The sequence below is a fragment of the Rhinolophus hipposideros genome (genome assembly GCF_964194185.1).
Source record: "Rhinolophus hipposideros genome assembly, chromosome: 13".
Lineage (NCBI taxonomy): Eukaryota > Metazoa > Chordata > Mammalia > Chiroptera > Rhinolophidae > Rhinolophus > Rhinolophus hipposideros.
Genome location: NC_138059.1, coordinates 51,560,398 through 51,632,486, shown reverse-complemented (window position 1 = coordinate 51,632,486; position 72,089 = coordinate 51,560,398). Strand labels below are relative to the sequence as shown.

Genomic DNA, 72,089 nt, shown 5'->3' with positions numbered 1-72,089 from the left:
TCTTTTATGAGTTTGTTTCCAAAGTAAAAAGGAATCACACTATCTAGAACCTGAGGTCACTTCATCTGAATCTGAGAAAACAGAAGGAACGGGATGGATGCTTCTGCCTCCAAGAATTACTGTGAAGACTACCTTCCATTGGGATGGAAGGCATTAGGAATGCCTAAAATTTTGCTCTTATTATTGCCCCACCTGTATCTGGTGAGTGCTTAAGAATGTAACTCAACAGGACTTTTGATTAACCATACACCCTGCCATTTCTCAAGAGAATCCAGGCAACCGTTTCAGCTGAGTTTCCCTTTTCAAGATAAAAGCATTAAGTTATTCTCTTACTCCTTCCTTTTATTTACAGAAATTTATCACTATGGAGAGTTATATAGTTTCTCAGCACCAGAATGCAAGTTCTCCCAGTGTACATGGACATGCCCTAGCACAAAGAGCAGTGAACAAATGTTGTAAGAACTTGTAACACTAAGCTTTCACCATATACGTATGTGGCAGGTGAATGCTCAGTATCTCTTTTCCCCTCATGCAAAATGAGGAGAATAGCACCTAGGCTCACAGGTTTAATCAGGCTCAAACTCAGTAAAAAATGGCATTGACAAAACACCTGGCACGGGAAATGCCCATTACAAGTCATGTTCCCATTTACGTCTCAATCTACAAAATGTGATGGAAAGGGCCACAGCAATGAGTGCTGCAGCACATGGCAGGGGCTGACCCACGTCACAATCCTGTGACCCAGTTTCTTCCCTATAATGGCAGGACAGTGATGCCATAGGGTTGTAGCTCTGGTTGAATTTGCGAAGCACACTGCATATGTATAAGTCATCTCTGGATCCCTCCAATGTTTAAGAACTGCAGGTGTCAAGAAATGCAATTGGGGTCAGCCAGCTGCGCCCTCCACAACTAGAATGAAGTCAATGTGCTGCCACTAGAATGAAGTCAATGAGCTGCCACTCAGCTCCTGGATGGCCAGATGGCTCAGTTGGTTGGAGCACATTCTCTCAACCTCAAAGTTTCTGGTTCCACTCTGGCAAGGGATGGTGGGCTGTGCCCCCTGTAACTAACAACGCAACTGGACCTGGAGCTGAGCTGCACCCTCCACAACTAAGATTGAAAGGACAACTTGACTTGGAAAAGTCCCAAAGTACACACTGTTCCCCAATAAAGTCCTGTTCCCCTTCCCCAATAAAATCTTAAAAAAAAAAAAAAGAAATGCAATTGGCCACATATGCAGTTAACCTATAATACCAAAATATCCAAATGAAATTATAGATGCTAAGGTTCATTAAAAGTTAAGATCACAATCCACATTTGTTCCTGTGACTCCTAGTTTTAATCCAATAACACTACTTCCCAAGTTAGAGACATGTGAGGATTATTAAAGGCAATTTCAATGGTTAAGAGGGAATATAAACACTCTGAAATACAAATGACAAGGAAAAAACACACCAAAAGCCTCTTTAAGGAGATCTCAAGATTCAACTAGAAAACCAAAAGCACTTGAATGTTCTCCTCTGGTGAAAGTGATGTATTAAAACTGAAACATTAACCATTACCTTTTAGAGACTAAGCTCACTTGAACATAGGCTCATTCGGTGAGGTTTTTTTTTCCCCTTAGCAAAAACAATTACATCAGATTTGGATACCCTAATGTTTCTTTTTAGGGGTTCTCCTTGAAGTCAGTTATGGCTACTATTACAAGAGAATGAGAAATTTTTACAGTAACTATATGTTAAATGTGACCCTTAAAATATGTCTAATCCTATTAATACTTAACGTTGGTCTCAAAAAAAATTGGCATTTGTGACAGAGGCACTACCAGAGTAAAAAGATAAGATTCCAGATTTTATTTTTTAAAAGATTGAAAAAACATACCAGAGACAAAATTTCTTTGATCAATAAATTTTCAAGAAATGGAGAGAGTTGTTCTGGACATTCAAAACTGGTAAACTTGGAGTTGGAAATGGGGTTTTAACGACACTGTGAGAAACAAGTATCTGAACAAATCTTAAAACACCACTTCAGATTTTCCTCCCCCCAACTGTTCAAGTGGCAGACAAAATAAATTACCATAAATTACATGCCAAGGCAACTTAAAAACAAAACAAAACAACGTGAGGCTAGGGATTTCCTTAGCTCTTCCAGGAAGTGTGTAACACTGTTTGTGCTTCTGGCCTGCAGGCTGGGTTGGATCGGGGACCTGTCAAACGTCAGGATAGTTGCAGTAATATACCGCAGAGCTGGCATCGGACACCACGGAGGAAATGGCCCCGTGGCTATCAGGGAGATTTACATTCGAGTCGTGTCCCTGATAAGGGAGACCCATCTCGGGCTTGCACACAAAGTGCAGATACTGTTCAAATTCCGTGCGGTCCATTTCCCCGAGGAGTTCGGCGGGCTGGCTCGGGTCGGTGCCATCCCGGCAGGGCAGCGCCTCCGGAGGGGGCGACGGCTGCCCCGGGCCGGACGGGTGCTGCTGCGCCTGCAACTGGAAGCCGCGCCCGCCGCCGGCCGCTGGCGAGCCCATCGCGCCGTAGTACAAGTTCAGGGCGCTGGGGGGCGCCAGGAAGCCCGACATTGCGGGGCCTGCGGGCTCCGGGCCGAGCCGGGAGTGCAAGGAGCCGGCGGGCGGCTCCGGGGGCCCCACGTAGTCCGAGGCCTGAGCGTAGCTGTAGGGGCCGACCGCCGGACAGTCCCCGGGCAGCGGCGCCGCGAAGTAGGCCGGATCGGGCTCCACGCCGTCCAGGGGGGACGTGTCCGGCGTGGGCAGCGGGTAGCCGTCGAGCGGAGGCGCGCCCAGGCCCTGGCAGTCGCGGTAGTGGCCACCCATGTGCGGAGGCAGCAGTGGCGGCCCCGCGGGGAAACCTTGGTCGGGAAATGGCAGGCCCAGGCCGTCCAAGGCCACGCGGCCGCCCTCTGGGCCCAGCGCAGACGCCTGGGGCTCTGCGAGGCCGTGCAGGAAGCCGCTCTCCACCCGCTTCAGCCGTTTCACCTGCTTGCGCCGCCGCGGCCGGTACTTGTAGTTGGGGTGGTCCTGCATGTGCTGCACGCGCAGCCTCTCGGCCTCCTCCACAAAGGGCCGCTTCTCCGCCAGAGTCAGCGCTTTCCAAGACTTGCCTGCATGGGCGTGGAAAGGTGGAAGGGGGCGCGGGGTTTACTATCTGAGCTCCGGCTTCCAGGCCCCACCTGGCCCCACCTCTCCCTCCGACCTTGAATTGTGCAACTAGAGGAGGGAAGGGGTCAAGCTGAAAAGTGAAAGAAAGTATGGAACTCTTGAAGCCGAGGGGAGCCCGAGCACTTGGGGAAGACAAGAGATGTAGGGTCCTCTGAGGGCATCACTCCCTGCTTTTAGCCTCCTGGAAGCGACTTCCCCGTTGGCCCACTCCCGGTCGTTTGAACAACGGAAAACGTCCCCTACCCGGGGAAGGAGTAGGGGAACGGGCACGACCAACCCAGCTCGGCGCCAGGAGTGCCCTCGCCGCCGCCGAGACGCGAGGGAAGCCGCCGCCCCCCAGCCTCCAGCCGTAGTACCCACACTCCCAGTCACCCGGGTGTGATCGGATCACAGATGACTGAGGCTGAAAGCCTGTTTGGAGAGTCGAGAGACCGGGAAGCGGGAGAAGAGCGGAGGGCCCCAAGGAGGGACGTGGCGGCAGCACACACCTGGCCTCAGGCGCAAGGGCCATACCTTTTTGGGCTCAGGCAAGTGGCTCCGCGATTCGCACTACCCTAGATCCCGAGCTCGGACTCACCTAGCATCTTGCTCAACTCGGCGTTGTGCAGGTCCGGGTTCTGCTGCGCCAGGCGCTTGCGCTCGTCCTTAGCCCACACCATGAACGCGTTCATTGGCCGGCGAATGCGAGACTCGCCCTTGGCCCGGCCTGCGGCCCCGGCCGGCGCCCCGCTGCTTGCCGCTGTCTCGCTCTTCACCTTCATGTCCCCGAGGGGGCTCAGTGACTCGGCCCAGGGACAGGGGCCCAGCCCGGCCATCACCGCGGGCAGCGTGCTCCGGGTCTGGCTCTGGTCGTCACTGGCGTACCCCGCATCCGGGCTGCTCATGGCGCTCCAGCCCTGCCCCGCGCCCCACAACCCTCGGCCGGACACGCGGCCTCCCCCGATGCGGGGGAGGGTTTGGGGAGCGAGACAGGGTAATGCCAAGCAGGCTGCTTGAGTCTCTCTGGCTCGAACCCGGCGTTCCTGACCGGTCCCAGCCGATCGGGCAACCAGCGCCCCCGCCGGCCCAGTGACACTGCGGGTGCCCCCGGTCTCGGGGCCTTTTCTGCGCCGATGTGACCAATAGAGCAGCGGGGGCGGGCCTGGTCATAGTCGTTAGGCCCACGCCCAGCCCGCGGTCTCAGTCCCCAGTCGCAGCTCAATCCCACGCCCGCCCTTTTCCCCTCCTTTGGCCCCGCACCCAGGGCTACACCTGCCACCCACTGGCTGGATCCGGGCTCTAGCTCCAAGTGCTCTTCGATCCCAAGCGGGACTCTCGAAAAGCCTTCTCGGGTGCTGGATACAAGTAATTGGGCACGGTAGTTTGGATCAACTCACACAGCATCCGCTCTTCATCACGGGAAGCTAAGAGTGTTTCGGTAGTGGGTTACCTAGCTTCTACCATGGAACCCCACGGGTCTTCTTAAAATGTGTTTTGTCGAATGCAGTAGACATTGTTGATAATAAAAAATGCATTCTCTCCCCAAGGACTCAACTTGTTTGCATTATATTCACAATGCTATGTCCGAGGTAAGTTCTAATTTCTAAAACAAAGTTAAATACGGAGTGACGTTCTATAGCCCATATTCCGTCCTCCTGCAGAATTTAAAGTCTTCATTCATAACGATGAACCAACCCTGGAGAATTTGTACATGAAAGATATAGAGAACATAAAATTTTCTCATATGTGTTTAGTAAAATAAGCAAGACTTAGTTTTGATATGTGGTAAAAACTGCAGCAATATTTACCTAAAAGCCTGTCTATTCGAAGAAAAACAGCAATCCTTTTGAACAGCAAAATAACTCTTAGGGACAGTTTAAGGTGGTTATCCTGGCAGTAGAGATTCCTATACATTTCTTTAGACTGAAATGAAAATCTGAATGACTATTAAACTTGTGTTTAAATCTGAGAAAACTTTTCAGTGGGGTTTTTGACCAAGTCCTTATGTTGCACTCATGTGGCACAGCATGCGACACACTGTTCTTAGAGCTGTCTGACCAGCAAACTAGCCTTATAGCCCGATTAAGTAGACATTTTATATCGTACAGGAGAAGCACCAAGCACAGAGAGGTTAAGGACCTTGCGAGAGATCACAGTGATGGCGAGTGGAGTTTAGTCGTCTGCCTTCATACTTGGAGCTCTTAATCACTAAGCTGTTGTTTATTTGTGTTGTTTTCTATGGCAACGAACACGGCCATTTTTGCATAGTTAAATATCGTCCCGAAGAAATTGATACATCAATCTCCAGAACAGATTTTCTTTGTTTACTATGAAAGGGTGATAAAAAAAAAAAAACACCAAAAAACAAAAACTAGAAGTGATTAAAAAAACGGAATCTGGAAGGTAAGTGCTGCAGCTTTTTGTGTGATATTACAATGACAAAATAATCTATCAAGCCTGCTTATTAATGGCATCCATAAAAACAAAGAAACACAGCTTTGGAAACTCCTGGGCTTCAGTTTTTCTGACATTGCCAGTTCTCCAGAGAACTCCTACAGGCTTGTTTTAAGCCACATTTAACTCTGGGAGGATCTGTGAAGTATTGGCTGCCCCTTCACCTTGATCAGCCAGTCTTCTTACGGAGGACAAATTGAGAAAGTGGTTTTAGTTCCTAGATCTCTGATGTTCAAACAAGAAACAAAATTTAATCTGCTTAAGGAAATCATAGAGATGTGTTAATTGATGGTTTTGGAGCAATTGATCTTAGACAAATTAACTGATTGTGTACTTTTCCTTTAAAGCTTCATTTTCTGGAAAAAAATGTGGGCTTGAAAATTAAGCATAATTGCATTGCAAATGGTTACATAAGTAAGGAAACTATAGGAGTAGAGAGAACAAATTAATTCCCTAATGCCTTGCTCCTTGATGTTTTCTTGGCGATCTTCTTTAACTTTTTTGAATAGTAATGTTTTTTCAAAGATCTCAATGCAGAATTTCCCATTAGCGCAAAACTTTTTATGAACCAATAGGCATTTTCTTTTTTTTTTTTTGCCCCCTCATAGGCATTTTCTTACAATAGAGATTGAACACCAAACAAAAACAATGCCCGTTGCAGAATCCATTGTGTCTGTCTAATTATTTGGCTAATTCCGTAAACAATAATATAGAAAACACAATCCAGGTGTGAATCCAAAAAATGTGTAGGCACGGATTTGCCCTTGTATACTTTCTTCATACTCGTGTTTTCTCTCCCACCCCATAACACCGAGAGGTGCCAAGAGAGTCGAGAAACTGATGGCAAAGAAAACCTGGGGGTTCCCTATTATTATTTGCACTTGTTCGGGAGACTAACTACTGATTTTTGTTGGGTAAGATTACTGAGAAATCAGGTGAGAGCACAGCATCCATAGATGCAGTTGGAGCTTCAGATTTTAGCGGCCTTCCCCAACCTCTGCCTTCTTATAACACTTTTCCAGGGCATTATTATATAAAGCAGCAATTCACTTGTAGTTACCAAGAAGGAATAATGGTGGCTTTCCAAGACTGGTCCATTTTACATACCGTTACCTAGATCTAATTTCTTCTAATGATCATTCATTTATCATATTTGGGAGGGAGGGTGTTGGGGGCGGCGGCGCCGCAGACCAGTCCGGGTGTGTGGATTCTTCTATTTCGGTCTCCTTACTAAACGAGGTGTTGGAAGTCGAGCTCAGGACGTTATCAGAGGGAGCCACAAATGCCACATGAAAAGCAGCAAACATCCGGAGTGGCTTCCTGGCAAGCCGTGCTTTCCTCAACACCAGAGATTTACCCGGCAGTGGGAGAGGGGGTGATACCAACAAGATTCGCGAGTAAGAGCCTTGTACACCCGCTTGCATTGCCAACTGCGTACATTCGCGTTGCAGAATCCAGATCTGTGGGCTCCTGACTACCAATCGTACTCGCGGTCACCAGGCCAGACCCGAGGCTGGAAAGGCGGAGGGAGGAAGCGACTAGCGCAGCAAGAAGCTGGGCCCGTTACCAATTGGGGCCTTTGGCCAGAGGGAGCACAAATTAACCCGGGCAGGTGGCGAGCTGTGGCTTAGACCTGGAGTCAAAGCCGAGCTTTTCCCGGGTCCCGAGTGAGCAGGCAAAGGCTGGGTTATTTCCTGTAAGCTTTTGTGTTTTCGATGCTCAGGAAGCGAGAGCCGGACGAAGAACACTCAAGTCGATAGGGAAAGCCATGGACACCTAAATAGATCCGGGCTGACTCTGTAGAGCAAGTCTATGGGTGCGGGGAGGGGAGTGCGCGCTCCAAACCCTGGGGAAACACCGGGGCGTCCCGCCGAGGAATAGATAATGGGACCCAGAACAACAATAATGCCTTTGCATTTATAAACCGTGCGCTCTCCGTGGTCTCCGGCAGCCAAGCGGGAGGCGGCGTGCAGCGGCGGAGCGTTGCGGTACCTCCGCACCTCCAACGGAGAGCCACGCGGCCAGACGCCGCAGATTCTCATCGCGCGCCCCGGCGCCGACGTGGCGGCGGCGCCGTGCCTCTGGATACCTTTTCGTCTCCTCCCTGGCCCTGGGCCAGTTTCCCGTGGGCCCGGGATGCTAGGTCGAAGGTCTCAGGCGGCATGGGAGAGGTGGGGAAGAAGGAGTGGACCGGAAGACAGCAGCCACCCGCTCCGCCGCCGAAGCCGGCGCCGCGCAGCACCTCCGCCCCCACCCCGGTCCCGGAGGCTCCCGGACGGCCGACCTCCTCGGATCCCACACCTTGCGCCCGACCCTGGCCCTCGGTTTCTCTGGAGCCGAAAAAGCGCCAAAGCAAGAGGGGCTTTGGAATGCTTGTTCCGAAGGAGGGTGGGAGGCATGCGTTCGGCTTTCACACCCTCTCCCACACCCTCCGCCCGCACCCCTGCCCAGTTCACAGACCCCTCCAGACCACCCCAGAAACTCCGCCCGGGCAGCAGGCGACTCCTCGACCGTAACCCTGTTCCCGCTTGGCCCCGCCTGGGGTTTGCACAGGAAATGCGCTGTTTCCGGTCCACTTCCCTGCTCAGAAACTCATCCGCGGGGGTGTTTCTAAGGTATCCGCCCCCCATCCCCAGCTGTGGTCGGGTTTTGAAGTGTGGGCTCCTTCCCTTTATTTTCTGGTTTAGGGAACCTCAGACTCCCGGTGTCGGCGGCACTATAAGGTAAGACAGCCAGCTCCTTCCCCAGGACAAACTACACACACACCCAGTCCTGCCTGACCTCTTCATATCTGCTTCGCCACTTTAAAGGAAATTTCAATAGTGCGATGGCTTATGCACCCACTTCTGCTGACCTACTCTCACCTTCCTCACACCCTAGAAGAGTCCCAGGGTTTTCTTGTAGAGTTGTATCCTCAACTGACCATACAGCCTTAATCAGCAGCCTGTCCACTTTCACTCCCACCAAAAGACAAGCAGACACAGCCTCTGCCTCGGAGGAATGTACAGTGCAGTACCAATTAGTCTTACTCCCTGATTTATTCACTCTCATCTGGGTGTTTTGGGCCTGTTGTACCCAAATATATTTTTCTTGTCATGTAAAGGTGATGCTGACATCAGTAGGCCAAGCTCTCTGAGATATTTTTTTCTAGTAGAGTTAAGAGGTTGCCTTTCCACACCGAAAACTGTTTTGCCAACTTTCCCAAGTCAGCAGAGCTGGATTTTGCCAGCTGGTTGGCTAGGGCAAGGTGTGCATTCTGTGATCATGAGAATGACCAAAGTTAATAGGTCATAGGACAGTTCACTCTAGACAGCTCTCATGATCTGCTCTTCTGTGTTGTTTTAGCCACAAGCATATCAGATTTTCAAATAGCAGCTGAGTTGGTTTCCAAAATTTCTAAACAGGAGAAAAAATATTAGCAATCCTTGCTGGATTCCTTTGCAGTAAGCCTCCAATTGACCTCTGTTACCTGAATTTTTCTTCTTTGTCCATTTCTTGTACCTTAACAACTGTCAACAACTTTGTCAATACTCATTAACAGCAATGCAGTCTCTTTGGTTCATTTCGTCTTTATATCCCTAGAGCACACATAGTCCATTGGTATTTAATATATGCTTATGGATACTATAACAGTTGTGCTTGATTGAGTCATAGGGTCATCTCCCTTCAAGGCAAGGCACGAACAATTATCTCTGTAAACCTCAGCAAAAACTGTTCTCATCTGAGATGCAGCTGTATAGGCAATGTGGTCCTGACTTCAGGCCTCCATTTTCTCTCTCACCTTCTCCTTCACCAGATTCAGTTTCTAGTCATTAAGCACACTAAATCCCACATCTTCTGAGGATTAACTCAAGACCTATGGGTTTTCTGAACCCATTCCATATGGACATCCAAGCCAAGAATGTACATGGAAAATTTTGCCTGTGGACATAATGCATAAGCAAATTGCTATCTTTGGGGGATTTTTAAAAACCAGAACCTTTAGTATTAATTTCTTAATAATCATAGAGCACAGTTTACAAAGCAGTTTCACATACATTGACTCATCTGATCCTCACAACAGCTCTGGAGGTAGGCAGCCCTTGTTATTTTCCCCATTTTTTAGAAAAAGAGATTGAGATGGAAAAAGGATTGGTGCCATACTCAAGGTCACATTACACGGATGACCACTGGTTTGCCCTTGCTGGTAGAGGTGGTGGGTTTTGATTGGAATTTCTTTACATGCCATATCAATAACTAAAGAACGACCTGCTGGGATTTGTAGGGACTCAACAAAGACACTGATAGGTAGAGATGGAGTAAGGATTCTTAGCACAGAAATTTCCAGGGTTGTCCCTAACCAGGTCATGATAACATATTTAATATCAGTGATGCAGGGCTGTAACAAGAAAGCATTTTCATTAAGGAGAGCTAGAATTAGAGATTTTTAATTAGGTCACAAAGTCAAAGCACTAGATGACATATCGTTTATAGTATTATACCAACAAATTTTAATTCAGCTGAAAAAATGAAAACAGTTCAAAATTATATGGTGATAAAGTTCAAATATAAGGAAGGGAGGTCTCCAAAGCTCTGCCCCTGTACTACACACTCATTCAGACTGAAAGAGACTGTTAATTATACTGAATTGTGTGTTTAATGTCTATTGTTATTGGCCTCCTCTAGACTTAACTGCTGACTCAGTCTTTAAAGCATAAAAACATACACATAGCAGCTAGATAAAGTAAATTCTCCCCATTCTTACTATTGTTTGGAAGAGAAATGGGTGGCAAACATTACCAATTCCATTTTACAAAGTGGAAAAATTAAGGCACGGAGCAATTGGGTAATATGCTTAATGCTTCCAAATCAGTCTAAGAGACCAGAAAATAATCTGTTCGTTTAATCAAAAAATAATTCTCCAGCATCTGTAAGTCTGAGGCTCGGTGTAACATGGTACTTTCATTATGAGCACAAATTTGGGACTTGAACTGGTTGGGACTGAATCCTAGTTCTACAGGTGACCAGCTGTGTATCCTTGAACATAGTGCTTAACTTCTCTGTAACCCCTTTGTAAAATGGAGGATAATTATAGTAATGACCTCAGAGAGTTTTATGAGGATGAAAAGAATTAATTTTTCATAAACTGCTTAGAATAGGGGCTGGCACATAGTAAGTGCTACACAGATATTTAATAATAAAATTTATGCATGTTAACATATGAAGATATATTTGGAGAATAAATAAGAAAATGTTTCCCTAATATTGGAGGTAAACACATTGTAACAACTAAACAAACATTTCCAAGAAAAAAAATTAATGAAATTTCATAATATTGTAGCATCTGTTATAACTAACATCATGCTTTAATCAAAATTGTTTATTGGCAAAAGCTTCTAGAGAGGTCTATAAACTATTGTGCATTTCTAATTACATGTGAGTGTGAAAAAAATACACAGAATTGTAAAACATTCAGTATTCCATTAGAAAAATCTTTTCAGTGAAAAGAGACATCTTGCAATTAGCACTTACCTGGGTTGGACTAGATTTTTCTCTTAAAAGCATAGAGACAAAGTTCAATTTTGATAAATAAGCCTGTTACACGTGTATTTTAAGGGAGAGTAATCCACAAATGTACAAACATTGCTTAGATCTTTCAGTGTAGTCTAATGAAAAGATTCTAAATTCTAGTTCAATAACTTGCTACCAGGTAAACTGTGAATTGCTTAAACTGCCTTATCCTCATTTTCTCAAAAAAGAAAAGGGAAAATACCTGGTCTCTTCCTGACTTTTCCAGGTAAAGAAATGAATAATCACAAAGACTTTTGCAAAGTAAAAGTGCTGAGTAAAAGCATGCTAGAGTGTGTGTATGAATATGTGTCTTTGGGTGTCTGGGACTATATGCATTTAGAGAAAGTTCTTTGTACAGAAGAAAAGAGCCAGTTGAGATAAAATGGAAATAGGAATTGTAAAGAAGACTATTGCTTTGGGTTATTATGGAATCCTGCTGTTTTTAGAGCAAAATCTTTTTTTTTTTTTAACTAATTACTGCACCGAAGTTTCCACCTTTGATCCAGAGCAAAACAAATTCTATTTTTGTTTATGAACTGAGACTATGGATTTACTGGATAGCTTTTATTTTAGTAAAGCAAACAGATTATTTCAGTGCTTAATTTAAAACTGGAATTTGGAGACAGAGGCAATTCTTTCTTTGTGACACTTTCTCATTATGTAACATTTCCCAAGAACTGACCCGACCTTTATGGAATTCTGAGGCTTAAAAGGACTGAATAACCCACTCCTGTTTTCCAAGTTCGATAGAATTATCCCAGTGAAAGTTTGGAAACATGGCAATGTCCTACACAGGAAATATCACTTAGTAAACCAATATATGTAAGTACTTGTTACTTGTACAGCTATATAAAGACACAGGTATTATTATTAAAACATTTATTTTGATATAATTGCAAACTTACAAGGAAGTTAAAAGACTAGTATAAAGAACCATATGACCTTCACTGAGACTCTCCAGTTTGTTAGCATTTTATCACTTTTGCTCCATCTCTAGCTAAATAAACAAAACACTTCTCCATATTTGCTCTATCCCATTCTAAAAATATATAAATGTATAAAATAATATAAATATATAAGACATTAATATATAACACATACATTAATTATATAACATTAACATATACCAATACATTATAGATACTACATAAATACATAACACAATATATTATGATATATTTTATATATTAAATTTTGCATGTATGTATTTATGTCATTAGCCTTTTCCTGAACCATTTGGGAGCAAGCTGTGACATGATGTTTCACTCATTCTAAGTACTCCATAGGACACTTGTATAACCAACAAATAACCAAATAAATCAATAAATTAACATTATTACTACACTTCATTACCACCTAAACCACATGCCCAATTCAAATTTTGCAAATTGCTCCAACAAAGTCTCTTTTTCTGGTCCAACATTCAATCCAGGTTCAAACATTGCATTTAGTTATCACGTCTTTTCAGACTACCATCTGGAACAGTTCCTCAGTCTTCCCCTATCTCTTCTAACCTTTATCGTTTTGACAAGTACAGGGTTTTCATTCCAAAGAATGTCCCACAACCAGGTGTGTCTGATATTAGCTCATGAATTCTTGGCAGGTAAATTACAGAAATGGTGATGTGCGCTTCTTGGGACATGACAAGGGAGGCCTGATGTCGGCCCTTGTCATCACTGATAAATTAACCTTGATCACCTGATCAAGTTGGCATCCATCTAGTTTCTCTACCTTCAAGTCACCATCTTTTCCTGTGCGATTGATAAATATTTTTTGTAGGTAGAACTGCCATAATACTGATACCTACTGCTCATCAAACCTCCACTCACCTGCCTTAGCATTTGCTTAGATGGGTGACAAATGGTGGTTTTCTATTCTCATCATTACTTCTATATTTATTAGGTTGATGCAAAATAATTGCAGTTTAAAACGTTAAAAATAATTGCAAAAACCGCAATGACTTTTGCACCAACCTAATATTTACTCTTTCTAATGTAAGGAAGTTTATTTTATTTTATTTTATTTTATTTATTTATTTATTTATATCAGTATAGACTCGTGGATTCCTTCTTTATACGATGGTTTGTCATCCTTAACTAACATCATTTGTTTGAGTGCTCAAATTTTTGCGAGTTTAGCTAGCAGAGCACTTTTCAAACTGGCTCCCACATCCTTTGGATATGTCCTTATCATTCTTTGACCATTTCCTTACTTTTTGGCATAACAAGATATTCCAGGCTTGTCTTGTACTTTTTCTACCTCAGTCCTGATTCTGTCATTTCTCCAAGGAGTTGAGAGGATATTTGACAGAAGGATGGCATTTAGAAACCAAGATCTGGGTTCTCATCAATACGGGGGTATCAATGCTTCTAGATACACTCAGCAGACAGAGCTAGGAAACATGCATATGTGCGTGCATGTACATATACACACATTTATAACTATTTCTATGTCTACCTCTAAAAACTATCAAAACTATGAGTTAATTGATGATATCTCCTCCAATACCTCTTGCTACTCCGCTACCTTTCCATATTTCTAAATCCCTTTTCCAACAGTAAGAAAGCTGGCCCCCATCACCCTCACTATACCTGCATATTTGCTCACTGTAACCATCTTCAAATATTTCACCTGCTTGCTCTTGGTCCCCCTTTCTCTTGGCTTCCAGGCATGCTACTATTTCTGTGCAGATCTTCCCCAACACTCCACTTTCTCCATATTTGGAAGTGAGGGAAAGAAATAACTATGTCTTTAAATTTATTTTACATTATTTTAAGTATAAAATGTGACCATAAACTGTAATATCAAAGTTTTCTTCTTCACTATCCTTACTTGCTAGAAAATCCTCAGGAGTAAAATTGAAAACAAAATTACAAGGCAATATTTTTGTTTTGGATGGGGTCACCCACACTGTTGAAACTATAAGAGTGTAACTTTAAGACCATAAAATGTTCCTCGGCTCTCAGTTATGGATAAAGCAAAACTAGATAGAGATTGGCTTGACTAGAAGGATTTCTTTTACTAAAGCTGTAAGGAAGAAAGAGGAGTAAGTATTTTTCAGTAATATTTTCCAGAAGTGTTCATAGAATTTGTGACAGCTTTGAAGAAATACTTCATAAATATATTGCCTCTCCCCTCTGTCAGCCACACCTACATACACATTACTCTCTATGATCTCAAATGAAAAAAATAACAAGTCAGATTTCATGACTTGCCCAAAGTGCAGAGGTTGGCCAATCTAATTTACACTGTTTCTATGCATGATTGAATTTCCGTGAGTCATTTCCATTTTCAGTGTGAGACAGAAAGTTCAGTGGAACTATATTAAAATGAAGACCAACCACTGAGCCTCTAAATCAGACTCAGCTCCCTGAACTGCACCTTGTCACGGCAGCTTTCTCTCATTGTAGCTCAGGAAAGGCACTGCTGGCAGCCTCTAAAGCCCTGACAGTGAGCAGGTACAAGTTCAGCTGCAATAGACTGCCCAGGTCACATCACAGGCGCTCCTCTTTTTGGCAAATCTTTTCTCTCTTAAAATTAAAGGAGGAAAATCTTACTGGGTCATTTCTGCAGAAAGCGTGATGATAAAACATCCCAGAGCTAGAAGGGGCAGACAGCTTCTTGTTAAGCAAAGACAATAAGCATGAATGATTTAACAAGTCATTCATATGTATATTAATTAACTGGTTCAGTCATTGTATGTAGTAAGACTTACAAAACAGATCTAATAGGACATTTGGTTTTAGGATAGTTATTCAAATTGGAGCTTTAATTTTTTGAGCAGTTTAAGTCTTCAATAATTGAAGGACCTATGCTAATTTTATTTTTCCTATATTCATTTCATTCTATTTAACAAATGAATTATAATTATCTATAAAGATAATTAATGCAAATACTTTTCAACACTTTTGCCTAGCGTTTGATTTGGGTACATTTCAATAGTGAATATTTCTGATGCACATGCATAACATGTAATCATCAATTCTCGTTCAATCATATGCAAATATCCTATCATTATGGTAACCTATGTGGTCCCACATAACCTATTGCTACTCCCATCTCTCACTGCTCTCTGCCTTTATCACTATGTTCTAGCCAACTGACCTCTGGCTGTTGCTAAAACATGCCAAGCTCTTTTCTCCTGAAAGCCTAAGTTCTCTTCCTTCTGTTGGAACCAAATTCCCTAATACATTTCTATGGCCAACTCCCTCATTCAATGACACCTACTCTGAGACACCATCCTACCTAAAATAGCCAATGTCTGCCACATCCCCCAGAAACTTGTCACACTCTAGTCTCTTACCTGCTTCATTAAAACACTTTATTTCTTAAAGCACTTATTATTAATAGTAATCATATTTTATATTTGTTTATTGTCTATCCCTGTCCCCATTAAAATGCTAGTTATCTGAGACATTTTTCTGTGATGTGCTTTGCTGTATGCCTGTGCCCAGAACAGTTGGTGATTGGCACATAGGTCATGGGAACTCAACAAGATTGTTTGAATGAATGAAAGATCACCTGAGACTGAGCTCATTAAAGGATTTCCCTATGACCTCAGTTGGACCAAAACTGGGGATGCTTTTGATGGCTGGTTAGTTTTTTACTATGCATTTTCATATCTTATCTTTTTTAAAAATAAAAACAAAACAAAACAAAACCACCCTTCTTCCTTAGAACTTTTATAGAAGCTTCCTTATGTCATTTTAAGAGGAGGAATGTCCCCTACAGACAAACATGTATTTCATTAACAGAGTATTATGTCACAGAGTAACTAAGAACTTTCAAAAGAAGGGTGGTTATAAGAGCCTCTAAATAATTTTGACTGATTAGGTATCTTAATCCACTTGCCAGTTAATTGTGTTTGTTTGTGATTAAGAATATGATTTTCACCTACGCTCTGTCCACAATCTCCCTATGTTTTGAGAGAGCCAATCTTCCTGTCCACTTCATATCTACCGGCAGCTGTTTGAAGGTGTTTGCTGAGGGGATGAGACCACAGCTATCAGCTGGAGCCAGGAGCTGGGAAGAAGGAATCTCTGTGAAGCCACCTGCAGGTTGACTAAGAAAGATCCCTACGCCCATTGCAAACAACGTGGAGATCTGAGGGCCGGCGCCCGTTCCCCACCACCCTGTCTACACCCAGGTCACTATTTCTAGGGAGAAAATGATACCTAAGTGATCAGTTGAAATGCTGATCAAAATGAAATGTTCTCAAAGTATCTGGAGAAAAATCAGATTTTTCCTTTATTTCCAATCTGTCACACATTAAGACTTTTAAAATACAATAAAAACAAATCACTAGAAAAATAACAAATTCATGCAAAATACAAGCTCAGAGTTGTTTATGATAAGGTTCAGCAGACATCAAATTACTCTCAAATTGCTACCAAAGTTCCAACCTGCTTACTTGCAGTTTGTCTACCTGCTCTGCAGGCTGGGCACAGACAGGTCACAGTCCCAACCCATAGGGCTCAGACCTCAGGTCTCAGGCTCTCACATCGTATATGTGTGTGTGTGAGTGTGTGTGTGTGTGTGAGTGTGTGTGTGTGTGTGTGTGTATATATATATATATGTATATATGTACACATACATACATACAGGCGGTGCCAAGAAATGTATACACATTTTAAGAAAGGAAAAAAGCTGTATTAAAATTATGCTGATGGTAACCACTTTGAGCACCACTTGTAATTGCAGAAGTCAAACATGACTTGTATTCATCTTCTGTTATCGGTATATATTGAGTATTACAATTTTAATGCAGCTTTTTCCTTTATATATATATATATATATATATATATATATATATATATATATATATATATATTCCGTTTTACCAATGAAGAAACTGAAGTTTCTTTTTTTTTTAAAGTTTATTGGGGTGACAATTGTGAGTAAAGTTACATAGATTCAGATAGATTCAGGTGTACGGTTCTGTAATGCATCATCTATATATCACATTGTGTGTTCACCACTTAGTCAGTTCTCTCTGAAGTGAAGTTTCTGATAGTCAATTTGGGGGATCTTGTACCAGAAGCCAAAGCTAAAGGATATAGTCCTTTACCTAAAGCACTTGGAATTATGACAACACACTCGCCTAAGTGTGCTGCTCCTGCAGCTGGTATAGGCTTGCTCCAGAACTTGTGAGGTGCCTTCGTCTCTCTAATGGGATCAAGCTTTTTGGCTAAACTCTCACACCATCCCCCAACTCATTCTAACTTCTAACTTTGTAAGTACACTTGGAACTCTAGCGGTCAAAAATCCTTTCAATTCTTATCTTTCTTTTGTTCCCATCACCATTAACAAAGAGCTGTGGTTTCAAGTTTCTATATATGGGAAATATTTCCATATATTAGGCTGGTGCAAAAGTAATTGCGGTTTTTGCGATGTGTTTTTTTAACCTTTTAAACCCCAATTACTTTTGCACCAACCTAATAATAAAATATTGATTTTGTTGGTATCACTTATATATTATTACCATACTAAGTAAGGCCTTTCTTCAGACGGAGGGTTTTAAATTGTTAATTGATGTGAAATTGTGAGGTTTTTTTGTCTTTATATTTACTTTATTTAGGAAAATGTGCACCTCAGAAATGTTCAACATTTTTAAATCGATTTTTTTAAATTAAACTTATTGGGATGGCAATGGTTAGTAAAATTACTTAGGTTTCAAGTGTAGAAATCTGTCTGAGAAATTGTATTTTTGAGGCAGATACTTGAAATGTTTTCCCACCATTCCTTCCACTCTAAATCACAATTAGCTGTACTCTCAAAGATGCTTAAATTTATCTAGTCATAGTCCCTCAGTTTTAAATTTCTTTATCAATAGCTTTCTTGACTTCAGATGATCTCATTTAAATGATCTTCAAATTATTTTATTGTTTCACACATCTGTATATTTTCTCTACGCCAAGCATCAGCAAGTGTCTTCAAGTCTTTTAGAGCAAGAACTTACTGTAAGAGATCTAAAATTGTGACAGTGTCAAGTTACTACAATATGGAGTAACACACAAAGGAGAAAAATGATTTATTGTGTAGATTTTCAGTCATAATGGACTTGCACAATACATTTAAAATGATGTATTGGTTTGTTAAAAATAAATTTGGCATTGCTTTTTAAAGATATGAATGTGAAAGGTGATTTGTTGTTTTGCAAAATATAATAATATTTATAGAGTACTTCACAAAGTATTTTTATATACATATTTCAATTTAATCTTCGAAATAACCCTACCTGTTAAATATTCTTATTTCTTCCTTTATTTTTTTCACAAAAGGAAAATGAAATTCAGAGAGATAAAATGACTCACCAGGGTCACAAATCTAGGAAGGAATGGATCCTTTCATTCCACAATTTATGCTTTTTCTACTGTTCCACATTGTTAACATGGCTTCGCATATGCAAAAAATGTTGAATCTACCATTTCCCTACTAGTCACTATACTATTCCTTCACGACTTAAAGGACTCCAGTTCCTTTAGTTTACTATGAACACCCCGGCCTGGCTTGAACTTGGGACAATGTGCTTGTTATTCAATATCTTTGCAGTCATACTTTCTATGTCCATAGACTAAGTTTTTATGATGAATATGGTAAGACAGAATCCTAAATTTAGCTTATTACCATAAACTCCTAAGAGAGCATATTCCAGTTTCCCAGACTTCTGCCAACAGAGATTCTACTCAATCTGGAGAGGGTCCTGGGAATCTGTATTACAAGCATCCCAGTGATTCTATTTCCTAGCCAAGGCTGGAAAACATTGCTTTATTATATTAAAAGTAGTAAACTATTAATAATATGCAATAGAATTGTTGCAACAGAGGAAAACTATAATATATGCTAGTTTAAATTTAGGGTACCCTGAGTGCTATTATTTCTAAAAAGCTGTGGACACTGAGAAAGAAAATACCTACCACGAAAGGGCTCCTCGTGGCTAACTGGGCTCAAATTTAAAAGCAGAGCCTAGTAGCCATTTCTAAATAGGGGCTTCTCACACAAACCACATTTCATGGAGAAGTCTGCTCTAAGCTGCCTGCCTCCCATACTGGACCAAACTGCCTGCCTGTACTCTGCTCCTACTGTCTGAACTAACCCTTATAAAGGAGATTCTGGAATTGTAGTTTAACCAAAAGGATTGAGACTTTCTCTTTTCAATTGAAACTAGAGCTCTACCGTTATATCCCAATTAGCATCTTCATCAACCAATCAGAGAGACTCCATTCTGACCAATCAGGACAGTGCTTTTTGCACCAATCAAACTATGAGGATTTGGAGTCCTCATTTGCATGAAGAAGGATCAATCAGGGACCAGGTGTGGGGACTTCTTTCTATATAAGTCAGCTGTTCTCTGGCTTCCGTGTGTTTTCCCTTTATAGTATTTTCCCTGTTCACCAAAGACTAAAGGTCTCCTTTCTCCAGCTGGAGCTTACACACTGAAATACTCTCACAAGACCAGACCAGAACAACAGCAGCAGGAGCAGAGCAGAACAGAGCTATATAGCTGGAGAGCCACTATCATGCAGGGTGTCATGCGGGGTCTCAGCTCCGGCTCCCCACATAAGAATGCAGGATATGGTGAGGCCAAAAAGGAACACCCACGGAGCCATAGATAGGGGAGTCATGCCACTATATTCTCACTGGTGGCTGGGTTGGAGACACAGGAAGCAGGAGCCACACTATCCGCAACCTGCTGTCCACTTCTCTCTGCCAACCAACCTCACTTGCTAGCTGCAACCTGCCATGCTATCTGCAATACGCTCTTGCTAGCTCAGCCACCATCTTCTTGCTAGCTTAACCACAGCAGTTATATTAGTGGCCAATGGCTCACTGGTTACAGCTGACAGCCAACTAGCCACAGCTGATGGCCATCCAATCACAGTTGATGTCCATTTACTACCCAAGTGAGCACCTTTTCATTTGAGGGTGAGAGCCTGGAAACTGCACTCCTCGCTCTGTTCCCACAGCCGCGTAACCTGAGGGCTGCCTTGCAACCTCACAGCTGTTCTCTTCCATAGCCCTGAGCTTCCGTAATTGAGCTATAACACTATTGAGCTGTTCCCAACCATGCTGTATCACAGTTGAGCTGTTTGCACTAAATAAAGTTTTCTCCCTCACTGCACCCCAAATTGGGGATTCCTGTTGGCATTGAATTGGCGCCACAATAACTATCAGTTGACAAACAGGCAGAAAAGCTACCTTAGGTTCTTAGCCTCCTGATTATTTGTAAAATAAAAAAATCTTCAAAGGAAAATATCTTCTTAATTTCTTCTTATCACTTTTTTTCGTAAAACAGATGTAGCCTGGGCCATCTTTAATCTTTCACCAAAATGGCAAAAATCATGACTCAAAGCTTTCTTGAGGTACATCTTCTGTGATTCCTGTAGAATCTTTTAAAACAATTAAAGAATTAATTGTTTATGCATTTCATAGCTATTTTTCATAATTTTGTTAGCAGAGTTCAGGTCACAGTATTGTCGTGCTGGGGACCCTGCTCACTGCGCCATTTGTCGTGCAGGGCTTCCGGCGGGGTCTCTGCTCCCGCTCCCCCCATAAGAACGCAGGACATGGTGAGGCCAAAAAGGAACACCCACGGAGCCATAGGTAGGGGAGTCAAACCAATATACTCTCGCTGGCGGCTGAGCTGGAGACACAGGAAGCAGGATCTACATAATCTGCCTAACAGCAGTCCGCGCTTGCCAGCCACCATCTTCTTGCTAGCCCCCATTCCCTCTCTGCTAGCGTAGCCACAGCCGTTATATTAGTGACCAATAGCTTACGGGTTACAGCTGACGGCCAACTAGCCACAGCTGCTGGCCGTCTGATCACAGTTGATGGCCATTTACTACCCGAGCCAGCACCTTTCTATTGTGAGGCCGAGAGCCTGGAAACTGCTTTTTGGGGGCTTTGTCCCCACAGTATACTGCAACCAGTTGTTTTGGTTAAAATCGATCACCTGTCATATTCCTCTTTGTATCACTTTATAACTCTATACAATGTTGGGGCACAAAGTAAGGTGCTTAATAAATACTAATTGGTTATAATTCTAATTTAATAAAAATGGTAGAAAAGGGCTTGGTATTTTCTAGGTCTTTTTATTTTTTAAATTTTATTGGGGAACAGTGTTTTTCTCCAGAACCCATAAGCTACAAGTCATCGTCCTTCAATCTAGTGTAGGGCGCAGCTCACTGGCTCATGTGGCAATCGAACCGGCAACCTTGTTAAGAGCTTGCACTCTAACCAGCTGAGCCACCCAGCTGCCCCTCTTCTTGGTCTTCTTAAATGCTGTTTCCTGTGTGATTATTTCAATTTATTACAGTTGCTAGTGTCTTAAGCTTTAATGCATTGCTAGACACATATAAAAGTCAACTGGCCTATATATCAAATATATATCCACCACTGAATTAGCCTGTGGTTTTCAATTAATTTTAAGAAGGTTCAAAATGGCAATCCAAATTATTTATAAGCAAAACATACCATTTACCTCATAAATATAATTTTTAAAAATGTTTTTAGTGCTGCAGTGACAAAGATATTGAAAGCATTTTGACATTTAACAATAGACGAATATGGATAAGGGATACATAGACTTTTAGTACAATTTTTATTTTAGTAACTCTTCAATAAGTTTGAAATTGTTTCCAAGTTGTTTGAAGGTTGTTTTTTTTTAATTTAACTTAATTTTATTATTAGACATTAAATCTGGAAAACGCATTATCCTAAATGAAAGAAACCAGTCACAAAGGACTAAATAATGCATGATTTCATTTATATGAAATGTCTGGAATAGACAAATCTACATACAGACCATAGATCATCAATTGCTTGGGAGTGGGGGATGTAGAAGAGGTCATGTAAAGTGATGGTTAAAAGGTATGGGTTTCACAAAAAAAGAAAACTACAGACCTATACCTCTGATGAATACAGATGCTAAAATCCTAAACAAAATTCTAGCAAATCGAATACAACAATGCATTAAAAAGATTATTCATCACGACCAAGTGGGGTTCATCCCTGGGGCACAAGGATGGTTCAACATTCGCAAATCCATCAATGTGATACATCACATAAACAAAATAAAGGACAAAAACCATATGATTCTATCAATTGATGCAGAAAAAGCATTTGATAAGATACAACATCCATTTATGATTAAAACACTTACTAAAATTGGTATAGAAGGAAAATACCTCAACATAATAAAGGCCATATACGACAAGCCCTCAGCTAACCTCATAATTAATGGTGAAAAGCTGAAGCCCTTTGCTCTACGTTCAGGAACACGACAAGGTTGTCCCCTATCACCTCTGCTTTTCAACATAGTGTTGGAAGTCCTCGCCAGAGCTATGAGGCAAGAGAAAGAAATAAAAGGCATCCAAATTGGGAATGAAGAAGTTAAATTGTCACTCTTTGCAGATGACATGATGCTATACATAGAAAACCCTAAAGACTCCACCAAAAAGCTATTAGAAACAATCAATGAATATAGTAAAGTTGCTGGCTACAAAATCAACGTACAAAAGTCCATTGCTTTCCTATATACCAACAATGAAATCTCAGAAAAAGAGATAGAAAAAACAATTCCTTTTGCAATTGCAGCAAAAAGAATAAAATACCTAGGAATAAACTTAACCAAGGATGTGAAGGATTTATATGCTGAAAACTATAAGACATTTTTGAAAGAAATTGAAGAAGACACAAAGAAATGGAAAGACATTCCGTGCTCATGGATTGGAAGAATCAACATAGTTAAAATGGCCATATTACCCAAAGCCATATACAGATTTAATGCAATCCCTATTAAAATCCCAATGGCATTTTTTAAAGAAATAGAACAAAAAATCATCAGATTTGTTTGGAACCACAAAAGACCCCGAATAGCCAAAGCAATATTAAAAAAAAAGAACAATACTGGAGGTATCACACTCCCTGATTTTTCCTTGTACTACAGGGCTACAATAATCAAAACAGCTTGGTATTGGCGGAAAAACAGACACATAGACCAATGGAATAGAATTGAGAACCCAGAAACAAAACCACATAAATATGGACAGATAATTTTTGACAAAGAAGCTAAAAACATACAATGGACGAAAGACAGCCTCTTCAATAAATGGTGCTGGCAGAATTGGATAGCTACGTGCAAAAGAATGAAACTGGACTGCTATCTGTCACCATGTACCAAAATTAATTCAAAATGGATCAAAGACTTAAGCATAAGACCTGACACAATAAACTGCATTGAAGAAAACATAGGTACTAAACTTATGGACCTTGGGTTCAAAGAGCATTTTATGAATTTGACTCCAAAGGCAATGGAAGTAAAAACTAAAATAAACAAATGGGATTATATGAAACTGAAAAGCTTCTGCACAGCAAAAGAAACTATTGACAAAATAATGAGGCAACCAACTGAATGGGAGAAGATTTTCGCAAACAGTTCCTCTGATAAGGGGCTAATATCCAAAATATACAAGGAACTCATGAAACTCAACAACAAAAAAACAAACAACCCAATTGAAAAATGGATAGAGGACCTGAAGAGACATTTCTCCAAAGAGGATATACAAATGGCAAATAGACATATGAAAAAATGCTCAACATCGCTAATCATCAGAGAAATGCAAATGAAAACCACAATGAGATATCACCTCACCCCAGTCAGAATGGCTTTCATCAACAAAACAAATAGTAACAAGTGTTGGAGAGGCTGTGGAGAAAAAGGAACTCTCATACACTGTTGGTGGGAATGCAGACTGGTGCAGCCGCTATGGAAGGCAGTGTGGAGGTTCCTCAAGAAATTACGAATAGAATTACCATATGACCCAGCAATCGCTCTCCTGGGTATCTACCCCAAAAATATAAAAGCATTTCTCTATAGAGATACGTGTACGCCAATGTTCATTGCAGCTTTGTTTACGGTGGCCAAGACATGGAAACAACCAAAATGTCCTTCGATAGATGAATGGATAAAGAAGTTGTGGTACATATACACAATGGAATACTATTCGGCGTTAAGGAAAGATGATATAGGAACATTTGTGACAACATGGATGGATCTCGACAGAATAATGCTAAGTGAAACAAGTCAGACAGAAAAAGCAGAGAACCCTATGATTTCACTGATATGTGGTATATAAACCAAAAAGAACAAGACAAACAAATGAGAAACAAAAACTCATAGACACAGACAATAATTTAGTGGTTACCAGAGGGTAAGGGGGTGGGGGGTGGGTGATGAGGGTAAAGGGGATCAAATATATGGTGATGGAAGGAGAACTGACTCTGGGTGGTGAACACACAATGGGATTTATAGACGATGTAATACAGAATTGTACACCTGAAATCTATGTAAATTTACTAAAAATTGTCACCCCAATAAAATTAATTTAAAAAAAAAAAAAAAAAAAAAAAAAAAGGTATGGGTTTCTTTTGGGGGTGATAAAATGTTCTAAACTTGAGCGTGGTGATGATTTCACAACTCTGAATTTACTAAAAACCACTGAATTGTACACTTCATATGGGTGAATTATATAGTATGTAAATGAAATCTCAATAAAGCTGTCATTAAAAAAATAGAAATCAGAGACAATCTAGAAAAGACCCAGATATTAAGTTTTGTTTAAAATTGACAACTGGTTGGAAAATGCAGTCGCTTTAAATAACACCATCAGGATATTATTCCTTCTCCCTTCCCCTCCCCCACTCAGGCAAGTTTCCACTTTGATAGTAAATGGATTATCTTCTTTCCAGAACAGCTAAGAAAAATGTCCTAGCACATAAACTTATTGATTTATGATTAGTCATAGGATAATTTTAACATCTGCTAGTTTGATTTTATACTTTATTTTATGTCTTATTTTCAACTTGAATTCATGGATACTTTTCAAAGAGCTTTTGCTTAAAGCATTATACAAATCTATTTTAAAATCCTAAATGAGATATATACCCTATTCTCACTTTCCTGCCTGGAATGGGTAAAATGAGTTTTCACTCTCTTTCACAGCATTATTAAAATTAATGGCAATTGAGTTCTGTGGCAGGAAGACTGATGAACTTTTAGAAAAAGATAAGTTTACCTTAAGTTAAAAATGACAGCTGGGTAATTGTAGGAATGGGAAGAAAATTTTAACATACAAGTCTCCTTTGTTTCTCTAACATGTGTTGGTTAGTATATTTTCCAAATATTCTCTCACTTATTTGTTTTGGGACGTGATGAATTATTCCAGAAAAATTTTTGCTTAATGTTCAGTGATATGAAGTAAGTTTGAGGTTTAAGTGAGCTTGGAAAATATTTGTATAGGAGAAAATTTTCATCACTAGTGAATATTTCATCGTTTTACATAAGAAGAAAAATAAGTTTACAAATGGATTTAAAAGGCAAGTGACAATGTTCTATGTGAAAATGTTTTCTTTAGGTGCCTGAGGACTCCAAATGACCAAGAGAATTGTTATTTCTCTACTAATTGAACTGTGTGCTAACCAGAGTATTATCAAATTTAAGCACAAGTGTCTGTGGCAACATGCCATAAAGTGGAAATCGCTAGAGAATTCTATTTGGGTGCAAGAACACTGTCGGTGCATTGTTAAGGGAGGCATCACAGGTGTGGGTAATGTTGGCATCATTCTCCTAAACCAAGGGTTCAGAAATGCTTTTACCAGCTGCTGTTTAAACATCTTATTTATTTGTCTTTCCTGCCTCAAGGAGAAATATTTTTCTAAAATTAATTGTGGCAAGGTTTCTGTTTGTAAACATTTGCTAGAGAAGAAAATTGGTTCTTCTACTGGTAAGCAATAAACCAAGGGCTCACTATTCAGTTTTGAAAGCTGTGGGTCTTTTTTTCTACCAAAACAAGTAGTGTATTATATTCAGACAGAAGAACTTTTACTCATTTTTGGTTCTTTTATTACCCCACACTTTGGAAAACTTACTCATTTTTATTTTTGGCCAGAAAAGAAAAGGGCTACAGCCTAATAAAATAATCATATTTTGATAGCCAAGTGAATGATTTACCTTTTCTTTACTTCCATAAAACCAGATAATTACTAACATAAATAGAAAAGCATTATTAATAAAATTAAAGATGCAAGGAAAGACAGGTTCCTTTCATGGTCCCAAACAAAAACAAACAAACAAAAAACCAACAAAAATCATCAACAAAAAATTTGAGATTAAAATTGTGTCTCTACTATCCTAATTATTCGTATATGCTTATATATACGGTTTCCCCATTTCTGGTTTCAGAAAGTTAATTGGTGGAGGAAGATTTAATAGTTATTGTTCTCTATACTGTTCTGATTATTCAGATTTTTTTTTTAAAAAAGCGTACACTTAATTTAAGAAGACATAGCCTATTAATACTGTTAGATAGCATATTTAACTCAAATGGGGGCGAATATCAGTAGAACAGAATTCTATTTGATAGTATCTACTACACTAAATAATTATATGGTCTATGTTACAGTCCCAATTTAAATTTTGACTCAATTGAGTCAAAGAAATTTTTTATAATGGCTGTCATTGAATTTTACTTGGAATCAGGTCTGAAATGAGGATCCTTATTCATCTCACAAATCTATCACAAAATCTACCTTTCATTAGCAAAAGGTACCCCCAAAATATCTAACAAAATATCATTGTATACCAAAATCATTAATCTATTGGAAATAAATGCATTTCTCTTCATAAACAACAACAAAAAAATTGAAGTTTAGAATGTCATCATTTTGACCTACTTTCTACACTGGAATTACTTTATTAAGTTAGATCAAACACAGGCTCTTTACCTTAACTAAATGGACATGCTACACTGGCTCCAAAGTTGATTTGTGGAACTCATTATAGACTTCACAAAGTGTTCAAGGTTACTTTTCAATTTGTTTCAGCCAGAATCAATAAATCTCTCACCTGGTTTCTTTGCTGTACGTATTGTACTGGTTAATCATGTATACACATGGCATAGCACATTAGACTTGGAGAAAGAGTTTTCTGAAGGGAGCCAATTTTTAACTACAGTAATGTTGAAATTTGAAAACAAAGGAAAACTGCTCCTGTTTATTATTAAGGTGTGATGTGAACTAAGAGCCATAAATAATCTTGCTGGCTAATTTCCAGCACCAGAAGAAGGAAGTGGGGGGAGAGAGAAAGAAAGAAGAGAGGAGAGAGAGAGAGGAGGGAGGGGGGGAACTGTCTTCTGAAATTGTTTTGTTGAGGAATCTCAACATTTAGAAAATTCTTAATAGGGAGCCACAGTGCCCAGCAAGTAAATGGAAAATAGTCAACCCTACAGATATGAAGTAAGCTTTCTTACTGATATACATACATAATATTTTAAGAGATAGCATGAAATCTTAAGAGAATGCATGAAATTTAAATGTTAAACTTTAAATTTATGTGGGTGAATTTAAAAGAGCTCTGGCAGAGAAAATAAAAAAGTATGTCATCTTTGCAGGGACCTCTTTCTCATGCTATTTCACTGCCTTTTTCTCTGGATTACCCTGTTTACATTTAGAATTGAGATTCAAGTTTCCATCTAATAATGATGGATGGATGTAACATGTACTCCTGTGATGCCAAATCAACCTAATTTTGCCCCAGCTGAGCTCTGAACTACCTGTATCGCTTTGGGCTAATTATCTTCTTTCTTCTTCCATAAAAAGAGAGAGTTGAACAAGATAACTCTTGGGTTCCTCTCAGTTTTCACATTCTGGGATTCTATAGTTGCTCATATGGCAATGAGATTTCAAAACTCCTACCTCTCTAATGAAGTAGGGAGGTAGAATATTTCTAAACCTCCATATTCTAGTATGAATAAAAATCACCCTGGGCTGTGCTAGGCTTCGAGGTAACTTCCAGGAATAGCATTTTTATCAAGCAATGGAGGGAATTCTCACCTGGATGGTTCTTAAGTCCTCCTTGCCTTAGGGATGTTTTAAGCTTCTAATGCAGAAGAAGACTGTGAAAATCAACACTTTTTAAATGAGTTTACCTAGGGGTATTTTTCACATTCTGAATGAAAATAACAGTTTGTGCATTTAGGAAATTAACATATTTAAAAGACAATCCCAGGAAGAGGGGCAGTAGTCATAGCTGGGGGACAGTTTCTAGATTTAAGCCACTTGATCATGTTGCTTGTTGTAAAGAATGAGTATAGGAGATAAAGAATTATAAGAACAATGTATCTATTTTCAATTTCAGTGGGAATTATTTACTGTAACAAAATAAATGTTCAAACTATAAAGCACTGTAATAACCTCACATTCATTAAATCTAAACTCTAATCATTTTATATGCCTTAATACCATTAAGGGTATTCATCATTTCTCTAATTTGACAAATTCGAAACCTTTATTTTAATCAATGTGACAAGTTAAGATGGTGAATCTAGTACTGACCTATCTACTCTTTTTTCTTTTACTAACAGTTCTTTTTGAGATCTATTTCACATATCATATAATTCATCCTATTAAACTGTACAATTCAATGGCTCTTAGTATAGTCACATATATCTGCAACCATAGCAACAATCAATTTTTAAATGTTTCTGTCACCCCAAAAAGAAACTGTTAGCAGTCACTCCTCATTTCCCCCCCAGACCGCCATAGCCATAGGCAATCATTAACCTTTTTTGTCTCTATAGTTTTGCCAATTTTGGACATTCCATATAAGTGGAATCATACACCATGTGGTGGTCTTTTGTGACTGAATTCTCTAGTTAGAAAGATGTTTTCAAGGCTCATCTACATTGTAGCATGCATCAGTAGTTAATTTCTTTCTCCAGCTGAATAATATTCCATTGTATGGTTATTTCATATTTTATTTATCCATTCATCAGTTGACAGACATTTGAGTTGTTTCTCCTTTTTTGGCTACCCTGTTTCCCCGAAAATAAGACCTAGCCAGATAATCAGCTCTAACGTGTCTTTTGCAGCATGCATAAGTTAATGCATCTTTGGAGCAAAAAGAAAAAAATTAATATAAGACCCGGTCTTAAATTAATTACTTATTATATAAGTAATATAGTAAAATAAGACCAGGTCTTAAATTAATTTTTGCTCCAAAAGACACATTAAAGCTGATTGTCCAGCTAGGTCTTATTTTCAGGGAAACACGGTATTATGAATAATGCTGCTATAAACATTTGTAGACAGGTTTTTGTGCACACTCATGTTTTCAGTTCTCTTGGGATGGAATTGCCAGACCATAAGTAAATTTATGTTTAACCATTTGAGGAACTGCCAGACTGTTTTTCAAACTAGCTGCACCATTTTAAAATCCTACCAGCAATATGTAGGTTCAATTTCGGCACATCCTCACCAATACTTGTTATTATCAATCTTTTTTATTATAGCCATCCTAACGGATATGAACCAATATCTCATTGTTGTTTTGATGTGTATTTCCCTAATGTCTTATGATTTTGAGCATCTTTTCATGTGCTTATTGATGAGTTGTATATCTTTCTTGGAGAAATTTATATTGAGACTCGTAGTGCCTTTTTGATATTGGGTATCATTGAGCTGTAAAAACTCTTTTTTATATTCTGGATACAAGTCCCTTACCAGATATATGATTTACAAATATTTCTTCTCAGGTTGTCTTTTTACTTTCTTGATGTAGTCCTTGGAAGCACAAAAGTTGTTCATTTTGATGAAGTCCTTTCTCTTTTTTCATTGGTTGCTTGTGCTTTTGGTGTTGTATCTAAGAAACTAGTGCCTAATTCAAGATCATGGAGATTTATGCCTTTGTTTTCTTTTATTAATTTTATAATTCTAGCACTTACATTTGTATTTGATCCATTTTTAAAGAATTTCATTTTTTTAAAAATTTTCATAAAACACATGTAACAAAATTTACCATTTTAACCATTTTTTAAGTGTTCAGTAGTGTTAAGTACATTGACATTGTTGTGCAACTAATATCCAGGACTCTTTTCATCTTGCAAAACTGAAACTCTATGACAATTAAACAAAACACCCCAATCCTCCTTTCCCTCAGCCTCTGGCAATCACAGTTTATACTTTCTGTTCTGTGAATTTGGCTACCTCCTAGTAGAATAGACAAGTAGAATATTTGTCTTTTTTTGGACTGGCTTATTTCACTTAGCATAATGCTCTCAAGGTTTACCCATGTTGTGGCATGTGTCAGAATTTTCTTCCTTTTTAAGGCTGAATACTCTTCTATTGTATGTATATACCATTTTCGTTTTTAGGTGTTCAATCCATTTTGAGTTAATTATTGTTGTTATGGTGTGAAATAGAGTTCAACTTTATTATTTTGCATCTGGAAACCCAGTTGTCTCAGCACTACTTGTGGCCCATCTAGACTTAGCACAGATAAGGAATTTAATTTAAATACTATTACTTCAAACTCTTAAAAGTCAGGGGGAAAAATCCAAAGGCTGTTTCAAAAGACAGTGCATAATCAGAACACTTTGTATTGTCAGTGGCAATATGTATTTCAAAACAAGTATACAAAACAAAATGTGAAGATGTCATTTCATTGTTTCTTCCTTGTGTTCTAGACTTTCCACCTTTTTCTTTTGAAAGCATACTGTCACTGTATGTAGTTCTTTAAGGGAATTGTGAGCTGAAAAGTACAAACCATAACTTACAATAACTTAATAATTATGATTATCATCATATTTAAGTATAATAGGCATCATAAAGTATGCATATAGACATATAAATTGGCAAAAAGAATCAACAAAATCACTTTAGTGGAAGTGTCACCGACAATCAATGTATACTTGACTACCAATAGGTGGCGCTAGACATTTAGTCAGGATTTTTTTCATTTTTACATTGTCCGTAATATACAGAACTATAAAGTCTCCCACTGGAAAAAAGAAGCAATCTCTAGAGGAGGTATAAAACCATTGGTGAAAAATGGGCTTTCTTCAGTATAGTCACATTCAAATTGACAATAAGTGAAGAGAGTTTTCAATTTATTAAAAGTCCTTACTACTAGTATTCAGATGGCCCTTCAGGTCAAGGATGCAATCAGACCCTCTGGAATCCACCAAGAATTAGCCAGGAAAACTTTGGAAATGTTTTGCTTTAGTTCATTATCTTGGAAGGAAAAAATACAGTCACAGCATAGAAAGATCTACATTTGACTCCAGGTAGATAGTTACAGAACCAAACAAACAAATGATTGAGAACAGAACAGAATTCAATCATTTGTATATATTTCCTATACTGTTACAACAGTTGTCAATATGGTCACTGGTAAATTAAATAATACATGTATGTCTATGTCTATATACAAGGTCTGACAACTAAGTTTGAGAGTTTGCCCCCATGTGCTTACATTGGCAACACTACACCAACAGCTCAGTAAGATTTCATAACCTTGGTATATCAGGGTCTCACAGCTGTGTTCGTGTGGACGTCTGGCGGCGTCTTGTTGAGTGGCGTTCCTTATTGTTGTTGCATGTTTTTGTGTGCTGTCATGAGAATGTATTAGGTTGAATTTGAGCAACAAACAAACATTAAATTTCTTGTTAAAATTAGCAAGAATGGAAGTGAAATCAGGGACATGTTAGTCCAAGTTTATGGGGATTATGCCATGAAAAAAATGGCAGTATACAAATGGATTAAACATTTTTCTGAGGGGAGAGAATGCGTCACTGATGAAGAGAGATCAGGGCGGCCAGTAACAAGAAGAACTGATGAAAACATTGCAAAAATTCATTGAATTATGCGTCAAAATCATCAGCTGACTGTGGGAAGCATAGCAGACCAAGTAACCATTAATAGAGAAACAGTTAAGAACATCTTATCTGAAAATATTGGCATGAGAAAGGTGTGTGCAAAAATGGTCTTGAAGAAGCTCACTGATGAACAAAAGCAAAGGAGAGTGGAAGTTTGCCAAGACTTTTTGAAGAGAGAAGACAATATTTTGGGCCATGTTATCACTGGTCACGAAACATGAGTCTACCAATATGACCCTGAAACAAAGCGTCAGAGTGCACAATAAAAGTCAGCCAATTCTCCATGACCAAAAAAGTTCCATCAGTCCAAATCAACAGTTAAAATGATATTGCTAAACTTTTTTGATATCAGATGGATTATTCATTATGAATTTGTACCAACTGGACAGTTAACCAAGATTGCTATTTGGAAGTGCTGAAAAGTCTCTGTGAAAAAGTTAGATGAAAACAACCTGAACTTTTCACCAACAATTCGTGGCTCTTGCATCATGACAAAGCACCAGCTCACACGGCACTGTCTTTGAGGGAGCTTTTAGCCAGTAAACAAATAACTGTATTGTAACACCCTCCCTACTCACTTGATCTGGCCCCCAATGACTTCTTTCTTTACCCAAAGATAAAGGAAATATTGAACGGAAAACATTTCGATGACATTCAGGACATCAAGGGTAATATGACCACTGCTCTGATGGCCATTCCAGGAAGAGTTCGAAAATTGCTTTGAAGGTGAGCTAGGCACTGGCACTGGTGCATAGCTTCCCAGGGAAAGTACTTCGAAGGTGACCATAGTGATATTCAGCAATGAGGTATGTAGCACTTTTTCTAGGATGAGTTCGTGAACTGAAGTGTCCTACCGTATACACACACACACACACACACACACACACACACACACACATCCAAATGATTGTTGTTGCATTAATACTGAGAAATAGAAATATTTAGAAACTGACTTTTACATTAAAAACCTACACATTACAGAAATATTATATATTAAACATAGTGTTTTGGATCAATTTCATTTTTATTTGTGATGCCTTCTACCATTGAGGCATTGTACTGTTTTTTTTTAAACAAGTAAGCCTCATGTCATCATTTAATGTACCCTAAGAAACAAAGATCTAATATGAAAGATAAAGCCACAAAACAAATAACCCTGTACTCTCCAACCTATCCCTAGATAAGTTCTAGGGATAGGTTCAACTCTTTTTGTAGATTTTTTTGGCTCTGGATCACCATGGGATAATACAGGAACCATCCCAGCGTCCTGAAGCAAATGCTGAACCTAAGGACCCACTGATCTTTGGTCCTAGGACCTTGCCTTAGTCCAGTTCAGCTTTTCAGATGACCTAATACAATGAAACATTTCCAGCCTCCTCTGAAACAAAGCAAACTTTCTTCTTCTATTTTTCAGCATACTTGGTGAGGGTAAAAACCCTTGCATTCTTTGTTTTGTCTTTCCCAAAGTGCCACTTACTACCTAGCTATATACATTCTCCCTTCTCCCCCACACACATCTCAACATTTGGAATAATGCATAGCATTCTATAGTAGAAAATGTCCACTATGTTTACAATCACTAAATGGAAAATATATGGATAAAATGAGCAAAACATTTTTAATAGTTCCAGATAATGCAATACACGATGTTTCTTCACAATTTTTTTCTTTCCAATGATAAAAGCTAGCACTTTAAATTTCAAATAAATTCAATTTCAATAAAATGCACTGAGATTTTATTAGTTCATTTTTTGAATTTACTTCTCATCTTTTGCAATTTAGGTTTGGTAATTTATTTAGCATTTACAAGAATCTATTGCTTTTCTTGGCAGGACTCCATCAGATGCCAAGTATACACATATTTTTATCACACCACAGGGAACTACTTGAACGCAGGAGAGGTTTTGGTAGACTGAGTAAATTCATATGCTTGTGTAGTATTTTTCAAAGTAGGGTTCATGGGCCTTAAAACCCCAGACATTCTTAGGAACCTATGGACTTTTGATGCAATTTAAGTTTTAATTTTTTGATTGATTTTTGGTTTTGATAAATGTGTATATATATATATATATATATATATATATATATACACATACATAAAAAACATACATATTTTTTATGGGTCATGAGAACAACCACCTTGCATATTACTAATATTAAAAGGGTTACACAAGCCTTTTGCTCTTGTACGAACAAATTACAGGATCTTAATACCTTCTTCAAAGCCTTGGGGGCCAAGTAGAAAGAGAATATACTGCATATGTCACATATTAATTAATAACTGAGAGAGGTCTGGGACAGCATCTTATAAGCAACCATATTGAAAATTTGGCACAAAACATGAATATTCACACTTAGTGAATAAGTGAAATGATAAAGAACCCTCAACATCAGATTTTTTCTGCCAAAGAAGTGGTAAAATTAATTTTGATTTTCAGTGCTTGTTTTTTTTTTTTTTTTTTTTTAATAACTTTAGAGTTTCAAATGGGAGATTGTGGGCCAGCAGAAGGATCCATCAGCCTAGGAGGTCCTCACATCAGAATACAGTTGCACCCACTGTAGAATAAACTGTCATATTGGTGGTTGTTGGAATGACTGAAGGCAGGTAGGAAGGATTTCTCTGGGCATAGAAGAGCAGAAAGTATGATTTATTAAAATTTAGCTAAGTGTTTTATGCATTTAACAAGGATTTGGCCCAAGATTTGCAAGTTTGCAGGAGAGAGACTGTATAGTCCCCAATTACCTCCCAAATTACTGAAAGCTACTAATATTCATCTAAAGAAGCCATTAAATGGTGGACGACCATATGGGTATAGGTCATCGCAAACAGAAGAAATCTTCAAGCTCATTAAAGTGGGGACAAGCATGGATTCTTGTGTCACATCAATTTGAATTTTACAATAAGTAATATAAAGACTATAAGTAAACACATCAATTCAGATTTTGTCTATAGTTTTTAGAGCTGTGTGGATTTCAGAATTGTGTATAAAGAATGATGGGCTTGTACATGTTCTACCCCTTGTTAGTTACATGATTTTGAGAGAATTACTTCTTGATGCCTCAGGATAGTAATGTCTAAATTGAGGAATTATTTATCATGAGGATTAAACCAGTTGATGTCACGTGCAGTGCAATGAATTTTATAAGAATTCCAAAGATGTGGGTTCTTTGAGTGATAGGCAATCAAATTTAATTTAATTGTGTTATTCCAGTCAAGATTGGGGGTCTGGAGGAGCAAAGGTGAATCAGCTTTCAGCCACCTACCCTATGCAGGTTGCCAGCACCTATACTGTAAGTGGAGATGGGGGCAGTTTCCATCCCTCTTTTCATAATTCCTGTACCATGGCCATGTGCTGTAAAGAGCAACTCAATTCCTAGGCTGTTCAGTCTCAATAAATAATGCATTATAAACACAAGTGGAAAGGAGCCAGTGAGAGAGGAGTAAGTATTATTTATATAACAATGTTTAAAAGTGTGATTTGAAATTTTGGCCTTGCTGTTAATGTGTGTGATATTGGGCAAGTTACTGAGTCTCTCGTTTTTACAACAGGTAATAATGATGCTTGCTTCATTGGTTGTGTTGAGATTCAATGTGATGGTGGATGCAAAACACTAGGAACAAAGTATGGCCACTGTGATCCTCATCAGGATTGCTGCTTTCTATGCACTTGCACTCACCCCAATGTTAACCTTAGCAAGTTTCAAACGAAACATCTGAAAAACAGGGTAAATCTTCAAGTCATTCTGTTGTATCCTTAGCACCCTTTGGAGGGAACACAGTCCACAAAAGTAAATACAGCAACTTCAAGAATGAATACCTCCACATCAAAGTCGTTCCCAGGGAGGTGGTCTGTAACAAGGGCTGGTTAAAATATCACTAAAGAGGCTCTCTCAGGTCATAGCTTGGTTTCATTTCTTCGTTTGTTCCTTCCTTCACGTAGTCCATTCCACTTCTAAGGGCTGGGCTAGTTCACCAATGCTGGAAATACTTGGCACTCAGAAATATATTTCAGGTGTGTTTTAAGATAATGCTAATTGATTTTCTCCTTTTGAATATTGATTATTTCACTAAAATAAAATAATGTGGAAAAATACATATACTTAAATACTTGCTCCTACATAAAACAACAACAACAACAAACGACACCACAAGATAAAAAAGAAAAAAGCATGTTCTGAAGACATGTAAGTTGTGTCAGGAGAGCAGTGGCATATTTGAGCTGATGAGAATTATCGATAAAGAAATTCAGTCCAGCAGTTTCTCAGTAGACTCTCCACAGTCTTTCCTTGTTTATCAAAAGGCAATACAAATCAGGAGTTGTGGAACATCAAATTTGATAAGTGGTGGATAAAGGAGTTTGGAAGAAGAAAGGAAGAAAATGTGCTGAACTCTCAACAATAAGTCCTTCTGCTTCCAAGTGTCCACATGGTCTGCCCGGCACCAGAGGAGAGCCAGACAATTTGATTGCCTTTTCTCCTTGCCTGACTCTCTTTGAACTTATGGAAATCAGAAGATCTGCTGTTCTCAGTGCAAAGTGTAGAGTTGGGTCAGGAGTGGGGCTTCCTATGCTTGCAAGGGGCAAAAGAGAACTGAGAACTGACAGTATGAAATATGCCTGCTGGGCCATGTCTGTGAATTAAAAACACTGAATGGATATGCGAGGTGCAAGTGTGCTTGAAAACTATCCCTGGTAAGGAGTTGGATTACAATTAAGAAAACTGGCAACCACATTGTGATATTTATTATTTTCAATGGCAAAGGCTTTTGTTTTCATCCGAGAAGCCCTTAACTAGGGGTAGCTGTGGAATGTAAGGATCTCAATTTGTGCCCAACAAGGATGGATTTCTCCTCTACTATGTGATCTACTTTCTCTTAAATCAGCAATCAGAGATAATCCCCAACCCATCCCAGCCAAGTTGCACTACTCAGCGTGCTGGATGATAAGAAATTAGCTATAGCAGACCTTTTCTGAACAATCAACATAAATCTGAGGAATGTTTAAAGTTCTAAGAGGTATAAACTGCCAGATTTGGGCATGGGTGGTGACAGGGCAAGACACTAAGAGGCTAAGGGAGGTCACTAAGACTAAGAGATGACAGGGCTTGGGACTCCATGTAAAGCCATGGGAATGGGGTAGGTGCCATAGATAGGGAAAATGGGAAAAGGAGAGAAAATGGATGGAAGCCACAGTTCTGATATTCTTTGGGGAAAGGACTCCCATCAGAGGGGCTGGCCTACCCCACTGTAGAGAGATAATAAGGGTGGGTGAGGGTTAGAGCAGCTGAGCTGGGAGGGAAATCTGCAGAGCCAAGAGGGAGTCGTGCTATGACTGAGGAAGAACTGGCCAGGTCAAAAAGTAGGTCGGTTACTGAGAGCAGCAGAGAGCACAGGAGGCTGTTTTCTCTCTCTGCTGCTTAGTTATGAAGGTAGCCCAGATAGGGACAGTCCTATACAAGGATATTGATCACAGCTGGAAATAAAACAGAAATCTGGAACCTCTCATAAAGGGTAATCTATAAACTTCAAGAACATTTCTTTCTCTTCAAATGATTCTGTAGATTATGTCATCTCTTTCCCCGATAAATGTACCTTTTTTTTTTTTAATCTGTGCACAACATAAGTGTGTTGGTGTCCTGCCCTGCCTAGTTTTGTTGTCTACAATTGGCGTGTGTGTGTGTGTGTAGACTCACCTTAGTTTGGTTCACATATCCAGGGAGAAGGGCCCAGTTCTCTTTGTTCTCTTAGAAGTCTTGGCCAGAGCCTATGAAATTAGGCATTTAAATACATTCTAATTTTTATATTTATAATAAAAGTATAGGACTTCAATTATACTTATGAAAGGAAAACCAATTTGATTGTCATTGAGCAATTCAGTGAAATAGTTCCTGATGTGAAGAGGGGAGATTAGCGTTCTGAGCTCGCAAGAGGAATGGCTACTTAGAGCATGAGAAAAATGCTTAAATCCCCCAAATCATTTTTGTGGATAGACCATATTTTACTTTGAATTTTATACCAAGCATCTTTTCCTGCTTTGGAAAGATATTCTTTAGTGAATTTGAGAAGTAGAATAATGTAATCTATAACTTAAATTAAGACTTTAAAGCAATTAAGCTTCATGTAGTAAAAATCTAAACACGTTTTTAAAATAAATAGGTAATTAGCACAAGAAATAATTTCAGTAAACATGCAGATCTTAATATAGTTAAGTATTTTAATTATTTATTTTCCTGGTGGAACTAGGATTTTTTTCTTTCAACTTGACTGACTCATGATAGAAATAAATAAATTGGTTGACCTCCAAGACATATTTTTCCTAATGTGAACAATCTAAATATCATGCTATTATGTGCTATATATATTTTATTTTAAAAACAATTCCTAGATATTGCTAGAGACCAAAGTTTTGAATCTAAATGTTTCAGTCAGTTTCCAAATAGACACTGCCACACTATACATCATACAACACTCATGACTTTGAACTCAGACCTGGAAGTTTGATGGATTGTATGGACAAACTTTGATGGAGAATTCCCTGGCAACAGGGCCTCAGCATCTTCCAGCCATGGGTTCTATGAGAGAGATAAGCCATTTCAGCCAAACGTGTCTTTATCCAGCATTGGAATGTATCCAAAGGAAACACATGAGACTTCTAACATCAGAAAACACCTGTTGATTTTGGAGCTTCCATATCAATAAGAGCAAAACACACAGCAGATGTGAGCCTGCTCTGTGAGGCTAAAAGTAATGTCAAGTATGAAAAAAATCAAGAGGAAATGGAGATAGAAACTTCCAAATTCTTCTATCTATTTGTAAATTTGCCATTAATGAGGTTATTTTCAAAAATTTGCTCTCAAAAACAATTCTAGAACTTCTAGGATGGTATTTTCAGTTTTCCATTCTCTTAAACAAAAATCTGGTGATAGATATTTAGGAAGATCAATAGTTATATGACCTAAATCCCCAAGTTTGGACAAAAATGTTCACAGTTACTGATAATAAATAATATTACGAGGAAGGAAAGTTAGCTTTCAAAACATTTACCAATATTTATCTAAATATATGTATATATTATTTGAAAAAGGAAGTGTTGAAATGAAAGTTTTTATAAGGGCTCTTCATCTGAATTCACTAGAATCAGAAAAAACATATATGGGGAAAAACACTCTTAAATTTCTAACCTTGTTGGATGAAAATAAAATTAGTGTATTGCTTTTACGGAGTCCTCTTTCTCTGCCTGTTTGTGTTTCCTGAGGGTCTGGCATAGGCTTCTTCTCTTCCCAATGTAGGCAACCTCCATACTCTATCTCATCTACTCCCATGAATTACTCTCACAAGTGTCAAGAACTTCCAAATCCATCCCAAACTCTATCTTAAGTCTTGGACCTTTGTTTTCAACAGCATGTTTGACCCTTACAATTTAATATTTCAAAAACAGAACTAATGCACACAAGAAAAGTCATAGACCTAATAAGTGAGTTTAATTAAGATTGCAGGATACAAGACTATTCCATTTACAATAGTATCAACAATAATGAGATGCTTAGGAATAAATTTAACAAAAGAGATACAAGTACACTGAAAACTACAAAACATTATTGTATAAAAATAAATAAGTGGAAAGATATCCCATGTTCATGGATTGAAAGAATATTATTAAGATGGCAATACTCTCCAATTTGATCTACTGTTTCAACACAATCCCTCTCAAAATCCAACAGATTTATTTGCACAAATTTACAAGCTGATCCTAAAATTCAAAGGAAATGGAAATTCAAAGGATCCAGATAACCAAAGCAGTCTTGCAAAAGATGAACAAAATTGGAGGACTCAACACTTCCAAATTTCAAAACTTTCTAAAAAGCTACAGTAAATAAGACTGTATCTGACTCACATTGTACAGTTATGAGGATAGGTATACAGAAAAATGGAAAAAAACTGAGAGTCCAAAAATGAACCTATATATGGTCAATTGATTTTGTATAAGGATGCCAAGACAATTCACTAGGGGAAAGAATAATTATTTTCAACAAATGGTGGGGAATACCCACCTGCCAAAAAATGAAGTTGAACCTTTTCCTCACACCATATATAATAACTAACTTTAAATTGATCAAAACCCGAAATGCAAGACTAAATCTATAAAACTCTTGGACAAAACATAGGCTTAAATTTCTGTTATCTTGGCTTTGGTAATGGTTTCTCAGATGTGACACCAAAAGCACAAGCAACAAAAGAAAAATAGATAAATTGGACTTCATAAAAATCAAAAACTTTTGCACTTTAAAGGACACTGTAAAGAAAGTAAAAATGCAACCCACAGAATGGGAGAAAATATTTGCAAATCATATATCTGATAAGGGTCTAATATGCAGACTATATAAAGTACTGTTACAACTCAGTAAAAAAAAGCCAAATAACCCCATTGAAAATAGACATATGAAGGTTTAAATTTGTATTCTTTGGAAATGTATTTATTTTAAAAGTAATTCACATGTATGTCTAAATATTAAACAGTAGCCAACCTATGCTTTACAAATTTCCGTAGGAGCACAGAAATGATGTCTTAAAAGCCGCAATGCACAGGCATTGTTCCTCACTTTTCCTGGTCCGGCCTTCGCATCACCTGATGCCTGCACAATAAGTCAGCTGGGTGTGTTGTGGCCTCCGGCTCAGCGGAGTTAGTCGCAGCGCCGGGCGCTCTACAGGCGTTTCTGTGCCCCCCAGTCGTTACAACTAGGGTCCTTACAACTAGGGTCGTTACAACAAAGCGCAGGTGGCCCTCAGGCTGGCGGCCTGTATCTGCCTTGGTTCTGCCTGCCTTGTTTCGCAAGACCCAAGATCTGTGAGCAGCCGCGATGTCCATCCTCACCCCCACCAACCAGATCCGCCTAATCAATGTGGCTGTGATATGCCTGAAGCGAGCCGGGAAGCGCTTCGAAATAGCCTGGTACAAAAACAGGTCCTCGGCTGGCAGAGGCGTGGAAAAAGACCTTGATGAAGTTCTACAGATCCACTCAGTGTTTGTAAATGTTTCTAAAGGGCAGATTGCAAAGATGGAAGATCTCATCAGTGCATTTGGAACAGATGACCAGATTGAAATCTGTAAGCAAATTTTGACTAAAGGAGAGGTTCAAGTATCAGGTAAAGAACCGCACACGCAAGCTGGAGCAGATGTTTAGGGACATTGAAACTATTGTGGCCGACAAATGTGTGAACCCTAAAACAAAGAGACCATATGCTGTTACGGTGTTTCCTCTAAAATAAGACCGGGTCTTATACCGTATTTCCCCGAAAATAAGACTGGGTCTTATATTAATTTTTGCTCCAAAAGACACATTAGAGCATATTTTCAGGGGATGTCTTATTTTTTTCATGTACCACAATTTACATTTATTCAAATACAGTCATGTCATCTTCTTCCGGAACATCGTCATAACATACTAAATAGATCTGTCTAGCTGACGATCTTAATTGGGGCTTATTTTCAGAGTAGGTCTCATTTCCGGGGAAACACGGTATCCTTAGTGAGAGAACAATGAAGGACATCCACTATTCAGTCAAAACCAACAAGAGTACAAAACAACAGGCTTTGGAAGTGATAAAGCAGCTGAAAGAGAAAATGAAGATAGAGCGTTTCCACATGAGACTTTTTGGTTCATCCTTCCAGTGGATGAAGGAGAAAAGCTGAAGGAAAATCTCAAGCCACTGATTAAGGTTATAGAAAGTGAGGACTATAGTCAGTAATTAGAAATTCTGTGTCTGATTGACCCAGGCTGCTTCAGAGAAATTGATGAGTTTATAAAAAAGGAGACAAAAGGCAAATTTTCTTTGGAAGTACTCAATTTGAAAGATGTAAAAGAAGGAGATGAGAAATTGGAATGATATTCATCAGTCTCTTCAGCTTTAAAACACTAACAAATTTTTATTTTCCACAGTCCTGTGTACTTTCTGTAGTCTGTCAAATACTTGCTCAGACTATTTGATGTTTTCCATGTTTGTATTAAACGTGTACACAAAAGACTTTCCTAATAAGTATTATAATGTGGCATTAATTTAGTTTTATTTATAAATTGGTATTTTAGGTAAAAATGAAAAATGCAATATACATTTGTGAGGGGTATAAATGATAAATGTCTAACTATTACAGTGTTTTGTACACATGAAACTAATAAAAAAAATAATTTTTTTTAAAAAGGAAAAATTCACTATACAAAGTCCAGAGTTGCATTTTGCTGCGGTCTCATGCCTTTGTAGTTTTCCAAAGTTAAAGTTATTTGAGGCAGCTCTTGTGGATAAAAAGTTAAATTTTGTACATTATAATGTTAATTTGGGAAAGATATGTCTGTATAAAAAAGAGGCGGTGTTTGCTGAAAAAGAAAATATGTCTTATTTCTACTTAATGAAACGCATGTATGGGGTAACTATATCGTGGCCTAATAAAAGCTTGCATGACTACTTTCAGGTTATCTGAAAAATAGATATGATGACTGTGCAGGACTTAAATAGTTTTCACTGAATATGCTGCCATAAACTAGATTATTCTCGGTAAACAAAAATAGTCATTTATTTCTAATTCTTAAAGATTATAATATATACTAACATGGCTGAAATTCTATAATCAATAAAACCACTATTTTTATTAAACTACAAAAAATTTCCTTGGATAGGAACGCTAGTGCACTGTTGGTGGGACTGCAGATTAGTGCAGCCTCTATGGAAAACAGTATGGAGGTATCTCAGGAATCTGAAAATGGAACTACCCTATGATCCAGTAATTCCACTCCTAGGCATCTACCCGGAGAAATCCAAAACTCCAATTCAAAAATCTGTATGCACTCCTATGTTTATTGCAGCACTTTACACAATAGCCAAGATATGGAAACAACCAAAATGCCCATCGGTAGATGACTGGATTAAGAAGCTGTGGTACATTTATACAATGGAGTATTACGCAGCCATAAAGAAGAAAGAAATCTTATCATTTGCAGCAACATGGATGGATCTAGAGAACATTATGTTAAGTGAAATAAGTCAGAAAGAGAAAGACAAGTACCATATGATCTCACTTATATATGGAATCTAAAGAAAAGACTATGTGAATGAACTAATCAGAGACAGTTTTGGGGACGCAGAGAAAAAACCGAGAGTGGTTAGATGGGTGTGTGGGAGGGGGTTGGGGATAAGGGGAAAGGTGAAGGGATTTGGAAGCAGCTGGTAACCACAAGATGGCCTCAGGGTTTTTTTTTTTGAAAATTAATTTGGGGAAGGTATTCTATAATGTTGTAAAGATTTTGTTGGGTATCCGATGGACATGCGTCCTATTTGGGAGACCACCTCAGGGATACTGTGGATACCTGATCATGACATTGTACATCAGAAGCTAAACATTAATGAATGCCAACTATAATTTTATATATATAATGTGATGGTTCAGTGTGAGGTCGGAGGGATAGTGGATGAGGGGAGGGGGGTTCACAGTATGAGGGATATAAATGATGAACGTCTAAGTATTACCTTGTTTTGTACACCTGAAGCTAATAAATAAATAAATTAATTAAAAAAAATTTCCTTGGATAATTCATAATGTGAGTAATTCAAATACTGAAAAATGAGAGTTTGTAGTATATTACAGTGACAATTTTGTATATTTTAGAAAAAAAATTTAAGCAAATTCCTGTTAACTTTTCCTCTTTTTATTAGAATGACCAGCTCAATATTTTGTTGTTGTTGAAATCTATTTTTAGAATAAAAGTTTTTCTCCATCTTAAAAAAAAAAATAATATAAGCATATGACCTGAATAGATATTTCTTTAAGGAAAATATACAAATCCCAAAAAGCACATGAAAGTATGATCAATAACATTAGTCGCTGGGAAGATGCAAATCAAAACCACAAGGAGATATCTGTTCACAACTATTAGAATGGCTATAAAACAAACAACAGATAATGTGTTGATGAGGATGTGGGGAAACTAGAACATTCATACATTACTGTTTGAAATATGAAATGATGCAGCCACTTTGGAAAACAGGCTGGCAGTTCCTAAAAAGTTAAATATAGAGTTATCATATAACTCCGCAATTCCATTCCTAGGTATATACCCAAAAGAATTGGAAATATACGTCTACACAGAAACAATGTTCATAGCAGCATTGTTCACAATAGCTAAAAGGTTGAAACAGCTGTCTATCAACTAATGAGTGGTTCAACAAATTATGGTGTATCCACACAGTGGGATATTATTCAACCCCCGAAAGGCATGAAGTACTGATAGAGGCCACAACATGGATGAATCTTGAAAACATGCTGTGAAAGAAATCAGACACAAAAGACCATCTTATCTAAATCTATTTACATGAAATGTCTAGAATAAGCAAATATGGTGACAGGAAGTATACTAGTTATTGCCAGAGGGCTGGGGAGATGGAGCAATGAAGATTGACTGCTAATGGGATTGGGGTATTTTTGAAAAATGAGGAAATATTCTCAAATTAGATAATGGTGATTTCCTTCCATCACCATATCAGGCTTTAATTTTACTTTCATACATGTGAGTGAATATGGTTCTGGAGACACAACAATGGAAAGACATGATCTCAGCCTTAGGGAGCCTCAGTCCAGAAGGAGCTCCCCAAAAGTATACAGGCAATCAAGATCTAATATGGTAAGTGCTGTGAGAGGGTCATAATTAGGGAGCCTGGGGAGTCAGGAGAAGCCTCTCAGGAGTGGTAGACTTTGCTGATTCTTGGAGAATAAATAGGAATTATTCAAACAAAGAAAAAGGAAATTCCAGAAGAGGAGGTACCTTGTGCAAGAGTCTTTACAAGAAGCCTGGACCTTATGGAGTCTTCAAAAAACAGGGAGAAGTCAATCACCAAGGGTTGATGACCATCTGTGGTCGTCAAATCTCTTTTGTTAGACAAACAAATAAAATCAACCCAGATGGATTTAAACAAAAAAGGACCTGTGCAACTGAAAAGACTGGGGATAAAGTGGTTTGGGCAAACCTGAATCCAAGTGCTAAAACATGTCAGAAGTCTGTGTGACTCAGTCTCTGCTCTGGTGGCCCACCTCTGTTGGCAGGTCTAGAGTCCATGTTCAGATGGCCACCAGCAACTCCAGGCTCAGATTCAAGGGGGTGTAAACCCAACACAAGAACCTCTTCCTGACCAATATGTCAAAAGATTGATTTTCCACTGGGCTGATGGAGACAAATGGCAAAGCCTGAATCAAAATCACTGTGCCAGAGGGACCCCTTTCCCTGCTTCTTAGCCCTGAAGCTGGATTAACAGGAGGAGGTAGTGAGGAAGAGCTGGGGATCAAAGGAAAGTGAGGGAAAGTGAGGAAGGTGTCCCCAATGAAAGTTAGGCATTGTGACCATAGGTAGGAAGAATGGATGATGGACAAGGTGAAAGAGCAGTGGCCTATGAAACCATACTAAGGCTGCTGGATTCCTTCCAATGGGAAGTGGGACTGCCCAACTATGTGCAAGATATGATTCCTAGTAGGGACAATGATGGAAGACAGCAGCATTAAGGACAAGGACACTGACTTGGAAGTAGTTGTGTTAATTAAGGTAACATATTGTTGCTGAAATTAAGATAGTGTCACTACAAATAAAGAATGCTTGTTAAGTTTGAACCATAAGAAGATGGCAGAACTTAGGTAACTGATTAAAGGATGAAGATATGTAAGGGTGTGAGTTGAGTGTGACACCCAGGTTTAAGCCTTGGGCAACTAAGTGAATAGTGACCATTGATTAGGGGCCCAAGAGCAGAATTAGCTCTAGGGGAGGGGACGGTGAATTCAGCGATTTTAATGTACCTGTGTGACATCTGAGTGCAATGGATTAGTAGGTACCTAGAGTTCCTAGTCGGAAGCTCAGGGAAGGATCCAGCATATGTTCACCTCGGGTTGGAGCCCTGTTATGCAAGGAGATGGAATGGAGAAGAAGACCTATTTCTGGTTCTCAATGAGCTTGTAGCTATGGGGTGAGGCCTGTGTACACAAATGATAGGGAGTGACAGTGCTAGAGTATAGATACACACAAGAGACCCCATACCCTGTTTTAGAGTTACCTCAGGAACCGGAGAATGCTTTCTTCATGTTGAAATCTTGAGAATTAGTCAGAGGAAAGAAGCTTTAGGAGATAATGAGACAAAATAAAATAACTTGCTCAGTCATAATATTATCTGGAAATCTTTGGTTTTTCCTATTAAACTGGTCTATATATAAAAATAAGTCTAACTGGCAGCTGGCCTCTGTCATAAGGTGGTGGGAAACAGGACTAGCCCTATAGGACTGTATGTTTACAAGGCCACGGAGTTGGCTGCGCCTTGGAATGTAGTTTGTGGAAGTGACATCTGAAAGTTCGGGCTTTGTGAATGCCATGTTCTACTTACCAATTCTACATAAGGAGCCAGAAAATGCTCTGACATCTTTCTTCAAGGAATAGGCCCCTGAACATCCCTGGATGAAAGAGGTTATGTGACCAAAGACCCTGAAATGTGAGCCACCACTGAAGCTCACTTAAAAAGTAAGCCCTGGGCAGCCTGATGGCTCAGTTGGTTAGAGCGCGAGCTCTTAACAACAAGGTTGCCAGTTCAATTCCCACATGGGCCAGTGAACTGCGCCCTCCAAAGCTAGACTGAAAACAACGACTTGACTTGGAGCTGAGCTGCGCCTCCCACAACTAGATTGAAAAACAATGATTTGACATGGAACTGATGGGTCCTGGAAAAACACACTGTTCCCAATATTAAAAAAAAAAAAAGTAAGCCCTGCTTTTTCTTTTCAGGTTTTCATATAAAAATTAGGGAAAAGATATCAGTAGATCTGAAAGCTTGTCCCTTGTTGGCAGTAGAGAAGAGTGGCCAACTCTGTGACTGGGCTCTGTGGGAAGCACATTGGAAGGAACGTCTTGGGAGGGCATTATAAAAGCCGAAGCACACCAAGCACTTGATTTAAACCCAGAGCTCAATACTAATGGTTGTTTTTTCAATCTCCAGTAAAGTGCTAACAGTGGATTTATAAGGTACTCTTTAACACAACCTATGGAGAAATAAAAATCAACTTTTACTTCAGGACTGAAGACTGTCTGGAAAACTGGAGAAGTGCTGAATGCCACTATGAGGAAACAGGAGGCAACATATTTGTGTTGGGCAGATGGGAAACAGCTTTTTGTATTTCCATAGGTGATTATCACATCATTAAGGAAATATGAGAAAGCCATTAGCATTGCAAGAATACCTGTTACTCTGTCTCTTTTTAAGTATCATTTAAATGGATTAAACCACAGTTGCATATATAATTTATCAAAGTACACATAAATGATATTTTACTTTTGCTAATTTACTATTAATTAAAAAACATAACTACCTTAGATATTCCATTTCTAAATTACCTCTAAAATTAAGACTAATGTAATAAATACATGTAATACTGACATTTCTGAAAAGAGTTCCATCATTACTAATATTGTAATTCTATAAATCTAAGCCCACATAATAATCAGTATGATTTGTCGATATTTATTTGAATAGTCAAGTGTGTGGAGGATGTGTATTGACTTGCAAGCCTAGGATGCTAGAAAAATAAGGAAGCACAGCACTTCCTTTCTTCGGCAAGATCTGTATAACTGCTATCTGCAGGGAACTCTTGGCTGCTAAGCAAATCACTCTGTTCTATGTATAGCTTTGTTGATTTACGTGGTTCTCCAAAAGGCACACACCCATGGTTTTTGTTTCACATGAAAAATGTTAATAGCTAAACTGTTTAATAAACCCAAAATGTCATAGAGAATGGAGAGAAAGGGGATATTTTTGGTTGATTTAGGTAGTTTTTCTTCTTGACCTCCTTGGGGTCCTTCTGCCTCAAACAGATTTGAAGGCTGGAATCTCCTTGTCAGGTTCAACTAATGAATATGTGGAATACTGATTGGAATGAGGTTACCTCCTACCTCTAGCTTTTTAGAGAGCAATGGTGTCTTACCCTTGAGAGAGTCTGTGAACCCAAACTGGCTTCTTTGCAGCTCTGAAAAAGATCGTGGGTTTTATTCCTAAATGGATCTCTTAGAGTCACACTGAAAAACCCAACTTTTAAGCAGCATATGAGTGAACTACCTGGGATCTTAAATGTGTGCAGCTTAGCAGAATCCCATTGGGGAAGAACTGCTGAAAAGACCACATGTCTTCACAGATGAGTGACTATATGTGACACCTTCAGGTGCCACCAAATTGTCTGGGCTCCTTTAAATGGAAGTTTCTATAACAGCTAGCACACGTAGTGTTCAGCATGTGCTAGGCCTAGTTGTAAGAACTTTAGCTCACTTAATCTTCAGAAACTGTACAACAGAGACCAGAGAGATGCTGCAACTGGCCTTAGGTTAGTATGTGGCCAGTCAGAGGAGAAGCCCCAGCAGTGTGAAGAGAGTCTTTGCTCTTAACTGCTAAGCTAAACTGCTTCTGTGTTACACTATCTTACTCTATGTCCATCTACCTTCTTCCCTCTCTCTCATCATTTGTAAACATATACACAAGATTGATGAATAGTCTGTTCTAATATGGGAAGCCAACCCCAATTCTCTTATACTGGATTGACTCATCGATCTGAAGATATATCCTGGACTTTGAGAAATGCCAAAATTACTATCTTCAATGGACAGAGAAGCATGTCATGTGTATGTGCTTGAGTTGGAAAACCTAAGCTCCAATATTGGCTCTTTTCCAGATCATGGGCAAGTTGCTGCCCCTCTCTGCCCTTCAATTTCCTCTTACATCAAATAAAGAGCTGGCCCCAAAGATATCTCCATTCCCTTCAGGCTCAAACATTCTATAATTCCATGGTACAAGGTTTGAGAGATTTGAAAGAGTGTTAAAGAAAGCAGGTGGCAGTTAAGGAAGAATGTTAACCTAAACACTAAATTTTGTGGAAGTGTTATATTTCTGCCTCCATTTCCTACCCACAAATTTATCTCCCCTCTGATGGACATTCATTGGACAGAACTGATGAGACCTAATTGCAATGACAGAACTTGTGAACTACTTGTTTCTAGATGTTTAGTTAATAGTTTGCTATTTGAAGAGGAATAATAAGAAAAGTTGGGACTAATAATTCTGATGTGAGGATATATATACACAGATTTTTTTATAGGCCTGAATAACAGTGGGAGAGTACTATAAAATGAAGGTTATTATAATGACATCTTTGCAAAATATTTAGTTTCTTGAATATTCTGCTGATTTTAAAATAATTAGATATGGTGTTATCTTTCAAAACCAGGCAAATATAACTAGTGGGTTCAATAAGACACATATTTTACTTTTGAAACATTATCACTTAACACTTTTCTCTGAATTTTTATATTGATTTCACTTAACATGTAGCTTATTACTAAACAAATAAATAGTTCTAATTCTGGAGAAATCTTTATTTTAAAAAATGAGGGATTTATAAAATGGGGAATTTACAAGCTCAATTCTTGTGTTCTACACAATTTTAAAATTATGATTAAATTTATAGCTCTGTTGCTCTTTAACCGAAGCAATTACTGACTGTACTCTTGATCTCTTAAATGTTTTGGAACATGAGTTATTTTTTATTTTTGACATCAAAGAGTATTAAAATTTGACATAGGATTTTATTACAATCCTATATAAACACAGTAGATGGAAAAAATTGAATATAACAATTGGGGTTCTGTAGGTGTCTCATCAATATCTTAAACCAAAGTCCCAATTATTAGAATTATTTCATTAAATGATTGGGGTGTCAAATGGTTTTGTTCCTAGGATGGTATATATATCCAGAAAAGACAGTTTCCTATTCTAATGTGGGGGCTCTGGCCTTTTGACCCAGAAGTGCTTTTCAGAAAAAACCTACATAGATCTGAGAGTCAGGGTGGACACACATTTTAGAGACAATATAAAGAAGCCGGCATGAGCTCCAACTCTGAAAAGAATTGTGAAGCTGCATCCTGTCAGAGTTTCCTCTCATTCCTGTATTTCTTGTTCCCTGTAGCTCCTTATTGGCAGCAAATGGACTATTCTTTGGTACTGTTTCTGTACATACTTTCCCACAATGCTTTCTCTTTTTATTTTTCTATCACCCTCATCCCCCTTTTAGTACTTTTTTCCAAGTAACTCACCTGGTTTTCCTTTTCTTTCCCCATGCGTTCTTTCATCTCAGCATCTCTTTTTCTCTGTAAATCCTTCTCTACATTGCTAATCTATGAGAGGAGGCAAACAAAAAAACTGCAGGATGAATCCTTGATCCCTCAGTGAGAGAAAAACTTCATTGCATTGTATTTATCACCAGATTTATTTCTTTTGTGCCTATTTTTCTCTATGACAAAGCAATTCACTATTCACAACTTGATTTAACTATGAGGAGAAATTAATGTCTCTGATGCTGGTTCAGAATAACTTGTCAGAGGATTAAGGGTGGTCAAATAAGATAAGGAATGAGGGACAAGGGAGCACTGCTCTGACCCCTCACCCCCCCCCCACCCCCACCCCCGCCCACACCAACTAATTCAGTTGCACACCTATTCATGAGCTTGGACAGTTACAAGGTGCAGAGGAGACAGCCCCACATTCACAATTTAGTGGGGAAATAGAGATGTAAACAAATATCTACAATACAGTGAGATGTGATAAGGGCTGATTCTAATGGATTTCTGAGTTTGCAAAATTAAACAAGCAAGGGTATCTTAGACTGAGAGAGAAGATCTTGGAGAGGACATGACCTTTAAAAAGAGACCTGGTGGTAACCACAAGATTGCCATGGAGATATGAAGGACAGTTTGGGGAATATAATCAATAATGTAAAGATTTTGTAGGGTGTTAGATGGGCACTTGTCTTATTAGGGAGACGACTTAAGGGATGGTGTAGTTGCCTGACCACTGTGCTGTACACCTGAAGCTGAAGATGAATAACAATGAATGTCAACTATAATTTAATATATATAGGGTCACAGAATGTGGAGTATAGCATAGGGAATAGAGTCAATGGAATTTAGCTATATACGATGTTAGACGGGTAGTAGACTGGGGGAGTGGGGTTATCACTTTGTGAGGGGTATAAATGTATAAGTGTTACATTGTTTTGTACACCTGAAACTAATTTTAAAAGAGAGAGAGAGAGACAGAGAAAGAGAGAGAGAGAGAGACCTAGAAAATACAATTAAGAGGAGCAGACCCACAGGGATAAGTTCTGCTAACAGAAAGGATATGGACACTCCAGACAGAGAGTACCACCTGAGCAAAAGCGCTATTGCACCACAAAGCACGGCTAAGAAGTAAGGTATAAACTGGGGGTGGCAGAAGACACAACTGGAAAGGTCAATAGGACCAAATAATGAAGGACTTCTTGTGTCATAGCCTTGTTAAGAAGCACGAAATTATCCTGTAGGTAAGGAGGAAGCATGGAAGAATTTGAAAAACGAAAAGTAACGATGGTCACACATGCATATTTTAAAGATAACTCTGAAAGATGAGACCAGCTGATTAATAGGACAATTGTAGTACTTCAGGAGAATGATGATGTGAGCATGAGTAAGGGAGGGAAAACAAGGAATAGATATGAAAACTGTCCTGGAGCTAGAATTGGATTTGGGAATCTACTGCATACGAAGGGGTTAAGAAGAAAAACACTCAAAGATAACTTCACAATTATTTTTTTTAAATTAATGTTTTCTGTTTTTTTTTATTGTTTCCAAATCAATGGATAGTAATATTATTAACCCAAATAAGAGAGTGATTTTGAGAAAGAGAAGTTCATGAGTTTCAGTAAGATGTGTTCACTTTGAAATGCTCATGGAACATTAATATACTTTTGGAAATAGAGCAATCAAGCCCAGAAAAGCAATGCAGATTTGAAAATCATTGATATATCGGCAGCAACTGAAGCCAAAGATTTGAATGAGATTTCCCAGGGAAAATACATAAAGCAATGAGAAAAATAGCTTAGATTGGAAACCTGAGAATAACCAATCTGAAAGGTCAAAGAGCAAATAGAGTGTAGAAAGGCAGAAAGGTAAGAAGAGATAGTGAAAGGGTTGGTGTCCCAAACATGGGAGAGAGAAAGATTTTTAAGAAGGGAGAGGAAAACAATGTCAGAGGCTTAAGGGTGGTTAAATAAGATAAGGAATGAAAATTGAATTCAATTTTGAAATTCAGAATTTATAGGTAATCTTAACATAGAGCTTCAGAAAGGTAGTGGAAGAAAAAAACAATATTGCCAGAGGGCTAAGAATTGTGTGGGACTAGAGGAAGTCAAGATACAATCATCCCCCCTTATCCGTGGTTTGGTTTTCCATGATTTCAATTATTCGTGGTCAACTTCAGTCTGAAAATATTAAGTGGAAAATTCCTGAAATGAACAATTCACAAGATTTAAATTGTATGTGGTTCTGAGTAGCATGATGAAATCTATCTCCTCCATTCCACCTGGGGTGTGAATCATCCCTTAGCCCAGCATCTCCACACTGTACACGTTACCCACCCATTAGTCACTTAGTAGCCAGTTCAGTTATCAGATGGACTGTTGTGGTATTGCAGGGCTTGTGTTCATCACATTTATTTTACTTAATAATGACCCCAAAGTGATGCTGGCAATTCAGATATTTGAAAGAGAAGCCATAAAGTACCTCCTTTAAGTGAAAAGGTAAAAGTTCTTGCTTAATAAGGAAAGAAAAAAAATTGTATGTTGAGGTTGCTAAGATCTACAGTAAGAATGAATCTTCTATCCGTGAATAGTGAAGAACAAAAAAAGAAATTCTTGTTGGTTTTGCTCTACACCTGAAATTGCAAAAGTTACGTCCATAGTGCATGATAAGTGCTTGGTTAAGTTGGAAAATTTATTAAATTTGTGGGTGGAAAACAAAAGTAGAAAATGTGTTCTGATTAATGGCCACATGTTTTACCAGAAAGCATTGAGCCTATACAAAGACTTCAGCTCGGGACTCCCTGAAACAAGTGACCACGTTCACATAACTTGTTATAGTATAATTGTTATATTTTATTGCTGTTGTTAATCTCTTACTTTGCCTAACTTATCAATTAAACTTTATCATAGGAAAATGTGTGGGAAAAATAATAGTATATATAAGCTTCAGTATCATTCAATGTTTCAGACATCCATGGAGGGGTCTTGGAATGTATCGCCTATGGATAAGGGGGAACTACTATAATGGGTATATAGACCAGTATTTCTCAAACCCATTGGTCTTAAGAACACTTTACATTCTATAATTATTAAGAACTCCCAAAAGCTTTTGTTTTTGTGGGTTACATCTATAAATAGTAATAATATTAGAAATTAAAAACGAGAACTTTTCAAAAATAATCATTAATGCGTTAACAAATAACAAATCTTGTAGGCAACATAAATAACATGGGCTTTTTTGTGTGTGTGAAAAATAATTGCATTTTCCAAAACACAGGAGTTTCTTTTGGAGTTATTGAACATGTTCCAAAATGGATTGTGGTGATGAACACAACTCTGTGACTATATTAAAGACCATGAACTTTAAAAGGCTGAATTGTATGGTATGTGAATTATATATCAATAAAATGGTTAAAAAAAACAAAATAGTAAGTACAGGGTGCTTAATATACAGTGTGCCAAAAAATGTTAAGAAAGGAAAACTGCATTAAAATTGTAATACTCAATATATATCTATAACAAAAGATGAATACAAGTCACACTTGACTTCTGCAATTACAAGTGGTTACCTCAGCATCCAGACACTTCTGATTACAATGGACTACTTCTTGAGCAAAGTTGACCAAACTGTCCACTTGTATACACTTTTTGGCACCTCCGGTATAAGTATGAGATGATGAAATTATCAAACTATAAACGCTTATTGAATAATTTTAGTAAAACTAATTACTTAATCTCACTCTCCTATCAAACACACACAAAAATACAAATAAAAAAATTGAGACTATTCTTGGGTTAAATATGGGTCATTGGGAAGAGAGTTCCTACTTTCTTGTGTGGAAATAAAATGATGGTATAGGATTTTATTACCCTTTTCCCTCTCTTTTTTAAACAAAATTTCATTGAGAGATAATTTACATACCATAAAACCCATCCATTTTAAGTCTACAATTCAATGGGTTTTTTTGGTAAATTTATACGGTTGTCCAAAACTCTCAATTCAGTTTTAGAATATTTTAGTCTCCCCAAAATGTTCACTGGTGCCCTTTTGCAGTCAATTCCTGCTCCTACCCCAAATCCACTTATCTGCTTTTTGTCTCTATATTTTCTGATTTAAGAAAAATCATAAATTTTATCATACACTATAATATTTTGAATCTGATTTCTTTCACTTAGCATAGGTTTTTAGGATTCATTCATGTTGTTGCAAATGTTAATAGTTCTTTCATTTTTATTGCTGAGTAATATTTCACTGAATTAATATACACATTTCATTTATTGATTCATTAGTAGGTAGACATTTGCCATGTTTCTAGTTTTGGGTTATGAATAAAACTGCTATGAACATTTATGTACAAGTCTGGGTGGATGTTTTTCTCATTTCTATTGGGTTGAATTGCTGGGTTATAAGTATGCATATCCTCAAATTTTTTTATGTTTTAATATTTTATTCAAAGACTTCAATGTTTTTTTTAATTTATTGGGGTCACATTTGTTAATAAAATTACATAGATTTCAGGTGTACAATTCTGTATTACATCATCTATAAATCCCATTGTGTGTTCACCACCCAGAGTCAGTTCTCCTTCCATCACCATATATTTGATCCCCCTTACCCTCATCTTCCACCCCCCACTTCCCTTTACCCTCTGGTAACCACTAAACTATTGTCTGTGTCTATGAGTTTTTGTTTCTCATTTGTTTATCTTGTTCTTTTGTTGTTTTTGGTTTATATACCACATATCAGTGAATTCATATGGTTCTCTGCTTTTTCTGTCTGACTTATTTTGCTTAGAATTATACTCTCAAGATCCATCCATGTTGTCACAAATGTTCCTATATCATCTTTTCTTACCGCCAAATAGTATTCCATTTGTATATATACCACAACTTCTTTATCCATTCATCTATCAAAGGACATTTTGGTTGTTTCCATGTCTTGGCCACCGTAAACAAAACTGCAATGAACATTGGAGCACACGTGTCTTTATGTATAAATGTTTTCAGATTTTTTGGGTAGATACCCAGGAGAGGGATTGCTGGGTATATGGTAATTCTATTCATAATTTTTTGAGGAACCTCCACAGTGTCTTCCACAACGGCTGCACCAGTCAAAGACTTCAATTTTAAACATCTGTAAGACATTCAACAATCCATTATTATTTCACTTTTAACATAAATTTAACTTCAAGTGGCAGAAGAAACAAAAATATGTAATAAGACTACATATTCAGCAGTTATCTTTGAATAGGGAAACCAAAAAACTCACACCATCAAAAACAAACAAACAAACCTAATTTATTAGGCATGTCTATGTTTTATTTCCCTTTAGGTGATTTTTTTTTTGGGGGGGGGGGATATTACACTTTCAACGAATCAGCCCTTACAAACAGAGCAGCTAATCTTTCCAAAAATAAAATCCAGTATCTAGAGTCTCAAAAGTCACACAATCAAATGAAAATGTCTGGTTGTTGGCTAGACATTTGTGTCATGTTCGAGTCAATTTCACATCACAGGGAATCATCTCTAATTTCAGTAGGCAAATTGCAATTCTAAATGTAACTAGAGTTTACCCTTGTTATTTATTCCCAACTGTGTTGACAATTGTCTTATTGCTGAATTGTACATAATATATTTTCTTTGGCAACTTTTTATACTATCATTGAACACAACTGGACAACTATAAAGGTTTGCGTTAACAAGTATTTCAAAAATTTCAACAAAACTTCATTATAATTATTTAAACGTAGTTTCTTATAGATGCCACAATAGGAAAGACTCCAAACATGCATAATGTAATATAATGGACTAAAAAGAAAAATTGCTAAATAATCACTACTATATGCTTTTCAGTTGTATGTACAAGCGTATAATTCAACTCAAACACCAGTGAAAATATTACAACATTAGCTCCAATTCTCTATCAGACTTTCTGTGATAAAAGACAAAAGTAAATGTACAAACTAACAGCTGGGTGTCTGTCAATTTTTCTGGAAGGTTGTTTCATATGGATTCAAAATTACCACAAATTAGCTAGAATATAATATGAATTCTCACTACAAGTCCTTATAAAATTAAAGTATATTGATAACTTAGTGATTTTTAATTCTTTTCTGTGGAATAAGCCTTTTTTGGAGGCTTGGCACAATGTTACCAAGAAATTTAAAGAAAAAGCCCCAGTCCAGATAGATAACTAAGAAATCTTTTCTATGATAACAAAATCACCAACTTAAATTACAAATGGCTTCCATGAACTATTACTACTCCAGAAATTCACATAAAGTAAATTAAAACAAGTATGGCAGAAAGTGTACTCTGAAGCTTGTTCACATTATACAAAGTGATTAAATTTAGCCAGTAAAAATTCAAATAGGCATATATGCAAACATTCGTATGCAAACTTTCATGAGTAAGTTATAATAAATGATTGATTTTAATAATTTTATGTACAGCTTGTATATAATTTAAAACAAGTACAACTGAAAATTTTCTATGTAAAAGCCACAATAATCAAATGAAATACTAAGTAACAGTCTTACAAACTGGTCTCTCTTAGGAGTTTTCAGGGAGAATAATAACTGAGTGATGTTATTCTAAGAAATGCCCTCTTCTTGATCAATCATTTGTGTTTTAACTGAGAAGACATCTGCCAGCATATGTTTTGGAATTTCTGAATCTCTGACTTTCAAGGTATAACAAGCATTCTCCACTTTGGCCAGACTTTGTTTCAAGGTACATAGCTTCTTAGAAACCTCGTAAGGTCCAATGTTGCCAATGAATGAAAACCCATTATAGACCTGACTAGAAATTGACTCACTTCAAAAGGGGTATCAATGTCCCCCTTACACACTTTGTTGATACACACCAGCATCAGCTCTCCAGTTAAGTCAGCCACTCCCAGAAGGTAATCAACAAGTGTGATTTTTCAGTCTCCAAGTACCAAAGTGCTTATCCTGAGAATCAGAAGAGGGGGGCCTCTTTTTCTTTCTCATTGTCTTCTTTTGTGAATACCAATTGTTTATTAATTTCATCCATACTGACAAGTGATTGTGTTTTGATAAAGTGTTGGAAAGTGACAGCCTCCACATATTTCTGTAGTCCTGTGGTTATGACTCTGTGGAACTGATGCATGTCTTCTGAAAGCTCCTGGGCCACCTGCAGTATCTTTTGTCTGACACCATTTAACTTAATTTCTGATTCAGTCAGTATTTCTTCCACGTCAGGAACACTCGTGATCCTATGGAGGAGAAAAATTGTCCTTTTACTTTTTACATTTATATCTCAACTAAGTTTTACAAGTCTCTCATATTTGTCATGTCTTGCATCAAGTTCCTGCTGAAATGATTTGAAGGTCAACATCACAGATGAAGATGAATTAACATCCTTCCCTTCTCTTCTTTGGTTATGTGAGAAATTGTCATGCTTCCTTTCCCTGAACCCTCCAAGTCCTTCTTTGTTGCGCATATCGTCATGGCCAAAGTTGCGATGAGCTGCGACTCAGGGTCTTGGAACTGGCAAAGTGTGTGAGGTGATGCCATATTCTCAACTTTTTACGAAACCATAACTTTCCTGAAGTGGCCATACCATTTTGCATTTCCACTAGCAATGTATGAAGGTTCCAATTTTTCTACATCTTTGTCAACACTTGGTATTTTCAGTCTGTTTGATTTTAGCCATTCTATTAGGTATTCTTATCTACCCTCCTTGCTCTAGGCAATCAGTACTCTGTTATGTCTCTATGAATTTGCTTATTCTAAACATTTCATGTAAATGGAATCATATAATTTGTTGTCCCTGGTGATCGGCTTCTTTCTCTTACTCTAATGTTTTCAAACGTTCATCTATGTTTTAGCATGGATCAGTATTTTATTTCTTTTTTATTACAGATTATATTGTTTGTATACCACATTTTATTTATTCATTTATCACTTAATGGACATGTGGGTTGTTTACACTTTTTCATTATTGCAATGCTGCTACAAATATTCATGTTTTGTGCAGATGTATATTTTCATTTTTTTCTTGGGTATATACCTGGGAGTGAAATTGCTATATCATATAGTAAATCTATATTTAACTGTTTGGGGAACTGCCAAACTGTTTTCTAAAGTGGCTGCCCCATTTTACATTTAGACCAGTACTGTATAAGGGTTTCAATTTCTGCACATCCTCGTCAACATTTATTGTCTGTCTTCTTGATTATAGTTGAAGTGGCTGTGAAGAGGTATCACATTGCAGTTTTGATTTGCATTTCCCTAATGACTAATGACTAATACTGAGCATCATTTTATGAGTATGTACTTATGTCTTTGTTGGAGAAGTTTCTAAGAAGTTTCTATTCAGATTCTTTACCCATATTTTAATTGGGTTGTCTTTTTATTATTATTATTATTATTATTATTGTTGTTGTTGTTGTTGTTATTTTTAAAGATTTTATTGGGGAAGAGGAACAGGACTTTATTGGGGAACAGTGTGTACTTACAGGACTTTTTCCAAGTCAAGTTGTTATCCTTTCAATCTTAGTTGTGGAGGGCACAGCTCAGCTCCAGGTCCAGTTGTCCTTGCTAGTTGCAGGGTACACAGCCCACCATCCCTTGCAGGAGTTGAACCAGCAACCTTGTGGTTGAGAGGACGCGCTCCAACCAACTGAGACATCTGGGAGCTCAGTGGCAGATCAGCTCAAGGTGTCGTGCTCAATCTTAGTTATAAGGGGTGGAGCCCACCATCCCTTGCGGGAGTCGAGGAATCGAACTGGCAACCTTGTGGTTGAGAGCCCACTGGCCCATATAGGAAAAGAACCAGCAGCCTTTGGAGTTAGGAGCATGGAGCAACAACCGTCTGAGCCACCAGGCTGGCCCTTTGTATAATTTTTTAAATTTATTATTTTACTGCGGTATAATACACACAATATAAAATTTACCATTTAACCATTTTTAAGTGTATAGTTCTGTGACATAAAGTACATTTAAAGTGTTGTGCAACCATCGCCAATATCCATCTGTAGATGGATATTTTAATCTTCTCCAACTGAAGCTCTGTATCCTTGAAACAATAACTCCCCATTCTCATCTTCCCCATGCCCCTAGAAACCACAATTCTACTTAATGCATTTGTGAATTTGACTACTATAGATACCTCATACAAGTGGAATCATACATTATTTGTCTTTTTGTGTCTGGTTTATTTCACTTAGCATAATATCTTCAAGGTTAATCCATGTTGAAGCATGTGTCACAATTTTCTTTCTTTTAAAGGCTGAATGTATTCTGTATGGATATAGGATTTTGTTTATCCATTCATCTGCTGAAGGACACTTGGGTTGCTGCCACCTTTTGGCTATTGTGAATAGTGCTGCAGTGAACATTGTTGTATAAAATCTGTTCAAGTCCCTGCTTTCACTTCTTTTGGGTATATACCTAGGAGTGAAATTGTTGGATTATATTCTAATTCTTTGTCCAACTTTTTGAGGAATCACCATACCATTTTCCACACTGGCTGTACCATTCTCATCAACAATGCACAAGGTTCCAAGTTCTCCACATCCTCACCAATACTTATTTTCTGTTGGTTTTTTTTATATGGATATATCCTAATGAGTATAAATTGTTATCTCACTGTATTTTTGATTTGCATTTCCCTAATGATTAGTGATATTTACCCTCTTTTCATGTAATTATTGGCCATTTGTACCCTCTTTGCAAAAATGTCTATTCAAATCCTTCGTTGATTTTTTAAATTGGGATTTTTTGAGTTTTTGTTGTCTTTTTATCATTGAGTTGTAAAAGTTCTTTAAATATTCTAGAGTCAAGTTCCTTATCAGATATATAATTTGCAAAATTTTCCTTCTGTTCTTTGGATTGCCTTTTTATTCTCTTGATAGTGTCCTTTGAACTATAAAAGTCTTTAATTTTAAAGAAGTCCAAGTTAATGTTTTTTTTCATTGGTTGTTTGTCATTTTGGTGCCAAATATAAGGACTGCTGCATAATCCAAGGTCATGAAGATTTAAACCTATGTTTCATTTTAAGTGTTTATAGTTTTACCTCTTCCATTTATGTAACTGATCAATGTTTAATTTATTTTTTCTATGGCATGAGGTAAGGGTCCAACTTCATTCTTTGACACATGTATGTCCTGTTGTTCTAGCACAATTTGTTGAAAGTACTATAATTTCCCCAATGAATTGTGCTGGCACACTTGTCAAAAGTCAGTAGACTATAAATGTGAGGGCTTATTTTTGGACTCTCAATTCTATTCCATTGATCTGTATGCTTAGCCTTATGCCAGTACCCCATTGTCTTGATTACTGTTGTTCTGGAATAAGTTTTTATTTTTTAAGATTTTTTTTTTTTTAATTGGGGAAGGGGAACAGGACTTTATTGGAGAACAGTGTGTACTTCCAGGATTTTTTTCCAAGTCAAGTTGTTGTCATTTCAATTGTAGTTGTGAAAGGTGCAGTTAGGTCCAGTTGCCCTTGTTAGTTGCCCAGCTCTAGGTCCAGTTGCCCTTGTTAGTTGCAGCTCAGCTTAAGGTGCTGTGTTCAATCTTAGTTGCAGGGGCAGAGCCCACCATCCCTTGTGGGAGTCAAGGAGTTGAACTGGCAACTTTGTGGTCGAGAGCCCACTGGCCCATGTGGGAATTGAACCAGCAGCCTTTGGCGTTAGGAGCATGGAACTCCAACCCGCCTGAGCCACCGGGCCAGCCCCTGGAGTAGTTTTGAATGATGAAATGTAAATCCTGCTTTGTACTTCTTATGTAAGTTTGTTTTGGCTGTTCTTGGTCCCTAGAATTTCCATATGAATTTTAGGGTTTGCTTGTAATTTCTTCTGATAAGCCAGCTTGGATTCAATAGGAATTGAGTTGAATCTGTAGATCAATTTGGGAAGTATTGTTATTTTAGCAATAGTAAATCATCCATCCCAAAACATGGGATATCTTTCCATTTATTTAGAACTTTTTACATTTCTTCAACAATATTTTGTATTTTTTAGAGTACAAGTTTTGCACTGTTTTTATCATTCCTAAACATTTTATTCCTTTTTGAGACTATTCTAAATAGAATAATTTTTTTAAACTCCATTTTTAGTTCCATGCTTACTCTTAACCACAGTAAACCCAATATCTGGGCTTCATTTCTTGATTAAGAAAGAAAGCTTCAGATGAAGAAATCTCAATTCATTTTGAAATTCTTATGTCTGACCCAAATATAAAATTAAAATTTGATTCAATTTGTTTTTAAAATCTCAGATGATAAGACTAGAACACATTTGGACATCTTGTTTAAGTACATGGACCTAATATTCAGATTGAGAAGAACCCGAAATATGAATACACTAACATGATGGTGCAGCTTCCTGGAAGTGCAGCGGGAGTAACTACAGAAATGAGAGAGTCCTGAGGTCACAGGGAGGGCACAGAAGCCAATAACCTATCCCACAGTGATACCCTGGTGGCCTTGGGCAAGTTCTTTACCTCTCTGTACACCTCTGTTAGCTCATCTGTAAAATGAGCAAAATAATAATATATTTATATTATTTATAAATATATTATATATGTTATATTATTTATAAATAATTATATATGTTATATTACATATTATATATATTATATATTATTATTAAAATATAATGTATTTAAAAATAATAATAGTTTATACATTATTCTTAGAGTGGTCTCCAAACTGGGGTTCCCATACTCCAATAGTAGACAAACTACTGGGATGCAAAAAGAAAATAAAAGAACTTCTATTTGTTTATTCATATCACTCCTTTAATTTGTATTATTGTTTATGCTTTATAAGTATACATAATATAATATATGTTGGTATATTTGCATACTTTATATTACATTAGCAAACATAATTTGTTGGTTCTTGCTCAAACAATTTTTTACTGATGAAGACTATTTGCTTAATTCACTGCCTATCACATAGCAAGTGATCAGTAAATGTTAGCTATTATCAAATTAATATCTACAATCGTCATAATATCATGATAAATAAGTCTAAAAGGATTAGTTATGCTTTTCTGATTTATTTTCTTGCCACCAGTGATGAGATAATGAAACACACAAAAGTCAAAGATCACAATTATCAGAATGAATGACACATCAACTCAAACACAAATAAATAATTTTTTTGTTGTTACCACTTAAAAGTATGGGAAAATATTATGGTCGATAATGAAGGAAAGTAGATTTTAATTTTCATGTTCTTAGAGTGTAAACACAAAAGACCCTGAAAAATACTTGCCATTGGGCTAGGATTAAGTTGTGCCGTATCAATTTTTTTTTCCTAATTTTTAATCTCCACTCATGTGATGAACAGGATCCCCCAACTGTGGGAATTACAGACATGTCTTGGTTCTTCAAAGCAGCGAGTTTCAAGCTTTGGGCGTCTCATCTGGGAACGTCCTTCTTGAGCCCGCCAGCTTCCCTGCTATTCTTCGCAAGGACTGTGTGTATGGCACCAGACCTACTTTCCCAGAAGTGCTTCTGGGACCTCAGTCTGCACAAAGGGGCTATTAAATGTGTTTCCCTCCCTGCTGGCTCAGCTGACTCCTGGGCCTCAGGTCACATAGCTCATAGTTCCTATCAACTTTTCCCAAAGGACCCCTGGGCTCCTGCAGGAGCCAGCACTTCCCTGGAACAGGAAGCTCTATTTACACTGTCTTGGAGCCTGGTGCTCATCCATAAAAGGGAAAAGAGTCCTTTAGGAAAAGGGCAGGGTGCTTGGAAACTCTTTAAAAGTGAAAGCTTTGAGACCAGTTTCTGTTGTTGTATACTGTTGGTTGATAGTTTTTCAGATTATAAAAACACATGCTCTTTGGACTAGTTGAACAGTAAATCTGAAAGCTGACATTACAACACACAAAAAACATGGGGAGAATGTCATGTAAACCCTCCAAAGTGCACACCTAGAATAGTGATTTCTTTCTTTGGCCTTCTAGAACATAATTCCATGCAGACATACTAGTTTATACATGAATTATTCAATCATACTTTAAATGAGGAATAACAGCTATCTAGACTTTAGAATATCATGATGTTTAGGTTTCTGAATGGTTGCTACTAATTTCTCATTGCTGTCATCTAGCACGTAAACTCTCTTCCATCAGCTGATAGACATGCTTAATGAGTGATTTAAATCTCAAGTCAGCAAAAGATATAGCTATGCCAGGTAAAGAATGCAATGGTGGGGATGGGGGTGGGGTGAGGGAGCATTAGGAATCAGAACTTGTGGGGCATTTCATCATAATGGTCAATAATTATTTAATCATAATTTAAATTATTAATAATAATTATTGCTCACAGTTCTATTAATGATAATTATCAACAATTATTATGAATTGTTACAAAACATTGAGTTAAGTGTTTTACATATATAAACTCATTTAACCCTCATGATAACCTTGTGACTTAGGTATTATCAGAATTCCCTATGTACAAATGACACAAAGAGGCTAAGTAACTTGGACAAAGTCATGGTAAGTAGTGAAGCCAGGACATAAACCCTGGGAATCTAGTCCTACATATTGGTTCTCTAACCATTATGCCTCTTACACTCTGTGCCTAGTTGTGTTCTAAGCAATGTAGATGCATTAGCACTTTTAAATAATGAGGGAAGTTTCATGAGCTAAAATAATCCATAATTTTTCATTTATTCAGCACTTGCTAACATCTAAGACCATTCATTACTAGATTAAATATAGTGATTCTGATGTTGTTGGGATTGGGGAAATAAGCTAGAGGCCAGCATCCTTGGTGGGAGTACATGTGCATATCTGGTCACTGATCACCGTCTAACCAACTCCATCTGCCTTCCCCACTCTGTCATCACTTCCGCCTCAAGTTTTGCAGGCTCATATGACATGAGGTTCCCTGCATGTTACTGCTGTGAAAGGATCCCCATTGATGCATGTTTTCACTGCCTGGAACATACTCCCCCATCTTTTAGCTACTGCAGTTCACCTTTCAAACTCCAGCTTAGGCATCACCTTTCTTGACCACTGTAGAGAAAGTTAATCCTTCCTGCTTCTTTTGTGCTCCATGGGCCTCACTGGCTTTACTTACTGCTTGTAACTCGGTGCATCACCATTTCTTTTTTATAGTGCCAGCCTATAGGTCCTTGATAACAGAGCTGTCTTACCCAACTGTGAAGTCCCATTACTTAACTCAGTGCCTTGCACAGAGTATGTAGTTAATAAATATGGAATTGATTTGTTAAACTGATTGTATCATCTTCTTTGGAAGTTACTTTCGCAAATCCACAAGCCCCTGACACAAGGACTGCCTCAGGGAAACACCTCAGGAGACTGAGAAGTGGTTTTGGTTTCCAGCAATCTGGAAGTCATTGGTGACACTAATAAAAGCCATATTGAAGTGATATTCAAAGGAAGTAGAAAGTGGAGAAAGCAACAAGAAAGCTATAGACAACCCACTGGAAAAATCTGATTATGAAGGGAAGCAACTAATAGACCGACAGCTGAGGGATGCAAGGTTGAAGGGTGGATTTTGTTTCTTGCTTGTTTAGCTATTGCTACTATTGCTAAGATGACAAAGATTATTTTGTATATTGAAGGGCAGAGAGAATGGGAAGAGAGGAAAGGGGGAAAGATGAAAGCAATAATTAATAGTCCAAGGTGTAAAAGAGAGCAGTAATTGCCTCCCTTCATAATCACATTTCTCAAATGAATTGTCTATAGCTTTCTTGTTGCTTTCTTCACCTTCTAGTTTCTTCCCATCTCACTTCAATATGGCTTTTGTTAGTATCACTAACAACCTTCATATTGCTGCAACCAAAAATCACTTCCCAGTATCTGCAGGTTCAGAGCAGGATGAAAAATAAGCCATTTTGAAAGAGGGAATAGACACTCTATTGTATCACGAGGAGAGGAAAACTAGGGCAGATGAAGGTGGTGGTGTAAATTTGGTGGCATGAAATCAAGCAGGTCTTGTCTGGTATTTCTGGGTTTTTCAGAAATATGAAGGAAAGTCAATAAGGGACAGGTGGGAGGTTGAAGGAGATAGAAAATATTCAGAAAGCTTTTTCAGAGAGTAGGAGAGTAAGTGAATCAGAGAGGCACAGCAAGATTGCCAACAAATGGGAACATCCTGTGGGCTTGGTGGTACCAAGCACTTGTTTGTCTGGGTGACTTTTCTCCAGCAGTGCCTACCTCCCTGGTGCAAGGACAGAGAGTGAGTAGAGTTGAGTTCATTCAGATTCATGTTTGCCAGGCATGTGCAACAAAAGAAGGCTGTGTGAGCTTGGAGTGCTTGCAAAAGTGACTGGCATGATGGACCCCACGATCCAACTTGAATATTGGGAAATATTGGGAACCAGCCGCAAATAAGGAGAAAATGAGAAGGTGTGGAAGTCACCAGTGGTAGAAGGGTGGATGTGGTGAGAACACTTGCACAAGAAGCTGCAATAACAGGCTTCAGAGCCAGCAAGAAGGATGTTTGAATTTGTGATTATGGAGGTGGAGCAATTTCAAGAGATAACACGTTCCAGACTTTACATTCTGTACCATGAGAACAGGAAGCTGTGGCCCAGCAGAGAATAAGGTCACTGGGGTCACTGGGTCAAGGAGCTAAGAGGTCACAGAGTCAGATGTGTCCAGAATGAAGACAAATGTAAGGATGAAGAAGAATCAGGTTCCAGAGTGTGTAATGAACAGTGTTGAGTGTGTAGGAGAGGACTTAGCAATGCCTTCTGTCATCCTAACTTTTCAAGCTCAATTGTTTGGTCAATAAGAGGAGGTGCAAGCTGACTTTGAAATGCCTTGGTTGTCAATTTCCCACTGAGGGTACATATGCTTTTAAAATTATCCACTGAAAATGTATTATTTGTTGGTGCCATGAAAAGACTAAGAAGGAATAGCGTTTTAGGAAAACATCAGAGAAGTCAATAGTAGTTATGGTAAAACAAACGGCACCCACTTTGCAGTCTCACTGGATCCAGCTGTCTCAGACATGGTAGGCAGAACAGCCTGGAGTGATTGGGGTCTTAACATTTCCCCTTATCTTTCTCTTGCCCAACCCTGAAGCAAATGTGGGGTGCACAGTTCCACATGTCCCAGATTTCAGAAATCTGTTCAGAAGAGTTGCTCTGGGTTTGCTTCACTTACAGTGAAGCAACATTCCGTTGATAAGTTCACCCTCTTTTTACAAGTTTGCCAAAATGGTGTAAAGTTCGGAGGCAGCATCTTGTATTTGCAACAGAATGAGATCTCCTGCTCTTCCTAAGCCTTATTTCTCCTCCAATCTTCTTTCTCCTCTCTATCTTCCTGTGTCCTTAGAAATAAAAACTAGTGCATATTGAGGATGTGGAAGGCTCCAGGCACTGCTCCGAGTGTTCTACATGCACTATTTAGTCCACACAATAAGACAACACAGTGAGGTTCTATTATTATCATCCTCAATTTTAGATGAAGAATCTGAGGCATATGATACCGTGTTTCCCTGAAAATAAGACCTAGCCGGACCATCAGCTCTAATGTGTCTTTTGAAGCAAAAATTAATAGAAGACCAGGTCTTATTTTAATATAAGACCCAGTCTTATAATATAATATAAATTTTTGCACCAAAAGATGCATTAGAGCTGATGGTCCGGCTAGGTCTTATTTTTGGGGAAGCACTGTCATTAATTTTCCCAGGGCCACGGGGCTGGCAAGAGTTAGATGACATTTGTCATCAAAACCTGCATTTCCTGCCTCCCCTGGTAAGTGGCACCACCCTCCTGCCTGCAGGGGCCCATGTCCCATTCTGGACCTCTCTTTCTCTCGTCGTCACTCCTCACCCCAATTACTCACCACTGTCTTGTCCACCTACCTCAGGATCACTCCCTGACTGTTCTGTTCCAAGTGCCCTGGGATAGGCTCCAGCCCCTCTCACTCTGAGTCTCTAATCTGTCTTCTCTTTAAAACACAAATCTCAGGCCCCCTGAAGAAGAGGCTTTAAATTCCTTAGCACACATACAAGGTTGACTATCGTCACGTATCCAGTTTTCACTCTCACCTCTTATCTGCCTTTCCTTCACCCCCTCCAAACGCTATGCTTCATACTGAATTAAATTATTTTATACCATCCCAAAGACAGCACACACTGTTCTTTCCAAGTCTGTGCCCAGGTCCTCTCTCTCTCCAGCTCCTTTTCCTTTTACAGTCTTTGCAACCGCATCACCCCCTGCCTTGTTTTACAGACGCCTCTTCATCTTTTAGGACCATTTTCTAGACCCAGCTCAAAAGCATCTCCCCCACCACCAAAACCTCTACTGAAGTGTAATTCCCTGTTTAAGTGTCTGTCTCTTCCCCTGACTGCCAGCCCCTTGAAGATAAGGCCGCATCCCATTCACCACAGTGTTCCCAGTGCCTGGCCCAAGTCCCTGCACCTGGGAATCAGGTGTTCAGTAACTGTTGTTGAAAAAGCAATGAAAGTGAAAGCAATACGAGACCAAATGACCCCTCAAAGCGTTCCTTTGTTTGGAGAATAAAGGAAGAGCTCATTGGCACCCAATGTAGAGGTGCCCACTGTGTCTATGGATTATTTATCTGCTATAACACAAGTTCTAGACCCAATAACTTTAGTTACAGCTCCCACTGGAGGGTTAGCTCCATAAGAACAGGTGTTTGCCTTGTTTACAGCCATACTGCTAGGTAAGGAACTTGCTACTAAATATATGTTTGTTTTACAAAATGTATAAATAGGAGATCTCTATCCTTACAACGACCCTGTAAAGTTAAAATCATTCTCCCCATTGCATCGCCAAAGAATCTGAAGCTCGGAGGTAAGAAATGTGTCCAAGGCTATAAAAGCGTTGCAGCAAAAGCAGAATTCATCTTCTGCCTTCCATATCCAGGCTTTTTCTACTGTTCTAAGATGTCTCATGAAAACTTCTTAGCTATGAGAGTTGGTCCCTCAGGTTAAAGAAAGGGAAAAAAATTATAAGGAAAATAATACAAGTAGAGCAGAATATTCCTGTTTAAAATTAGAACACTTACTGCTTATAAAACTTATTTTTAAAGTGTCGAAAAATAGAGTGAGAGAAATTCAAAAGAAAATTGATGGTGGACTTAACTCTTGGAAGAGAGTGGGAGAGGAGACTGGCCCAAGTGGCTCAGCTCCACGGGGAACCACAGTGTGGGAGAACAGTAGCGTAGAAAAGGACAAACTACTCTGTCCTGAGTAGCCTTGGGTCTCCCGGAGGCTTGCTTGAGTGACTGGGCTGCTCAATGCAACTGTACTATTTTTTAGCCAGCATCAAAAAGCACAGGAATTTAGCCAATTTTGTCTCATGATCTAATGGAGGAGGTTGAAGAAAGTTTTTTTATTTTATATTATATTACATTAGGATCAGGAAACTTCTAAACAGATTTCTTCTGTGATGAAATACATCTTTTTCTCCATTTTCTACTTAAAATGTAATTTTTTAGCAAAGATTACTCAGTGAGTCCTTACCATAACTCATGAAGACAATATGTATTTTTAGTTTCGTTTTAATAGCAAGGAAACACACTCACAGATGAAAACTGATTTCACTAAGGCCATCCAGTGAGCCAGGCATAGGACTGAACTGGACATTGGGCATCTGGGTCTCAGTTATCAAACTTCAAGGTCCTGCCAATAATCTGAGATAAAGAAAAGCAATCTTAAGATATCTTCTGAAAATAATTTTAATTCCAAGCTTTGTAGTATGTTGATATCTGTTAATCATCCATGGGACTGCGGCACTCTTTCCAACAGAAAAGGTCTACTTAGTATCCTTGTAAGAATAACATGAGGTAAGAGGGGTAAAGTACCCAGCACTACACATAGGATACAGTAGCTGCTCAATAAAACCTGCCCCCTTACACTGCCTTGCCCACCAATCTCACTCCTCATGAGAAATCTCCTCAGAGAGAGTGGAGTCATCTGTATTACAGTTCCTCCCAGTTTTTCTTCATTTTTGACCTGACATTTTCTTAGTTCAGCTTTTATGCAGAAATGCAATGTGCTGTGCTCCTGGGTTGGTGCTTTATCAGTCTCCTGAATTGGGGCTCATATTGACATCTATATTTTTCTTCTTCCTATTTACATGTATAAGAATCTAGTTCTGCCTAAGGGTCTTAGTTATTAATTCACTCAGGAAAAAAAAAAAAGAGCTACCTTTTGTCAACAGAGTGATCTGGAGAGTCCAGTGATATGAGGACCCTGAATTTCCCAAACTCTGCTTAAACCACCAGCATCTCACACACTACTGGAAAGGTTGCCTTGGATGAAATATGTTACTGATTGTCACTGCAGGGGTTCTAATCGTTTCATTTTTTATTTTTTAAATTCTATTTTAATGGCATACACATCTCTCTATGCCAGAATGTTGCAAGAGATGCTGTGATGATGGCAATACGTGTATAATAAAAATATTATTAAAGTTGTTTTATGGTCCTTTTTTAAAAAAAATGATGTACTTCTTTTATTCTATTTTGTGTTATTTGGAAATTGGATTGTAGCTGTACCTCATTTTAAAGTTCAGTAGTTATCTTTTTTAAGAGAGGAGATATTATATAATCACTAAATTAAGAAAATTTAGTCGTACAGCTCAGAGTCCTTGAATTTTAATATAACCATGTTATGATGTTTTCTTACTTCATTTGGTCAAAATAGGGGTGATTAGATTCTCACTTCTGAACAGTAAAAAAAGCAAAAAAAATACCAAAAAAAACCCCCCTAAAAACTATGGTATTTTTTTAAAATGGACGTATTTCTTTTAAAAAACAAACTGTTATATTTGAGAAAAGTAGACTGTGAATTTCTCTATTTAATTTTTTTTTTAATTGCGGAATATTGGGGAACAGTGTATTTTTCCAGCGTGCATCAGCTCCAAATCATTGTCCTTCAACCTGGCTGCGGATGGCGCAGCTCAGCTCCAAGTCCAGTCACTGTTTTCAATCTTTAGTTGCAGGGGGTGCAACTCCCAGCAACCTTGTTGTAAAGAGCTCGGCTCTAACCAACTGAGCCATTCAGCCGCCCCTCCCTATTAAATTTTAATGTAGTTTCATAAAATAATATTAAGCAATATAATTACTTTAGAGCCAAGTAGAATTACATTAATTTACATTACACTAAATTAATTACATAGAATTAATTTACACTACAGGTCCAATATTATAAAACAGTCTCCTAAAATGGGAGACTGCGTATGCTACTGGTATTACCAGGCAAGGTTTCCTAAATAGGCACAGCCTGCTGTGCCATGGTCTGAGCACGTAAGGGATTAATGCCTGACAACCTTATAGCCAGCCCCTAGTGGGCACAGAGCAATGAACAGCTCTCTCGCTAGGTTGGCTGCACTAGGCTTCAAAGGTGGGCGCACTGCAGCAAGCCAAGCGGGGCCCAACATCCAGCCTGTCTCTGGACCACAGCCCTCATCTTCCTCCAACCTTTGCCATTGCTCAAGCTTGTGAAAACCCAATCTTCTAGAGACAGAACAAAATGGCTGGAGGCCTGCGGCCAACCTCGACCTCACTGGCTCCTTGTTCTCCAGACTTTCAGACCTTGTTCTCCAAACTTTCATTTTCTTTTTGATCAGCTTCATTCACTGACTTTACCTCTGCTCACTCCTCAAATGTTCCTTGTTCCTAAGAGTGCAGTTCCTATATAGCATTAGGATAAAATCCAACTCCTAACCACAGCACACCATGATTATCCTCCTTACCACTTAGCTCACACCTTGTTCTCACCTCTAGTAATACTGGACAATTTGAATTCCCTGAACTTGCCTGCTCCTTCCCACCTCTGGAACTTTCATTTGCTGTTCCCTATGTCCCAAATACCTTTGTCCATTCAGGTTGGGCACTTCCTCTTCCAGCAAAATTTCACAAATCCCTATTTCCCAAGCCCAGGCCTGGGTGAGGTGTCTTTCTGAAACTACTGGAACTTTCTGGAGAAGTTAAATGACTTCTCCAAAGGCAAACAGCTCCAGAAGTAGATCAAGTTTTTCTAAAAACTTATTTTTTAAATTTTGGTAGTAAACACATAACATAAAAGTTATCCTCTCAACCATTTTTAATTGTATAGTATGCTAAGTATATTCATACTGTTGTGCAACAGATCTCTAGAATGTTTTTATCTTGCAAAACTGAAACGCTGGACCCATTAAACAACTTTCAATTTCCCCACCCCACAGCCCTCAATAACCACCATTGTACTTTTTGATTCTATGAGTTTGACTACTTTAGATACTTCATATCAGTGGAATCATGCAGTATAGTTCTTCTACGACTATCTTACTTCACTTACCATAATGTCCTCCAGGTTCATCTATGTTACAGCACACGACAGAATTTTTTTCTTTTTTAAGGCTGCATAATATTCCATTGCGTGGTTATACCACATTTTGATGGGAAGGCACCAAGAGCCTTCCCTTCAAGAAGACTTCCTGTAAGAGATGCTGCCTAAACAGAGTCACAAAAAATGGGAGCTGGTAGAGAAAAGGCAGACTAAAGGCTCTTATCCAGATAACCTGGGAATAGTATATGAACATTTCCTAAGTTAACAGTTTCCAAGCTTTTCCTTGGCAAAGCCTAATATGTAGAACAGATCAAATGTACAGTCTCTCCTATGGGGGAAGACAGAAGTAGAAACCTCAGTCGTTCCTCTTCTGCCTCCCTCCTCTCATTGACTAAGGACACGGTAACCATCATGATCACACAAGGATAGTGGGTACTAACTGGTAGTGGGGCACAAGAGACTTCTTTGGTGCTGGCAGTGCTGTATTTCTTTATTGGTGTACTGATTACACAAGTGTGTTCAGTTTGATAAAATTTACCTTGAGAACATTATGCTAAGTGAAATTAGCCAGGCACAAAAGGACATATATTGCATGATTTCACTCATATGACTTATACTTAGAGTAGTCAACTTCAGAGATACAGAAAACATAGTGGTGGCTATCCAGGCCTATGGGGAGTGGGACTGAGAGTTATTGTTTAATGGGTATGGGGTTTCATTTTGGGAAGATGAAAAAGTGAAAGTGGAAGATGATGATGGTTGCGCAACAATGTGAATGT

The 72,089-nt window shown here is 38.3% G+C and overlaps 1 protein-coding gene and 2 pseudogenes across 3 annotated transcripts in view; 1 reads left to right on the top strand and 2 right to left on the bottom strand.

The window, feature by feature from the left end:
• SOX17 (SRY-box transcription factor 17) overlaps positions 1-4,842 on the bottom strand; it is a 5,744-nt gene extending 902 nt beyond the window's left edge. Inside the window, exons 1-2 of the mRNA XM_081069778.1 lie at positions 3,759-4,842; positions 1-3,123 (exon numbers count right to left, since the gene is read on the bottom strand). The exon at positions 1-3,123 is cut by the window's left edge and continues 902 nt beyond it. Coding sequence (XP_080925904.1) covers positions 2,210-3,123; positions 3,759-4,065 — 1,221 coding nt within the window. The 5' untranslated portion in view covers positions 4,066-4,842 and the 3' untranslated portion in view covers positions 1-2,209. The remainder of the gene's footprint in view (positions 3,124-3,758) is intronic.
• A 35,892-nt stretch (positions 4,843-40,734) lies between these two features.
• Positions 40,735-41,761, top strand: LOC308506720 (ribosome maturation protein SBDS-like; annotated as a pseudogene). Its single transcript has 2 exons — positions 40,735-41,125; positions 41,400-41,761. The product of its transcript is annotated as a ribosome maturation protein SBDS-like (transcript).
• Positions 41,762-56,638: 14,877 nt separating this feature from the next.
• On the bottom strand, positions 56,639-57,509 carry LOC308506647 (translin-associated protein X-like; annotated as a pseudogene). The gene has a single exon. The product of its transcript is annotated as a translin-associated protein X-like (transcript).
• Between the last annotated feature and the right edge of the window lie 14,580 nt (positions 57,510-72,089).